Source organism: Fukomys damarensis, unplaced genomic scaffold (genome assembly GCF_012274545.1).
Source record: "Fukomys damarensis isolate Sample0158 unplaced genomic scaffold, DMR_v1.0_HiC HiC_scaffold_73, whole genome shotgun sequence".
Taxonomy (NCBI): domain Eukaryota; kingdom Metazoa; phylum Chordata; class Mammalia; order Rodentia; family Bathyergidae; genus Fukomys; species Fukomys damarensis.
The window spans coordinates 217,670-285,938 of NW_022900985.1; the positions used below are offsets into that span (position 1 = coordinate 217,670).

The 68,269-nt window shown below is 34.4% G+C and overlaps 1 protein-coding gene across 7 annotated transcripts; it reads right to left on the reverse strand.

The window, feature by feature from the left end:
• Positions 1-5,601: 5,601 nt before the first annotated feature.
• Positions 5,602-60,573, reverse strand: LOC104860457 (lysine-specific demethylase 5D). Of its 7 annotated transcripts, none has more exons than XM_010621630.2 (27): positions 60,306-60,573; positions 60,041-60,224; positions 58,897-58,974; positions 57,794-57,916; positions 57,368-57,538; positions 56,881-57,012; positions 46,330-46,453; positions 46,045-46,205; positions 38,639-38,797; positions 38,148-38,267; positions 37,887-38,045; positions 25,588-25,769; positions 25,313-25,475; positions 20,984-21,103; positions 20,664-20,858; positions 20,219-20,400; positions 20,018-20,142; positions 19,752-19,899; positions 11,886-11,982; positions 10,986-11,344; positions 9,066-9,204; positions 8,191-8,370; positions 7,945-8,082; positions 7,142-7,735; positions 6,819-6,888; positions 6,479-6,678; positions 5,602-6,366 (listed from the first exon to the last, which is right to left on the reverse strand). In XM_010621630.2, exons 1-27 carry the CDS (start codon positions 60,356-60,358, stop codon positions 6,010-6,012), a joined length of 4,713 nt encoding a protein of 1,570 aa, XP_010619932.1. In that variant the 5' UTR covers positions 60,359-60,573; the 3' UTR covers positions 5,602-6,009. The 7 variants fall into 7 exon arrangements, with proteins under 7 accessions (XP_010619932.1, XP_010619939.1, XP_010619938.1 ...); XM_010621632.2 differs by having other exon boundaries at positions 5,603-6,366; positions 60,041-60,219; positions 60,317-60,573; XM_010621634.2 differs by having other exon boundaries at positions 5,603-6,366; positions 60,317-60,573.
• Positions 60,574-68,269: the final 7,696 nt, after the last annotated feature.

Genomic DNA, 68,269 nt, shown 5'->3' on the forward strand with positions numbered 1-68,269 from the left:
CCTTAACCTGCACATCCTTAGCCAAAGACCACTGCTCTCTTCCCTCAGGTTTATTTGCTGAAATCCCTTCTGCCCTGGGAAAAATGTCTCCTTTCCCTCAAAAAACAAAACAAAACAAAAACAACAAAAACAAAAAAAACCGTCCCCAGAATCAGACTCAATTCACCAACTCTAAAATGCTCCACCCTCATGAGCAGTGCCCTCCTCCTCTACCTAAAATTCCCTAAATCATCCATAATATGCTATCTTCTTAGCACCAAGGGCTTTCTCACCCTTGGCCTATTTACACCCAGATGACAATAAACTCATTGCATGTTGCCTCAGTGGTCCCATTTGTGCCTTGGTCTGACCTTACACCTATAAAGGGAATTGCTGGTCAAATGGAACATTTAACTTTTTGAGGAACTTAATACAGCACTGATTTTCACAGTGAATATATTAGTTTACATTTGCACCAACAATAGAAAAGGATTCCTTTTTCTCTGCAGCCCTATAAGCAATTTGTTATTTGATTTCTTGATGGTATTTATTCTTTCTGGAGTAAGATGGAATATGAGTGATGACTTAATTTAATTCTTTACTGGCTAATTATAGAACATTTTTATGTGTTTGTTGGTCATCTGTATTTCTGAGAAGCGTATACTCATTTCAGTTGCCAAAGTATATTCTACATTTTAGTCATCTGTACACACACACACACACACACACACACACACACACACACAAATTTTCACATGTAGTAGGTCTTCAGTCCATTGGCATTTCTTTTGCTGTATATCTTTTGATTTTAATGACCTAATTTATCAATTCTTCATATTACTTCTTGTGCAATTTGAGTTCTCAGAAAGTCCTTGACAATGTCTATGAGATGAAATTGTACCTATTTTACTTCCCAGCAGGTTTAGTATTTAGATCTTTCATCCATTTTTACTTAAGCACACAGAGGGACATGTATAATTGTCCTAACATATGCTTAAGATGTCATCTTTCCTCTCGTGCACTTTGGCTCTTTTGTCAAAGGTCATGTGACTGAATGTCTGGGGTTATATCTGCACAGTCCATTCTGTTCCACTGATCTGTATGCTATTACTCTTCCATTATCATGCTGATTTTGTTTGTAGTGTAACTTGAAATCTGGCATTCTGATGGCTCCTGCTCTATTCTTGCTTCCCAGGTCTGCTTTTTCTATTCTGGGTCTCTTCTGGTTTCACATGAATTTTAGGACAGGTTTCTCTAATTCTGCTGTTTATATTTTGATAGAGATTGCATTAAATCTATTTATAGAATTGCTGAACAATATCAATCCATTTTGGCTGTTATAATATGCATAGGGATATTGTACATTCCAAAGCTAAGGTGACTGGTTTAGTGTTAGCTGATAGGCCAGCATCCTGGAACATAAAGTGTACCTTATTGTGTCCTATAGTAGAAGGAATAATGGGGCTTTTTTCCTTCCTTATGAGGACACATACTGCACTCACGCAAACTTAATCCTTGTGATATACATTCCCATATACTGTGAGTAGCCATTACGGTGGTGTCAACTTCATTAGCTTTGGATTTTGCCCAGAAGTTGGGTTCTTCTAGATGTACTCTTCCAGAAGATTCCTGATGTACTTTGGTTGGTCATTGAAGTTGACACTGGTGCCCATATCTGATACTTTGACCTTTCCTGTTTGGTGCTATGGACTGAATATGAATGTGAACCAAATTTGAGTCAAATTAAATTCTCTTAATTTTAGGGGCCAGGGATTTAGCTCACTGGTACTGAAACTGCCTTGCAAGTTCAAAGTCCCGAGTTCAATCCCTACTACAAAAAAAAAAAAAAAAAAAAAATTAAATTATGGGTCTTGAATATTGTAGCCAGCAATGTAATAGTTGACAGACATAAAACTAGGATTGAGAGACATAAATTCTAAAAATTAGGATTGATTATATAAAATTTAAAGAGATAATGGTCTAGATCAGATAAGAATGTATTTACACAGAGAAAAATTTTATTACAATATGAAATTAAATTTGGTAAAGATAAGAAATGAAATAAATGGAGAGCAATTTATAAAATAGGTGAAAATATGAGGTTTAAAGTGTTTTTTTACTTCATTACTTATCTGCAGACAGTGTACATGTACTTGAATATAGTATGCTGAATCGCTAATACTGGTCATGACTTTATTCAGTTAATTTCATAAATCTCCCTTTTTTTTTTTCCTTTTCAAAATTGCCTTACTACACAGTAGGGTTTTTTTTTCTTTTTTTCTACTGGGGATCAAATTCAGGACCTTGCAGTTGTGAGGTAGGCAGTGGCACCACTCACCTAGTTCAACAATAAATGTACAGCTTTCACAAGGTGATTAAAGTCACAAAGGAGAGAGCCTCATGAATGGTACTGCTGATCTTATGGAACTCTGGGGGAATTTTTTTGTTTTTGCACTTTGAATAATCTTAGCATAGTATTTAAGGTACCATCTTGGGTAGCAAAGTAGTCTCACACTGGAAAATATAATTGATAACTTGATCTTGGACCTTCCAGACTTTACAACTGTGAAAAATAATTTATGATTCATATTTTATTATTATCAAATAGAACAGAATAACAGTGAGAGCTTACTAAATTATCTAAACATGTGGAAATGACTTTTTAATATGGGTAATAGGGAGTGCAACAATTTAAAAAAGGATGGTATACAATAGCATATATTGCCATGAAGAAACTATAAAAAATGAAATGTACTGAGATCTCAGAAAAAGCATCTATTTTATTTGAGATCACAAGTGGACATGAGTAGAATGCTGGTTGAAAAAAGGATACGAAGAACATCCTGATAAAAATCTTATCAACTTATAACTCTTACTGGGAATGAGAAGGAAGGCCACCTTTGTAACAAAGTGGCAACAACTTTTCTTTAACTGTATCCTGTATCCACAGTCCATTTGCCCATCAGTTGGAAACTGGGTAAAGATGTGTTTTTTCTATAAAATGGAATAGGACTCAGCCATAAAGAATGACAAATTAGATTCATTCATAGGAAAATGGAAACATATTGATATACTCCTAAGTGAAATAAATAAGTCACACATGTGTAAATACCGAATAGTTTCTCTGGTGTGAAAAACTAAAACAGTACATAAGATCCTAATGATATAATTGACCATGTGAAATAGGAAGAAAAGTGCTAAAGGTGTAGGGAGAAAGTGCAAGGTTAGGGGAAAAGCAATAAGGGAAAAGAAAAATAATATGACAAAATGAAAAAATGGTAAAGTGTTTGTAAATGGGAAGGGGAGGAGGGGTGAAGCAAGGGCACAGACAAAGGGAAAAAATGAGAGCCAAGACCTGTTATGTAAAGGTACATGATCCCAATGATGAATGTAATTGTGCTATATACCTTAAATTAAATGTACCAATAAACTCAACAAAAGGAAAACAGAAAGAACCTTATTCTGGCTGTAGATTATCTGGCAGGACAAATATGTAAGTAAAGTATTAAAGATGTGACATGATGCTTCTTGATTACTATGAGAGAACATAAATTACTAAGATATTCCTAGCTTAGTTATGTCAGAAGTTAAATATTAAAAAAATATAAATGTGGCCAAGTTAGTGTTTGACAGATTAATATGGATAGAATGATATGCAGTGTTATGAATTAACACAATAGGATAATTTTTTAGAAATTATGTATTCACTAGGGTTGCTGTTCCCATAATAGTCCTACAGTGCCAAACTTTAAATACAGAAGACTGCAAAGATGAAGTTAAGGGCACCTGTTGTATGCTACCTCAACTGGACCAAGGTGTGGCTAATACTTTTCCTCTGAAAAGCACAGCTACAGATCTTGGTGATGTGAACTGTAAGCAATAAATTTACAAAATTTAAAGCTTAAGTGTACTTTTTCAACATCAGAAATATACTAAACAAATAGCTGAGAATAAATCTTCTTTGCAATTTTAATCCAAAATCAGATTAAATAATTTCTAAATAGTGTATTTGCAGAGCTATTTAACTCAAAGCCTTCACACTGAACTATTCTTCACACTTCTTCCCTTTGATACTTTTGAAATAAGATCTCACTAAACTTTTTTTCCCAGGCTGGATTCATGTGTGGTTTTCTTGCTTAGTCTTGGCAAGTGAAGGGATTATGTGTGTGCTTTGGCTCTTGGTCAGATAATGGGTTAAACATATAAACCATTATTTTATACATAAAATCAAATGCTGCATTTTTGTAAAATCTGAGACATACAGAGATTAGATCTTCTGCGAAGTTTAGATTTCAATGGGGAATCCACTTGTCTTCAATTTTCCTAGTAACTGCTTATTACTGAACAGTTCTGGATTTTTACATCTTCTTGGCTTAGTTTTTCAAAATTCACATTGTGTTGAACCTATCTATTTCTTTCAGATGCTCCAACTTATTGGAGTATGGGTTTAAATAGCTACTAAGAATCTGGATTTCAGCTGTGTCCACTATTTCATCTTTCACTTAAAAATGCACTGAAACAGATAGTTTTTTCCCTTCTTTTGTTGTCTATGGTTTTGTCTTTTTATTCTTTACAAAGATAGTTGTCATTTACAGTGGAATGAGTTACTATGTATTTCCAAGGTGCTTCTCAGTATTGTCTCATATATTACTTTTTGGCTTTCAGTTCTCTGAAGCCTTGTTTGTATGTAACACATTGTGATCCATTTACACTTTGGAAATTAGAATGGTTATGCAGACTGCCACCCTCATGTATCCAAATCCTCTCCCAAGATGGTTTGAGTTCCTAATCTGAAGTACAGAGTATTGTGATTCAAGAGCTGTCCAGCTTTTCTACCCTGAAGACATTACATTTTAGTGCAGTGAGTATCTCTTTTTAGTTTACCTTCCTGGACATAGCTTTCTGTAAAGCCTCTGCCTTGGAGTATTTGTTTTTCTTTAGTACATGCTTCAGAGCTCCTCTCCCTTGCTAATATCCTCTTTGGCCATGAGTGTCCAGAATTAATGATTAGATACACTTACTACTGTGAAGTACAGGAAAATCTGGGGCAAAATAACTTATTCAAATTTAATAGATTCAGGACTGAAAGCCAAATGAATACAGAAGAGGCTGGTACTAACTAGCCAAACAGTATGATAAAGAATAAAGTGAGAATTGCTGTATTCCATTTTAGGTTTACTGAATGTGTACAGTAATCAATACACTGTGATGTTGCCAAATGAACCCAAATACAAACATACAGAAACCCAGTTAACCAATTTTTGACAAAGAATCATAAAGCAATTCAAGAAAAGATAACTTTTCACTTAATGGTACTGAAGCAACTAGACAGTCATGAACTTAAAAAAAAAAAATCTTGGTATGAGGCCTTATACCATATATCACTCCCTATGTCCCACTCCCAGATGTCATAAAATGTATGGTGACCTGTAGTACTGCAATGTTTTCCTACTTCATTTCTTGATTTATGTGTTCCAAGAAGAAATTAGATTCACAGTTTCAAAACATATCTTGTTTTATTTCTAGTAAAAGGAAGCAAATGATAAAGACAAAAGCTAGAACCAAGACTGTTTTGTTTTTTGTTTTGGCTTTCACAATTACAACATACACTATTACAATATGAACCAAAGAGAGGAAAGGAAAGAGAAGGTAGGAAATTAGAGGCCCAAATTACTACAAAGGTACAAGGTAAAGAAGGAAAAGGATTAAGATAAAGGAGAAAAATAGAAAAGAAATAAAGAGGATACATATGATCTTTCTCAAATTTTATTTGCTCTTACCCAGACTAACATGAAACTGGCTTAGAAAATCTGTAAGCTAGTACCTCTAATGTTGGTCAGAGTATTTTGGAAAGAGGAATACAGGATACTGGCCTAGAAAGTAAGTTTGAATATAATACTACCAGGAGCAAGAATATAAAAAACTGGTGACAAATCCTGGGTAGATAACAAGCAAGCCCCTTATCAGGTACTGGTCAAGAAGCATTGAATTGAAAAAAAAGAAAAAAAAAATCAACCAATTCTGTCCCTGTCACAACACTTGCTGATGAGGGTAGGAGAGTTGTCGCAATGGTGTTGAAGAAGGATGAGATGCTGCTGGGCTTGAATTCTGTTTTAAACTATTTTGATTCCATGTCAAGGTAGGACTATGATCTGCGGAGGGAGCCAAAGCTGTATTTGTACAGTCTGTTTCCTTCTCAAATTGGGTTTTCTCATAGCTCTCCATAAGCTTAATCCCTGAACTCCGAGCTCTTTTTGACTTCTGGTCCTCCTGAATAAGGTTCTCACTCTTTCTACACTGATCCATTTTCGGCTTCCGCCGCTGTTCTTGTAGCTTCTCCACTGCTTGGCCCCTCATCCGATTGCACTGATGCTTAGGCTTCTCAAGCTACAATAATACACAAATGAGTAAACTGAAATGGACTGTAGGCAGGGGACAAGCTTCAGTGACTTGCATATTTGGCTTGACCTTATTCCCTGCTCATGACCTTTCTTCTCACCTCCAGAAGTGTGCGAATCCTTTCTATGTCTGGTGGTTGTCCAGCCTGCAGAAGCTGCCAAATGCGGTGGTTCTCATCCAGGGACACTTCAAGCAGGTCCCCCTCCATCATAAGCTCCTCTAGGGGTGCCCGGGTTGCCTCAGGCATTTGCAACACAGGGCCTGTCAACTCTGGCAACAATGAAGTCAGCAGATCCAAATCTAGGAAGTTGTAGGGATACGTGTCTTACAAATTGTCTTTAATTTTATCCCTACCATCATGATAGTGCTGAAAACCACGTAATATCACTGATGAGATGTCCAGTCTACAGCCTACCCACACCTAGACAAATGCCTCTTACCGGACACCTCCCCTGGAGCTATTTTCTCAGGAGCAGTCAGACAGTTTCCATCCTCCAGCAAACCCTGGACCTACCAAAGAGAGCAAGAATGAGTAACACTAACTGAACAGAAGGCCCCAAATTTCCTCCACCAGCTTAGCATCATCTTCCTTCTAAAGAAGCCAGACACAAATTTCTAGTAATGAACAGTAATGAATACTGTTCAAAGAAGTGGAATGCAGAATAGGTTAAGGGAGCTAGACAAAAGGAAAATAACAGATCTGAAGTCTAAACAGTGCAAGTTCAAAGAAATTTGAGGACAAGAGTAACTCTGGGTAGCTCACCTTAGGCACACTGTTGCCACTATTCTTTTTGTGAACATCAGAAGACGGAAGTGAAGAATAGATATTGTTTGGTCTGGGTTCAGCCTGCAGCTGTTGGCGGAGCTCAGCCAGTTGTCTTGACAGAGTGGTCACATTCTCAGAGGCCAGTGCCTGTCTGGCACGATCTTGCCAACCAATGGCTCTCTCTGTGAGACACTGTAGGGCCTCACCCTCAGGCAGCCGTACAGGCAGTCTCTGCAATGCCACCAGCAGTGCCAGGATGGTTTCCAGGCGTGGGCGCCGTGAGCGCATGCATAGTGGACATAAGAATTTAGTGTCCCATTCCCACCAGGCCAAAAGGGGGGATGATGGGGAACTAGGCTTTAGGGAGCTGAGGAGGCGGGGCACTGTTACACATTGCCCATGGAACCAGTCCTGACACAGATCACACTGCACAGCTCCCACTCTTGTTGGCACCTGCCCACACACACAGATGGAGGCTGAAGAGGAGACTGTGCTTGACGATGACAATGGATTGGACTTGGCTGAGTTGATGCGACGTAACTGCAAGATACCTTCCTTTTCCTTCTGTTCCCCTTCCTTAAATGCTATAATCTATTGTGCCCAGCAACAGAAGAAAGAAGGTTAAGAGTACATCCTTTCTCTGGTCTGACCCCCTCAATATCCCAATCCCAAACTAGAAAAAATGTTCACAGATCAAACAGTCTATCCATGTTCACTGAGCTTGGATGTTCTGTCATTGCTATTCTCTCTATTTTGGAAGATACCAAGACCTAATTTCTTATTTGTGTCAGTGTGCTTACCACAGATCCTGGGTCTCTGAGTTCCTGTGCTGACAGGCCCAGGAGCTCTGAATCAGATGTGTATAGTCCAAGCTGCTTTTCCATCCACCTACTGCGCTTGATGCTGTCTGAGCCAGCATCTGCACAAGGGCAGAGGACCTAAAGCGGAGATGGGGGGATGACAGATGTTTCCTTCTCTTGTTCCTCCAAAAGTTCATGTTCTCTTATGAACTATCTCACTGCAAAAATAAAGTGCAGGAATCTTACCTCTAGCAGTGTATAGCAAGAATTCTTTCTAAGGAAGGTCTTTGAAGCCTTCTCCTTCCAGGAATATGCTGTCAGTACCTGAAGTTCTAGGTGTCTTAGTTCCTCCAGTCTCACAGGTAGGTCCCGACCCACGGCTACCAAGCCCTCCAAATCATCTAAGCAGGGATAGTGGTCACTATTCTGAGATAGGGATATAAGAAAGCTCAGTTAAAGGTTATCAACAATCATTTGGTACAAATTTGTGCTTTGCAAGCCCGCGTATAATACTGCGTTATGATATGGCATAAAATATATGGATTATTCTGTAAAGAAAAAATGGGACAGAAACTATTTTTGTTCCAGAGGTTTTACAGTGGCACCTTAGTTCATGAATTTAATTCTTTCCATGACCCTGTTTGCGAACTCAATTAAAAAGGGACAGAATCAAATTCAGTGGTTAGTTATTGTTGACTTCATGGAGAAACTGGATTTGGTTCTAATCTTATAGATATTGAACTTGCAACCTTGTGTTTTGTGAGGCAGGCAACGGAACCCCAGAGCTAAATCCCCAACTCCAATTTGGTTCTAATCTAATTGTGGAAAAATTAACTTCATGAAATGCAGTACCACTATTCTTTCATTTTCTCAGAAGGAAAATTTTAATCTATGTCAATTACTCTCTTATAGTTTACTTCCTTTGACCTGTTCACTGGAAATCTCTGCTAAGCTCTGAACGCATCTGCTGCTTCCTTCATTTATACTCTGACATTCTCAGTTCCCTCATCAATCTCCCACCTTAATTTTTCTATAAAAGTCTAACTAAATAAAAATTCTGAAGTAGAATTGTCTCTTCTGTTTGCAGATCTGTGATAGGAAATAGGCAATATATTCCTCACCTGAATCTCATTCACATCAGCAATCCATGCGTATGCCTTTTTCAGAGCTTCTTTGAGTGTCTGGATATTAGGCAGGTGAACAGGTATGTTTTCTGCCTCATGGATTATAGTTTCCAAAGTGGCTGGTGGATGCTTCTGCCTAAAAATCAGGACAAAAGAAATCTGCTAACAAGTATTACAGGTAGATACACACCTTTTCTCATTCTTGGTTTCCTTACTAAAAGCATAAGCAGTGAAGTTTAAAACAGTAGGTAAATAACAATGCTGCAAGTCTAAATGTGACTCTTAATCTTGAAATATCAATTTTACTGGATAAAGAAATGCCCAGAAGATTAAAGCACACTTGTGAGTGTGTCTCAATTGGTTGTGGAGGCCAACCCTTGGGTACCACAGTTAAATCCTTGCCTGTTTCTCTCCGGAGCTGCTCCATGGTCTGCTCACCAGCTGCCGTAAACTAAGAATAATTGTTCTGCCCTGGCATTCCATCATGATGCTCCCTCCTGTCTTGAAGGCAGCTGATTTGCACTAAATTTCCCTAATGAACTCAATTAAACCTTTTCTCTTTTAAGTTGTGTCCATTATTATATCCAGTAATGAGACAAATGACTAATACACAAAGAAATGGCACTGTGCTAAGCCACAAGAAAACCTGGAATCCACTGTCCCATTACCAACTTCTTGGTTCCCTGTAGGACAGGCCAATCCAAGTGACAACCAACAGACTTATGAAGGAAACACCAAGGCCCAGAGGACAATCTTACTTTAAGACTTAAGGGATACCCTACACAGAGACTGGGTGAGAGACAGTCTTGGAAGTAAGGGCTGAAGAGGGTGACAGTTAAATGGGACCTTCTAGGATTGCCTGTGAGGCCTGGGCTCAGATGAGGAAGATCAAAGGGCCTGTTTTCTGTTTGTGGGAGGTTAGTTTCAGTGGGAGTAATTGTTAGAGGGTGTAGCTCTGAAGATGGCATTCGATATAGTTGTATATTTGCACCCTGGCACTGCTGCCTATATCCAGCAGAAATTAGTAGTTTGAGACTGTAGGACCATATAGGGGTGATCTAATTGTCTCCACTAAAGTCAATCAGTTTTGATTTTGCAAAGGAGTATTCATGAGTTTTCCTAGGATTTGTCAATATCCATTTCATGGCAATTTTGCCACTGCACTTACTACTATAGCCAAAGTAATAAAGCAATGGCTGGCAACTGTTTTTCTCTATATCAAAATATCTGGATTGCCTGGAGTTATAAACAATACTGTGGCTTACTCCTGAAGAATGGGGCATTGAACCAAAGAATTTGCATACTCTGGGACAGTAATCAAGCAAAAAACAAACAAACAAAAAAATAAAAACACAAACAGATGAGCCAATAAAATGCCTCCAGAAATTCTGAAATCCTCCAAATCTATTCAGGGAGCAAAAAGGAAAAGGAAATTATAAACTACACAGCATATATGTATGAATGGGTACCAATCAAGATGCAAGAGTTGATTAAAGTTACTAGCAAACTTAAAGAATATATAACTAATCAGATAATGACCTCAAAGAAACAAATGATCAGAGAGTCTATAGAAAAGATTAATAATGAGTGCAGCTAAAGAAAAATACATGGCATAACACACTAAGGAAGCCTGAAACACTGGTAGTGACCTACAAGCCAGTTTAAAGTTACATAAAATATCTAAGATCTGATAAATTCAGGCAAAGCTTACTTCCACAATTACTGCCTTTAAACAGTAAGAAACTGCCATAATCTATCATAGACTGGATTAGATGATATAACATAACCCTTTAAAGTCTAGGAGGAACCATATGTGAGACTCCAGTGTCCAAGTAGTAAACATACTCTGAAATCATACCCTGTAATACCTTTAATCTACTACAGAATAGATACAGACAGGACAAGGCTGGGGCCCACCTTGTCTCCAAGCAGAAATGGGCCTTTTCTTCCCAGCACTCTGCAATGGTTAGCAGTTCTTGCAGTTCAGCCCGGGCTTTGTCCACAGAAGGGCTAGAGGCTATCTTGGCACCCATAACCAAGAGCTTCTGCATGATGACCAGAGAGCCTTGTGGGACAGATGGGGCCAGTGCCTGCTTCACTTCATTTAACCATTGTGCTTGTTCCACTTGTTGCTGAAGTTGATGGGCTTCGGGCACCTCCACACCCAGCTGCTGCCCCTTCTCCAATAGGGACTTCAATAGCCCTAAATTAGAAGGCAGTGAAGTTAGAGCTTCACGGGCTTCAGCTTGGTAGGCCTCTACTTGTTCCAGGAAATCCTGCAAGAAATCACAGGAAAATACAGAATTTGAGGGTTTAAATTCTTTACTTGGCTTTGGAACATTTTGCATCTCTCAGCATTTTCTGTTACTTGCTATTTATTTTCAACCATGTCCTGAGAATTGACCTTTTGGTCAATTTTCTCTTTAATTACCTGATACTTCCCTAGACCCACTTTATTAAAATTATTGCCTGGAAACTTTCCTGGGACTCCAATTTCTGAAACAAAAACAAAAATAAAAACAAAAATACTCCCCACCCTCACATTGTCCCCCATTCCTGGATTCTACTCTGACTTTAATGTATTCATATATCTTTAATATTTAATATCTATTAATCTTTATTTGGAAAGATATTCATTTATAATATAGTCTTTAAGTCTAAGGGTAGTATAAGTCCATACTTATCATACCTTCTATGAAAAAATCTTGAATTATAAGGAGATGTTTAGAACAATGAAGTTCTTAAACTTCCCTACTCAGAATTCCCCTTATAGTTCTTTGGTGAAAAAAACTTTGATCTTGACAGGTCCCTCCTCACCTTAACATCCCCAATCTGATGCATGGCACAGGGTAGATTGGCCATCTGCTTAAAAAGGATCTGGAGCTGAGGCAGGGTAAGCTGAGGGGTTTCTGTTCTGTAAGAATTGGATAAGTACTTGTTTATTGATTCTCCTGAGGCCATACTTCAGCAGGCATTCTTAGAACTTGCACATCATTGTTTTTCTTTCATGTTATAGTTAAACCTGCAAATCTATCTCCACAGGCAGATACTAAGCCAGAAAAGAAAAAAAGACTTAAGGATATAACTAACAGAAATTGTAGACAAAGAGACTAAAATCATCAATGTGAAAGAATTTAAGTTTCTGAGGAAATAACAGTATGAAGGCTGATACCACCAAATGTATGGTGACTACTGTTGTTCATAAAGATAAAAATTAATAAAAATAGGTCTGATAAGACTAAAATGATAGCCCATAAATTACTTACAATTCAATTTTGTATAGTAATTCAGTTCAGAATAAAATAAAGAATGAGAAAACAACAAAAAAATCCCAATAAGTCCCAGAGTAGTTTGAGAATAAAGATGACAGAATAATTTTTAAATAAAATGCATGGAAAAATTAAGAACCAAGGAGTTTTGATATAGAGTACTCATTAGATATATATTTTAGAAAATATAAGATATCTATGATAGACATACTCTAGACAAGAAAGAAACACTTATTAGGTCAGAGGTGGGGTAGTTTCAAATGAGGATAAATTCTAAGATGTTATCTTTAAGTATAATTGACTATAAAAGAAACAAGAGAACAGGTTATAAAGTTAGATGAATAAGAACTTGAGGTAGATTAAAAATGTAAGCCTACAAAGAATGTACTGTTTACAGTATTTCAAACAGCCTGGAAGATAAGGTATAGTAGTGGTTCACGTTGAAGAAATTTAAGGAGATAGATATGCTAGCCAGACTTGATCATTATGGATGATAAACATGTATTAAAATAGCTCGATATCATTCTTATGTATAATTTTTGCCAATAAAAATATTCCTAAAAATTCGTATCTCAAAACTCATGGCTATATGACATGAATATCATGGCTGCTACAGTGTGAGAGCTGTACTCCTTTGTGAATGAGTTGTCTGTGAAAGGGGATAATTTATGTATTCTAAAGCTTTCTCAATAGTTAATAGTAAAGAGACCAGTGAGAAGTGGCCACCACCTAGCTGCCCAGGTGCCTCTGTAACATCTCACCACCTCGTCTCATTCCCCTCCTTGCTCTTGGGCTTCCTGGTTGTGTTGCTACCTGGATCCACAGTGCAGAGACACAGGTGGTCCTAAAGGCCATATTACTTAGCTCCAGAAGATATAATGGAAGTACATCAGACCTCTGTAGTTGAAAAATTGGGGGGATCACCATATTTCCATCAGAATTTGGGCTATCTTCAGGGGACGGGCAGCTGGAACCTGCAGTAAAACCCTGCAGAGCTCAGTGCAGGAGGTCAGGAAGTCCAACTTGGGCCTTGCAACCAGAATTCGCCTGAATCTCAGGGCTCTGCCATCATCTAGCTGAGACTAATTGATTTAGTTCTGCATATGGCCACCCATATTATCTATTGAGACAGCAGAAATATATCCTGTCTTATTTCTTTCCTATTTTTAATTTTAATTTAAAAAATTTTATCTTTTCCCATTCTCTAAATTCCTTTTTTCTTCTTTTTACCATTCTGTTGTTCCCACGTTATTCTTCATCTCCCTTTTTGTTCCTGTCCCAACTAGAATTTCTTTTCTTGTTTCTTTTCTGCTTCACTTGATGGTAATTTCAAAGATAAATGAGTACAATTTATAGTGTCCCTATTACTGTTAAGTTGTTCTATTCTCTTTGTTTTTAAAATCTGTCTGTCCTTGTTGTCTTCTACAGTTTCCTAGAGTTTTCATGGTCATCTTCTGTCCTCTGGCTTCACTTGAAACCTCCTCCTATTTTTTTTTGCTATGTATTCCTCTCCACCCAACTCGTTCTAAGTCCAAATCCTTATGGGTAAAGTTGTCATTTTGAAGAGTTTATTCACTATAAACATATTTTGAGCTGGTCCTCGATTTCAATTTAATTCACATGGTTAGAGGTGATAGATTAATAACTACCACAAATGGTCAATTTTTAAGCTGTGCTTGATGCTATTGTGTTGCTGATTTATCAACTGGGCTAAAGGGTTGTGACTGATATACAGGTTGTCCTTTCTGATATTATGAAAATGACAGTATCTATGAGTTATTAGAGATTCAAAATTTGAAGAGCAGCTATATCAGGAAGATCAAACTACTAACTCAGGTATTAAACCAAGGGCAACCCAGTTACAAAAATGAAAATGAGAAAACATTTAAGCAAGGAACAAATACAGACTTCGAGTTCCCCAAAAGCAAATTTTAGGAGAAACTAGGTGGAAAAGTCTGACAGTCAACCACCAGGACACCCTGAACTCATTGCACAGGAAGTAACAAAAACAGGTCAATTAGGCTCTAGAAAAATTCAAAACAGAAATAATTTCCCAGATAACTATAGTGATGGAGAGCACAATGAAAGACATGATGAGAGGCTCAAGAAAAGAAAGTGAAAAAAAAGTAGATGATCTTGGAACCATGATAGAAGCCATGAATGCCCAACAAAGGACAGAAATGGAATCCATGAAACAGATTCAAATAGATATCCAGGAGATTAAAAACTCTACTGAAAATTTTCACAGCAGGATAAATGAATGTGAACATAGAATTTCAGATACAGAAGATAGGACTGCAGTAGAAACGATGAAAACAGAGATCTTTTAAACACAGTAAGGGATTATGCAAAATCAATCCAAAAACTCCTAGATGATGCAAAGAACAATAACATAAGACTGATAGGAATCCATGAAAGAGCAGGAAAAAAAATACAAATTATTTAAAAAGGCCGTTTACAAACTTAATGACAGTAAATTTCCTAAACAGAGGGGAAGAATGTGACATACTGATAAGTGAGGCATATAGGACTCCAACTAGCCATGATCAAAAAGAATCTACATCTGGACATATAATAGGTATGATCCTGGAAACCCACAGAAGAACAAAATACTACAAATAGTTAAAAGAAAAGAAACAAATCACCTACAAAGGATGCGCATCACAGCAGACTTTCAATACAAACCCTCAAGTCAAGGCAATCCTGAAGTGAGGTTATTTCAAGCCCTATACAAAAAGAATCTCCAACCTAGACTGATGTATCCTGCAAAACTCTCTTTTAAAAGGGATGGGGAAATAAGATACTTCCAAGAGAAAGAACACCCAAGAAATGTGATGAACAACAAACTAGCACTCCAAACAATTCTAAACAATATCCTAAAAAAAGGCAATGAAGGCCACAACACCATGGGGCACCACAGAGCAAATCAATTGGGCCAGGCAAGAAACTAAAAGAAGAGGAAGAATTAAAAAGAGCCAACAACAGGGCAATAACATGAACAATAATAAGTTAGTACATATCAGTTACAACCATCAATGTCAATGGTCAAAATTCACCAAACAAAAGAAACAGACTGGCAGAATGGATTAAGAAACAAAATCCATCAATATGATGTATATCAGAAACACACTTGATTCAAAAAGAAACTCACAGACTAAAAATGTAAGGATAGAAAATAGTTCTCCATGCAAGAAGAGCCCAGAAAAAAATGGGGTAGGTATCTTCTTCTCAGACAAAGTAAATTTCAAACCAAACTGATTAAGAGAGACGAAGGCCACTACATCCTTGTAAAGGGAACAATTCAAGAGAAAGAGGTCACATGATAAATATGTATGCACCAAGTATTAATGCCTTTAAGTATATGAAACAAGTATTAAGGAACAGCAAAAATCACAGGGGGACCTAAATACCCCACTGTTTCAAATAGATCATTTAGACAAAAAAATCAACAACAAAATACTAGAACTGAACCACGCTTTTGAAAAAATGGACTTAATAGATGTCTAAAGAGTGTTTCACCCCACAAAATTAGAATATACATTCTTTTTGGCTGCACATGGGTCATTCTCCAAAATAGAGGACATACTAGCAATTAGAATACCTATGGGACAGAAAAAAAGTTTTACATGGAATATGCATAACATGAATGGCCACACTAGGAAAATAGAGTGAACTCAAATAAGCAAAATAATGATGAATCTTAGACTCCTACATTCAGAAGAGCAAGAAAAACCCAAAGCTCACAGAAGGGAGGAAATTATAAATATCAGAACAGAAATCAGTGCAATGTAAACCAAGAGAATGATACAAAAAAAAAATCAATGAATTAAAGAATTGATTTTTCTGAAAGAATAAATAAAACTGATAAACCCATAGCCAAACTTATCAAAAAAGGAAAGAAAAGGTTCAGATCCATGCAATTAGGAAGAAAAAGGTGAAGTCACAACAGATCCAGCAGAAATCCAGAGGATCATTAATACCTACTTCAAGAACCTGTATTCTAATAAAATAGAAAACACACAAGAAATAGTCAGAGCACATACTTATGAATTACCAAACTGAGCTAAGATTAAAAAAAAATTCTAAACACACCAATTACAATCAGTGAAATTGAAAATGGAATTAAAAATTTACCAATGAAGAGCCCAGGTCTTAGTGGATTCACTGCTGAGTTATACAAGACATTTAGAAGAGAAGAACTACTGCCACTACTCTTTAAACTTTTCAATGACATTGAAAGAGAAGCAATGCTTCCAAAGTCAAACATGGAAGCAAGTGTTACTTTGCTCCCAAAACCAGGGAAAGACCCAACTAAATAAGAGAACTACAGGCTGATCTCCTTAATGAACATAGATGCAAAAATCCTTAATAAGATACTGGTAAACAGAATCAGAGGGTCATGAAGAGGATCATATAGCCTGACCAAGTTGGATTTATTCCAGGAATGCAAGGATGGTTCAACATACATAAATCAATAAATGTAATACACTTTATTAACAGTGTCAAGGACAAAAATCATATGATCCTCTCAATAGGTGCAGAAAAAGCATTTAACAAAATTCAACACTGAGTCATGATAAAAATCCTGCAAAAAATTGGAATAGATGGTCTACATCTCAACTTAATAAAGGCCATCTAGGAAAAACCAACAGCTAACATCATATTAAATGGCCCAAAACTGAAAACCTTCACACTGAAATCAGGAACAAGACAAAGATGTCTACTATCACGACTCCTATATTTAATATGGTTCTGGAAACATTAGCCATAGCAATTAGACATGAGAAAGTAATTAAAGTAATAAAGGTAGGAAAGGAAGAAGTTAAACTGCCCTTATTTGCTGATGATATGATCCTCTACTTGGAAGACCCAAAAAACTCTAAAGAGATCAAAGAGGATATAAGAAAATGGAAAGATATCCCCTGCTCCTGGGTAGGAAGAATCAATATAGAGGGCCAGTAATTTAGCTCAGTGGTTTGGTGGCCTGCCTTGCAAGTGCAAGGACCCAAGTTCAATCCCCAGTACCAAAAAAAAAAAAAAAATCAACATATTGAAAATGGCCATACTTCAAAAATTGCTATTTAGATTCAGTATGATGCTGATTGAAATTCCAATAGTATATCTCACAGAACTAAAGAAAACAATCCAAAAATTCATTTGGAATCAAAAAAGATCTAGAATAGAAAAAGCAATTCTAAGCAACAGAGACATGGCAGTGGGCAATACATTCCCTAGCTTGAAACTGTACTACAAAGACACTGTGATTAAAACCAGCATGGTACTAGTAAACAAAAAGACCTGACTATCTGGGGAATAGATTGGAAGATACAGAAAAACTTCTAGATGTACTAGGCTACCTCATGTTTGACGAAGGAGCCAACCATCTTCAGTGGAGGAAAGATAGCCTCTTTAATAAATTGTACTGTAAAAACTAGATTTCATCTTGCCAAAGATTAAAACTAGACACTTATCTTTCACCATGCACTAAACTAAAATCCAAGTGGATTAAAGATCTCAATATTAAAATAAAAACACTAAACTTGCTGGAAGAAGTTAGGTAGAACTCTCGAAGAGTTTGGCATAGAAAAAGACTTTATGAAGAAATCTTCAGTAGCATGGAACTAGCACAAACAAACAAGTGGAATCTCATCTTATTGAAAAGCTTCTGAACTGCAAAAGAAGCTATGAACAGAGCTAAGAGAGAACCTACAATGTGGGAAAGAATTTTTACCAACTGCTCCTCAGACAAAGGACTCTTATCTAGAATATACAAAGAGCTTAAAAAAGTCAGGCCCCCAAATATAAAGACTCAATTCAAAAATGGGCATCTGAAATGAACAGCCATATCTCAGACAAAGAAGTAAAAGCTGCAAATAAATATATAAAAAAAGTTCCACAGCTCTGGTCATTTGAGAGATGCAGATGTTTTGAAAAACAACACTGAGATTCCACCTCACCCCACAAAGAATGGCTGCTATGAAGAAATCAACCAATAACAAATGTTGGCGGGGTTGTGGGGAGAAAAGATCCCTTCTCCATTGTTGGTGGAAGTGCAGACTGCTGCAACCACTATGGGAATCAATATGGGGATACCTCAGAGAACTAGAATTAGAGGTTCTATTTGACCCAGCTATCCCTCTGTTGAGTATCTTTCTGAAAGAGTTAAAAGAATCATACCACAGTAACACAGGCCTACCCATGTTTACAGCAGCATGGTTTGTCATAGCTAAAACTTGGAAACAGCCCAAGTGCCCATCATTTGGAGACTGGATAAAGAAGAGGTGTTTTTTCTATGAAATCAAGTACTACTCAGCCATAAAGAATGAGAAACTAGAGTTATTCATAAGAAAATAGATACCTATTGAGGTTATATTCTTAAGTGAAATAAATAAGTCACACATATGTAAATACTGAATAGTTTTTCTAGTGAAAAAGTAATAGTGTAAATAAGATCCAAATTGTATAACTGATAATGTGAAATAGCAAGAAAAGGGCTAAAGGTGTAGGGGAAGTGGGAAGGGAAGGGGAAAGGAAATAAGGGACAAGAAAAAATATGAAAAAAGGAAAAAATGGAAACAAAATCTTTGCAAATAGGGCAGGCTGGAGTGGGTTAAGGAACGGCAAGGGTATTAGGTAAAAAAATGAGAACCAAGATCTGTCATGTAAAGGTACAAGATTCCTATGATGAAAGTTACTGTACTATATACTTAAAAATACCAATAAACTCAGTAAGATTTAAAAAAAGTAAAGAAGCTCAATAATAAAAATGAAGTAAATAGAAAAGAGGAAAATTGGCTTGAAATGAAGATTACTGAAAAAGCAGGGAGCATATAATGGCAAAGAAAGCAATGTATTTTTTGTTTGTTTTCTGGTATTGGGGATTAACTCAGGACCTTGCCTTTGTGAGACAGGTGAGGTGTCACTGAGATAAATCTCTGGCTCCCAAAGCAATCTATTTTCATAATATATAAGCTCTGAATTATTCTCATTGCTTTTTTGAAATTGAAAAATAGATGGTTACATCTGTCAATCAAGTTAAAGTTTAGGTCTTTTATCTTCCAAAATTTTATCCTACAATAAATTCTATAGAAATTCTGATACCTCAATAATTTTAGGAGATTTGCTAAAAAATAAAAAGGTACAGAAATTTTGGTACTCTATTTTCATTTTCATTGCCAATTACATACACCATATGATGTTTGATCTTGTCAAGTTCAGTGATTTCTAATTTATACTGCAGCTTTCTGTTCATCATGTATTATATATTTATTCTTATTCTTAAACTAAATTATCTCTCAAGTTTGTTTAAAATGTGGCCAGGTAAAACCCCAAGTTTTTGACCACATCAACTCTTTTAGCTTACCCATTTTATTTTTGTTTTCACATAATGCCAAGCTTTTTCATTTTAACATACCTGACGTCTTGGCTACTAACAAGCTTCAGGACTTGGGAAACACAAGCCTCTGCCTCACTCAGGCAATTTTTTAATCGTTGAAACAGCTCACTATCAGGAAACCTCCTCTCACGGGCCTCAGATTCCAGGGCCCTCAGTTCTTCAAAACCTAGAAACAGAGTTCAGCTTGCAAGACAGAGGACATGTTGATGCAGAAAGGATGACCGAGAATAATATAGAAAACAAAACAGTTTGTTTAAGAAATCTTTCAATTTCCTTTTACTCACTGCGCTTCCGGCCATCCTCTATTTCCAGGGCTGCTCTCACTTTGTTGGCCCAGCTATCAAAAGACTCAGCCCAAATCTTCAGTTTATGCAGCATGGTGGGCAGCTCATCCAAGGTGTACCGATACCTGGGAAAAGACAGCAGAAAATACACATCTAGCTTATCTCTGCACCCTTCCCATCACTCTTAGGTACCATACTCACCGCAGGTACTGTCGGCTACTCGAGCACTTGCAGAGGTCATTGATGTGGGAAAGGCAGACAAGTCCATCTGGGCAGTCATAGCAGGCCAAGGCTGATAGGAAGCATGTGGTCTTGCACTTGACACACTGACGCTCATCATCAGGAAGTAGCTCAAAAGCCTCTCGCTCAGCCTCCGTGATGCCCTGGGGGGTGTTCAATCCATATATACTGTAAAGACTAGGAGCAGCGTTGTGGACACCCCACCTCAGCCAACACTTAGCCCTGCTGTGGCCTCAACCTTGTTAGGATAGCTGTAGAGAAATTGGAAGAAAAAAATATAAACATGTAGTCTATGCCTTTCCACTTCAAAATGCATGATTTAATGATATGGCATAGACCTACTTAATGTTGATCTCTGTCTCCAGACCATAGTATACTTGTAGAAGCCCTGAGCTCTATCACCCACCTTATCCAATAAGGCCTTTCGAAGACGTCGTTCCTCTTGCACCATGATGAACATTTCCTTGTGCACAGCTACTGCTAGATTCAGGTCCAACTTCTCTGGAAAGGCAGCCATCTTGCAGATGAGCTCCTCATGGGAGAAGACACAATAGCGCCGAAGCCGGCGGTAATGTTCAATACACTGGCGTCCAGCAGGTAGCTGCAAGTGCATTCAAGACTGTGCATAGCTAACTGGAAACCATGATGCTTAGTTTCTCCATTAAAGATCACTATCCAGATTCTCTATATATTTTCACCTACTAACCCAATGCATTCTAGACTCACCCAGTCAGCAGTGCAAAAGTTGACAGCTTCAGCAAAATTATAGCCTTGGTTAAAGCCACTGTGGTAAGCACGAGGAAACGTGATGACAAATTCTCCTGCACATTGGTTTGTACGCACAACCTGAATATAAAAAAATGAAAGGAGTATAAGAACTAATGACAGAATATAAACGTAAAAATGTTAACTGTTTTTGATAAAAAAAGAAAAAAAGATCTATCTTCAAGTTCATGCTTTAAAAAGAAAATGAGACTAAAGATTAAAAAGGACATTCAAATAAAAGTACAAAATATGTAGTTCAAGAAGAAATACATTGTTCACAACCAAGTTAAGATCTTAGCTAACTAACAAAATATAAATGTAATATCAAAAATGATGGATGTGGAAACTCTGAATTTCAACTAAAAAATGACTAAAAAGTGTTAAATTATCTTACTCTGTAGCAAAACTACAAATTTACAAATCTGGAACACTTACTAAAAGAAAAAAACCTGAATTGAGGTACTATAGTGCTGTTATGTCATAATTTACCTACACATACCCACATATCTATAACAGGATCTAACTTGTAAACAACAGCCTAATTCTGGAGGTTTACCTAGCTGGTGTCAGGGAGTATGTTTTGATCTGTTTAATTAGCTCAAGGGCTTGAATGCATTTTTCCTGTCTGAAGATTTTTTTAGAACACACGGGATTTCCCAAGTTGTGTGTAATGAAAGCATAGAAAGGAAAATGTATTAGCCATACTTGCCTATAGTAAGAAGAAAAAAAAAGTGAGTAAACAACCCACATTTTTTTGGAAGGAAAGCAGGAAATAGACTCTGAAAAGCTTATTTATATTCCTGTGAATAAAGATAGCCATATTCATGTCTAAGAGAAGACACATGCTCAGAAAAGATCTAAGATGCTAAACCACACACACACATACACACACACACACACACCCCACCACTAAGAACATTTGTTTTTCTCCCCAAGAGAGACATGAGAGAAGTATTTTTTTTTTCTTCAGAAAAAACTATTGGATTTCTGGAGGACTCTCATTTTCATAGAGCTCAGAAAATGAAACAAGACAGGTCAAGTGTAAAAATGATGCACAATGCCATTAGTTAATAAGAAATTCAAAATCAGAAGTACAGGATTTTAAAATCAAAATCATAGGTTATTACAGTGAAGACCAGTACGATTGTCATTTCTCACTACTAGGAAGGCTTTGGGGAAAAAGTAAGAAAACAATTGCTGATATGGATGTGAGAAATAGAAATGCTTCTGCATCACTGGTGAGAATGTGGAAAAGCCACAGAGATCTGAGGAAAACAGTATGGAAGTTGCTAAAAAATTAAACATAATTAACATATAACAGCACAATAACATTACTGGATATTTATTGAAAGAAATGAAGGTAAGAAGTTGAACAGGTATTTCTTTCAAAGAAATAATGCTCACCAAAGCATTACTTCAGCCAGCAGATGAAAACAACATAATTGTCCAGTAACTAAAGAACAAATAAATGAAGGTGGTCTGTCCTTACAAAAAAATATTATTCAACCATAAAAACAAAAGTACTGATGTGATAAAACATGAATGAGCCCTGGAGATAATGCACTTTCTGAAAGAAGCTAGATAGACCTATGAGATCACACTGTATGATTCCATTTCCAAGAAATATCCATAATATATAAGTTTGAGAAAGAGAGTAAACCTGTAGTTCTGGAAATAGAAGAGGCGAATGAAGAACAACTAAATGGGTGTGGGATTTCTTGGGTGATGAAAATTTTTTGATACCAGAGATGACTGATGTTCAATGCTGTGACTATAAAATGTTATAGAACTGTTCATTTTAAAATCATTAATTTTGCATTTTTAAAACAATAAATTTCACCTAATATCTCTTCCCCCACAAGAACATTATTCCAGAAATAGTACTGCCAAAGAGAAGCAGAGAGAATAATCTGACTTCTAGCATTGCCATAATATTAAATAGAACAAAATCAAAACCAAACTGGAGGCATAGAAATCAATACAAGATCCTTCATAGAAAAACTAAGATAATCCCTGAGACAAGAGAGACCAGGCTTTGAAATTAATGACGTGAAGAATAGATAACATACTCTTAAATAGGCTCAAATATAAAGAAACAGTACAGAGAGAACTAAGTAAAATGAGGATAATGCTGTCTACCTAAAGATTATAAATTAAAAATTTATTTTAAAAATTTAAAATAAATCATGATCCTGGAACTAAAAGTCCCACAATATAAGTAAAAAGTTCACTTACAGCAGATATAAGTAAAAAAAATTTAAGATAAGCTGACTGATTTAGATGCCCAAATCTGAGAAGAGGGGAAAAAATGAATACAGAGCCTAAGAAACCTAAGGGACACTGTCAAGTGCACCAACATACGTAACTCAAGAATCCCAGAAAATCATCGAACAATTTGAAAATGTGAAGGTATAAAGTGCATATCCAAGCTCAGTATGATCCTTACTAGATAAACTAACCATTAAACTAAAAGATAAAACAGTCTGTCAAAAATAAGACACAAAGATTCTTCAAAGCAGCAAAACAAGCTGTATCAGATTTTTCATTAGAAAGCAAAAAAGCTACAAAGTATTGAGTAAAGCATATATAAAGAAATGAAAAAAAAGTTGGATAAATAGGAAATAAAAAATTGAGGGAGTCTGTTCATATAGATTTAAATACTATAAATATAACAAATTATACTAGGCTGAAATTGTCATGAATAAAGGTAAGCCAGTTATATTCTGATAAGTATTCATATAGTGGCAAATATAAAAGTCAGCCCTACTGCACATGTTGTTTGTAAATCCTTAAAGTATTTATAGTTGAACAGGAATACGTATAAAATAGCAGGGGTAAATGTTTAACAAAATCTGTGTCTGTAATAAGATGAAAGATAAAGCCTCTTTAAAATTTACTACTGAATTTAAGCTGGAATTAATTCAACTAGATTTTTATTAATTCTATCAACTGCAATCACAAAGATTAATGCTAAAGAAATTGAGAATACAGGCTGGGGATTTAGCACAGTGTTTCCACCACCTGCCTCACAAGTGAAAGGACCTGAGTTTGATGCCCAGTACCAAAAAAAAGGAATAAAGAATACCTACCTCCCTGCAAAAAGGAGTATACTACAACAAGCCAACTACAAATATAAAAATAACAGAACTGAGAAACAAAAAGGATACATGTATAAAAAAACTAATAAGGGCCAGAGATTTAGCTCAGTGGGGCAACCACCTGCCTCTCAAGAACCCAAGTTTGAGCCTCAGTATAAAAAAAATAAATAAACAAAATAAAACAAACAAAAAGAAAACTAATAAAATGGCAGATGTCTTTGGTTGGCAACAATTACATTAAATTACACAATCAAAAGCAAATATTGGTGGAATGAATAAAAAACATGAAAAAAAGCCTGCTCTTTAAAATGGAGTACCTTTCTATATGCAAAATCACAAACAATTTGGAAATAAAAAATGGAAAAAGATAGCTCATGCATCTAGTGATCAAAAGAGAGCTAAAGTAATTTCAACATTACTAGATAAAATATAAAACTATGATAGAATCAATGAAGGTCATCATATATTGATAATGATTAATTCATCAAGGTAAATAAAATGAGAATAGAAAATCAATAAAAGCAAAATGCCACTCTAAATTATTAAAAATCATGAACAAAATTTTGCAAGAGTGACTCTTAACAGAGAACTCAAATAACCTATAAAAAATGAAAGTGAGATTATTATTATTATTTACAGAAACAGGCTGAGAATCCTATGAATACTGACACTAGCAAATATATTACTCAGGGGAAAGGAAAAATACCAACTAAAAATATGAATGGGAGCTAAGTTTATGTGAGGCAAACAATAACCAAAAACCCCAATAAAAAATGGAACTACTCATAAAATAAGACAAGTGGTAGAAGAGGATGGCTGCATCACTTGAAAAGCATCAATATTCAGGCAAGTATGTTATTCAGAGTAGTCTCACTAAATTGTACCAGTTTGAACTTTTGATCCGCCAAAACTTCTGAGTACTGTGATCACATGTATATGCCACCACACCTAGCTAACTCTTAAGTTAAATAATCATCTCTTCTTTCTCTTTAGATATTCCAGCACTCCAAATGGGAAATTTGCAAGAGGAAACATGGAAGAATGAAATGGGAAAGTGATGTGATGCTAAACCTCGTCTTTGTAACAAAATAATTCTCTCTTCTTCCGCCAAGGCTGAGGTCTTCATTCTCTCCTCTTCTAGGGTTAGCCTAATATCTTTTTTCCTCCTTACCCCTCAGTTTCAGGTACTCACTGGCACACCATGTGACATGAGGGTGTTTGGATTCATGAGGGTGACAAGTTGGTGCAGGAGGTCAGGCTGGCTATCAAACAACTCAGGGGTCAGCCTCTTCATCACCTCTTCCAAATGCTCAGCGGCAATTGATGGTACCCCATACCAGGTCTTCGGCTCACCCCTACTCAAGTAGAGAGGAGACACATAAAAATTCTGGAGATATCTGCATATGGACAGGGGGAGAGAGGAAGATGGGACTTGATATTTATCCCAGCCATTGATGTCCCACTCACCAGTGCAGGTAGTTAATGGAATAACTCCAGTGATCCTCAATATGCCAACAGAATGCTGAAAAAACCATTCCCACATAAAGCCAGGGCACTTTCATGCCTGAGATGTCTGCATTGATGTGGCAGAGAACAGACTGATCCAGCACTGGCATCACATTCAAGTTCCAACCACTAGCTGCATACTCCTGTTGGATCAGAGATTTGTCAGAGTAGGTAAGGAGCAGGACTGGATGAAAAAATGCAAATGGAGATAAACCTAGAGAAGATGATTAGGCTCTTTAGTTTATATTGTTTATTAGTTTTTGTGGTCTTCAGGAGCTTGTGTATGCTTTCTGATGCAAATTCCTTTTTTTCTGGAAAGAAAAGTGTTGGGGCACAAGAGGATGGAAGGCCGAAGCGCTGACCCCGAGTTCTGGAATGCTGGTTCTCACTGGGGCACAGGTGTCCCGAAGGCAACATGCTGGAGGCAAGTCCCTTGGCTTACAAACAGCTCCCTAATTCCTTCTTTATTCCTGTTCCAAGTTTATACTTCCTTCTAGTCATAAATAGATGTTGTTTTATCTAGATGTTATGTCCTTAGTTTGAACAGTGTGTATGTGCTTGTAGCTTCTTATGACTGCTGTTTATCTTACTCATGCCTCGTGACTGTTGTTAATCATCAAGCCACTGTGATCATGCTTTTGCATGTGGCCTTGCAACTACTATAAAAGACTGTGTAAAAAATAAACTTTGCCATTAGCTTTACATATTATAAGGCTCTTATATATTATAAGGTATCTAAAAGACTATATGTTCTTTGGATAGGGAACAAACTCAAAAAGGTCTTAGATGTCTTAAGATTATACCAGTGGTAGGCCTTCAAGTGCTTTGTAAGCAAGAAGTGAAAGCTAAAAAAACTTGCAAAAGGCCAATCTATCTAGAAATTGAAATATCAAATACAAAATAAAGCTGCAATGAAGCTTATTCAAAGTCAAAATGTGACAAGGATTATTTTAGGCAAAATATAGTTTAGAAAGACACCACAATCAAAAACAAGTCTTAAGAGGTAACATGTGAAACTCTCCAGAAGACAAAAATCTGTCTCCCATGATTGTATTAAAAGCCAGGAGTATGATCCACTGAGAAAAATTCCAACCAACCAACCAACCAGTCAGCATAAAATATCAAATTTCGCTGAAAAAGTAAATATAGTGCACTTTATAGAAAAAGACTAAATTATCTTAACATACTTAAAAGACTATTTAAAACTTATGGGTGGGGATGTAGCTCAATGGCACTACAGGGTTCTAAGTTAAGTCTCTGTTACTGGAAAAAAAAAAAAACAACTATATAAAACTATACAAAAGCAAGAAACTAGAAATATTTATAGATTAGTGGATGTTTAAGTGAAATTAATAGGACATGTGTAAATACGGAAGAGATTCACCGGTATGAAAAGTTAAAAGTGTAAATAAGAACCAAATGTATAATTTTGTAGTGTAATAATAAGAAAAGATCTAAAGGAATAGGAGAAGTTGGGAAATGTAAAGTGGGGAAAGAAAGAAGGGAAAATTAAAAAAATGGAAAAAGCAAAAAATAGAATCAAAGTCTTTGTAAATAGGGCAGAGTTGAGGGAGTTAAGGGAGGGCATGCGAATGGGGAAAAAATAAGAGCCAAGATGCATGATGTAAAAATACAAGAACCTAATGAATGTAACTGTAATGTATACCTAAAATGAACCAATAAACTTAATGGGGGAAAATAAAATAATTAAAACAGAAACAAAAGAAGCAATATCTCACCCGTGGTTTTTTTTATATAAAAAGTTACTATATAGAAATTCTAGAGCACAAATAGTACCACAACTAACATCAAAACTCATTGATGGTATTCAACAGTAGATTTGAACATACAAAAGAATCAGCTAACTCAATATACAGCTATAGTTGAGATTATCTACTCTAAGGAGTAAGCAAAAAAAAAAAAAGGAGAAAAGGATATCAAATAGTCTAGGATATCAAATCAATCCTCAAACAAGTACAGGAAACTAGCAAGAATACTAATATATCCAAAAGAAATACAAAAAAGAGAAAAGACTAAAAAAGCAATACTGGTGATAAAATTCCCAAATTAAGACAAGAACCTATTTGGTAAGCTTAATATACTTTAAGATGTATAAACTCAGAAAAGTTTTCCAGTGAGATAATAGCATAGTGAAATCTTTAAAAAACAAATGGAGAATCTTATAAACAATAAAAGTCAGTGAACTCTTTCCTACAGAATGGTCTCTTTAAAATTAACAGTTTTTTTTCTTTTATTGAGTTTATTGGTACATTTTAGGTATACAGTACAATTACATTCATTATTGGGATCTTGTACCTTTACGACAGGTCTTCCTTCTTAGTTTTTCCCCTTCACCCCCTCCTAACCTCCCCATTTACAAACACTTTGTTTCCATTTTTTTTTCACATTTTTTCTTTTCCCTAATTACCTTTCTCCTACCCTTCCCATTTTCCCTACACCTTTAGCCCTTTTCTTCCTATTTCACATGGTCAATTATCTCATTAGGATCTTATGTACTGTTATAGCTTTTCACACCAGAGAAACTCTTTGGTATTTACAAATAAATGAAAATGCCAATACAACATAAAGGAATCTATAGGACACAATGAAAGCAGTTCTACATGGAAAATTCATAGCACGAATTGCCCACACTAGGAAAACAGAGCAAGCTCAAATAAACAACCTAATGATGCATCTTAGACTCCTAGAAAAACAAGAGCAAGAAAAACCCAAAACTTGAATGAGAGGAAATTATAAAGATACGAGCAGAAATCAGTGCAGTGGAAACTAAGAAAACAATACAAAAAAAGAAGTAAAGATTTTTTAATCATCTAAACTAAGACCACACAAGTAGTAGGGTGGCATATATTAAAGTCCTATTATTGCTGAATAATCTGTTTTCCAAAAGTGATTATTCTCCAATATATTTTCTGTAATATATTTACAGAAAAATAGGAAATTAGTCACTAGTGTACCCAACTACAAGAAATGATTAGAGGGGTTATGAAGATAGAAATAAAAAAAATACAGAGGAGATAACTATGTAGGTAACTGCAACAGCCAATATTACTGCATTTTGGCTTATGATACATTTTTCCATCTCTGATATGAATAACAAATGTATAAAAACAATAACTAAGGGGTATACAACATAAAAAAATAAAATCTGTTACAGTAAGAACACAAAGAATAGGGAAGAACCTGTAAAGGAGCAACATTTCTGTATTCTACTAATTCAATCAGTTTCAATTTAGGCTGTTGCCATTTTTAATCACCAAGGGAACTAAAAAAATTTAAAATATAAGAGGAGAATCAAAATGACTCTCAGGAAAAAGTATCAAACACAAAACAATGAAAGGAAATGAGAAGAAAAATATAAAATGTAAAAACAGAATTGTTCTTAATTTTTAATAAATATATTCAGACTGCTTAGTATTTTCTAATTAAAAGTTTGATTAGCATAAGAGATGAAAAGGCAAAATCAATTCATAAAAAGAGTATTTGAGAGATAAACTAGTTAATATAAATAGGAGTGGAAGGTTGGCAGAGGCAATCATTAAGAGAAAACAGATTTTAATAAATTCAAAAGACAAAAGAATTATGTATGAATGTTTATAACCAATGTAGCTCCTTAAGTATTATTTATAATCATCATTTAGGAAGGGGATGTGAAAATTAGAAACCCAATAAAAGTTAATCCAAAAATAAACTAAGAAAAATTTGACATAATTGAAGGGAGAAAGATAGGTCTATAAGTATAGCTCAAGAATTCAATACTTTAGTTTCAACAAAAATAGAACCATCAGAGAAATAATAAAATAGAGAACTTGAACAGAAAAAATGAGCTAGTGTCAACAGGCATAGATCAATCCATTTGATAACAGTAGAATACAGAGTGTTCTCAAATGTATACTGGAACATGTTCCAGGATAGCAAATGTTAGACAAGTATTAATAAGTGTTAAAAAACCAATATCCTAAAATCTCTCCTGTCATGATGAAAATAAAATCAATGAAATGAAATAAAATCAGTACTGAAAGTAGAAAATGTATAAATGTGTAAAAAAATTATTTAAAAAATTACAAATAAAATACTTTCAAATGCTATTATAAACTTAACTAGGTTAGAAAATATTTCAATGAAATAAAAATAAAATGAGGACATTACTATCAAACTCACAAAAAATGTGTAAGAGAACATTCTGAACATTTGTTAGTACACAAAAAAAGTCACATAACTTAAATCAAATGTACAAATTACTACAAACACACAAACTTTCCAAACTGACTCAGGAAATAAAACAACAGAAGACTTATCAGTAACTTAACACCCATCTCTTACTCTCATTCCCAACAGCAATTTTTTTTTTGAGACAGTGTCTTACTATGTAGTCCAGACTGACATGGAACTCACTATGTAGCCCAGTCTGGTCTTGAACTCATGGCAATCCTCCTGCCTCAGTCTCCAGAGTGCTGGGATTACAGACGTGCACCACCATGCCTGGGCCCAATAGCATTTTTTTCTGTAAGAACTAACTCTGAAAATAAAAGATTGATTCTTCCTAATTTGCAAAATGCCAGTTTATTCTTTATTTCTTTACATTTATTCTTTATTCTGACAGAAAATACAAAGACAACTTAAGAACTACCAGCCATTACAATAATTCACACAAAATAAACTGAGGTGCAAAATAACAACAAATTATTAGCAGACTGAATTTAGTCACTTAGTGAGGTTCATCACAGGAATGTTCAACATTTGAAAATCAATGTAATAAATCACATTAATAAAAGGTAGTAGAGGGTAGAAACCTGGACCATCTTGACTGATTTTAAAAAGAAATGATACACAAAAAAGTATTAATAATCAACTATTTTTTCATAATAAACAGCCCTCCAAAAAGAATGAAAATATTACAGACCAAAAGTTTTGTGTGGAATTTTTAAGATTTATGATTCCATGAGAAAATATCTCAAAACTCTATAGTGTTTTATTTGTTCTCACCCATGAAAGAATACATGGAAATTTCTGACTATAAAATGGAAAATGTAAGACCTAAAGTCTCACTTCCACTCCATGGAGCGTGAACAGCCGAAAGGCCTCCACGATGCTGGGCCCTAACACCCAGCGAGGCTCCGGGAACACGACAGAGAACCGAGAAACCCAGGAAGGAACACACCAGCCTAGATGGTAAAGAGACCTTTATTAGTCTGGCCAGACAGCACTCCCAGAGCCAGGTGGCTCAGAGAGGCAACTGCTCAGGGGCTGAGGTACTTTTTATAAGGTTTTTCTAAACAAAGAGTCAGGGAATTCACAGAACAAGACTGCAAACACATTGCTTATCTTATGCAGGAAATGATCTAGGGTCACCTTTTGTCAAACCATTTGCCCCTGGGCGGGCTGTTAACCAAGGTAGCAATTAGCATATGAAGAAGCACAGTCTGGCCTATTAGCATGGAGTCACTTTAGCCTATTCAAGTCTTACAAAAAGGGTTTTCAACATTACTCTGATAATGCTAAGCACTTTGATCTTCCCTTTCATATGTCCAAAACTATGAGAAATAAACATCAGTTGTTTAAGCATCTGTCTATGGAATTCTGAACCAGCAGCTCAAACTAAGAAAGCAACTTGATCAGTTTTACAAAGGGTAATTATGAAAGAGCCTCAGCTAACACCATGGTCAACTGTGAAAGACTGAATGCTTTTTTCCTAAATATAGATACAATGTAAAGATGTCGACACTCACTACTTTTCAAACATATTCTGTCCATATTATTTAGTGTGATAATTCTATATATGCAAAAATCAGGCATTTCTCATATCCAATGACTCTTTCCTATCCTCACATTCATTAATTCTTTTCCTGTAATTTCTAGCCAGGATAATTAGAAACATTCTTTCTTTTTTCTAAGAGGGGAAAAAACAGAGCCAAAGGGTATGCCTCAGTGTCAGAGTGCAATATGTATATGGCCATGCATTATAAATCACTGATACCCGAAAAAGAAAAATTGAAAAGGTAGAAGTGTTACTTTCTGTATTTAAATTCCATTATGATTTAATATATGGAAAACTTAAAAACATATACTCACACACAAATTAAGACAATAAATTCAACAAAGTTATAAATTATACAACACACAAAATTCAGTGTTTCTCAATGCATGAACATCCTGAATTGTACTGTATATAGCCCATAAAAGTGTACAAGTAGTAGGTGCCAAGAAAAAAATTCTTAGAACTAAAAAAGTGTGTTTCTCCATACTAGAAACAATCTGAAAATAAAACCTAAAAGGGAAATTAGTTAATGTTATATGTAAAAAGCAAAATAATTATATATAAATACTATCAAACATATAAAAGCCGGGGAATAACAACAAGAATAACAAAATGACAAAACCCTGTTCACAAAAATCAAAGAGGGCAAAAAAAAAAAAAAAAAAAAAAAAAGACGACTGCTCATGGATTGAAATTACCATTAGGCAGCAGCATTACAAATAGTTTAATGCAATTCCTAAAAGAAATTTCAGTGACCATTTTAGCCATTTTAGACAAATCAATTCTAAAATTCACACAGAATGACACAGGAACATAAATATAAGCAGTGAAATTCTAGAGAAAAGAACAAAGTTGGAGAAATCACACTTCTGAATTTCAATATATTCAAATGTTGTAATAACTTAGGCCACTACAGACACAAAGAGAGACAGATCAATGGAAAAGAACTTAAGAGTCAACATTTCTACAGTTAATTGATTTGGTTAAGAATGGTAAGGTTTTCAATGGAGAAAGAATACTCATTTCAGTAAATAGTTTGAGAACTACTGGCTATTAACATGCAAATATGAATCTATTTCATGCTTTTTATAAAAAGCTAAAATGATACCATAATGTCCAGCCTAGGGATACCTTCGGATTTATTCCCCAGCATTGCAAGAAAAAAGAAAAAAGTAAACAGCAATAAAATTTTTAGAAAAGCCGGGGATTTAGCTCAGCGGTTCGGTGGCCTGCCTTGCAAGCATGAGTTCAATCCCCGGTATCAAAAAAAAAAAAAAAAAAACCTTTTACAAAAAACATGGATAAGTCTTCATTACTTTCAATTTACTATGAATTCTTATATATGGAAACAAATGTTTAATTTTTCCCACAGAACACTTTTGTGAAGCAAAGGATATTAAAAAGATTATAAACAGATTAAAAATGGTAAACTTTTTTGTAAATCATCAGAACTCTTTAAAAATCAACATCAATGCTAAATATAATATTTATAAATCTAATTCACTGTTGTATTAAAGAGATTATGTATTATGACTAAGAAGGAATGCAAGAATGCTTCAGTGTATGGAAATCAGTCATATAAATATCTCTAACAAAACAAAAGGGGAAACATTATTAATGGCCTTTCTTGATAGAAATGCTTAATACACTGGCAAAGAAACTTCTTCAGATAAATGAATCTACATATAAATATGCTAAAGCAGACATCACACTCAGTGTTTAAAACATTTACCTAAGTATCAAGATTAAGGCAAGAGTGCCCACTTTTCTCACTCTGTACAGCAATAATTCCAAGTATCTTCAGCAGACAGGAAAAAAAATAAATACATAGGAGAGGATAAGGTAAAATTGTGGCTTATGGGTGAATTACTCTGCATGCAGGAAAGTAACAAACAAAGAAACAAAACAAACAAGCAAGCAAACAAAAAAACCCACACAAAAACAGAAAAATCCTAAAACATGCATAAGCACACAAACACAAAACTCTTGGAGCTCCACACAAATTTAGCAATTAACATGCCAGAAAATAAGTACACAAAAGTTAAAGGTTAATGAAGAATAATAGGCCAGGATTTAGATCAGTGGTGCCTCCACCTGCCTCACAAGTGCAAAGTCCAGAGTTCGATTCCCAGTTAAAAAAAAAAAAGAAGAAGAAAAAAAAACTTGTGAAAACTATTCTACATAATATCAAAAAGGTTAAAAATTATGTAATAATTTTAAGGAGGTGAAAGACTTGTACAATGAAAACTACAAACTGTGGTTGACAGAAATTAAAATACAGTAACATTATGTTCATGGGGCTGGAAGACTTAATTATTGAGATGTCAATACTATATAGTACTCCATAGGTGCAAAACAACTGCTACCAAAATTCCAGCCAAGTTTCTTACAGAAATGAGAGCAATCTATCACCAAATTATATGGAATATCAAGAACTGTGAAAAACCAAAAAACAATCTGAAAATCATGAACAAAGTTATAGCTGTCACACTTCCTAATTTCAGGAAGCTATAGTAATCAAACAGGGTGGCAAGGGTATATTTCAGACCCTAGAGATAGAGCAAAGGGATAGAAAAAAATTCTTGCATATACAGAAATCCTCCAATTGTAATTCATTTTGAGGAAGGGGTCAAAAATGGGAGAAAGAAATATTAAAACTAGACTTCTACACACACACAAAAAAATTTGAGATCCTAATTGACATGAAAAAACTAACTACACTTAGACCAAAGACTTAAACATATGCATTAAAATTGTAATATTTTAAGAAAATATGGGAAAGTCTTTATAATTGGACTTAATGAAAATATTTTCAATACATTCATATAACAAGGAATTCACATTTGTTACATATCAAGAATGTCTACAACTCAGTAACAATAAAAGCAAATGACTTTAAAATGGGCAAAAGTTTGGAATACAAACTTTCCAGAGAAGGAATATTAAATTAAAACCACAGTGAGATATACCTTGTTACCTATCTGAATGAATATTGTCAAAACAACTAATAAATATTCTTGAGATTGTGGAAAAATTAGAAACCTTTTGGTTTTTGGTAGTAATGCAAATACAAGTGCTGCAAAAAAATTTAAATGTTTTTATAATTCAATATATTGTGACATACATCCATATTCATAAAACCATTATTTGTGAGTCAAAATTTAGAAGCAACCTAAGTGTGTAACAATAAATACATAATCCAAACCTTGGCATGTACATTTGTTAAAATATCATTCAGCCTTAAAAAGAAGAACGTTTTGATACAAACTGTAAACATGGAAAAACTTGAAAATACTGTTAAAGTGTTCACCAAAGCCCACAATGTATGATTTTATTTAGATAAGACATACCAAATAGTTACAAAGTCAGAAAATGAATGATTGACATAAAACAATAGAAGGGATAAAGGGGTATTTGTTATTTAATGGGTACAGAATTACAGTTTGGTTAGATAAATTATAGAGACAGATGACACTGACAAACATTTAGAAGCAATTTATTATAAGCACATGAATTTTTTGTACATTTTACTCCTATAAAAAAACCTTGCAGTATAGGGATTAATTTTTCCTAATATGCCTTCTTCTGCATCAAACATCTTTCACACTAGGGGCTACCAAGAATAATGCTGTTAATAGTAAAGAATATTCAAGTCACAGACCTCTGAGAAAACTGGTAACATTGAGGATCCATTTCACCAAAATAAAATAGTAAGGATTTTTAATAGTTTGAATGAAAGTAACTACAAAATCAGTTCTGTCTTTAGTGTATATAAATATTAACTCTTAGAAACCACAGATTTAGACATAAATATGAAGATTTTAGAAACAAAAAAAGAAAGAAAAGCTGCTCTCAATTAAGAAAAAAATATGACAAATTTATAAAAGGTAAAAAAACATAAATGAAGTTAGCATAAGATGATTAAATAGGATTTTTAAAAAACTATACAAAGTGTGAAGAAGTAAGTGGTTGATGGTTACGAATTTTCAAGAATTATGAAAGCTGGAATTCTTGGATTAAGAAATTCCATGAATCCTCAGGAGATTAAAGAAAAAGTGATATACACCAATTAAATCTGCAATACATAAATACAAACAGATCTTACAGCAGCCAAGGGGAACAGAGATTATTGTATTTCTACTGAAATGTAAGACTCAGAGTTGACTACTAAAATCTAGAAGCCCCCAAAATTTTTAATAATTTTAATTTTTGAAAGTTCCAACTTTTTAAGAATAAAGGTACAAATAAATACATCCTAGTAAAATAAAGTAATTACCAAATCTCTCTAAGAAATGTCTAAAGAATTTACTTTAGAAAAAAATAGCCAGTAGTAAAAGAGATATAATTTGAAAAAATGGTAAGTTGAACAACAGTAATGAAAAAGCAAAACAAAGGCAGGGGATTTAGCTCAGTGGTGCCAACACCTGCCTTGCAAGCTGAAGGTCCTGGAGCTTGAACCTTAATATCAGAAAAACAAAAACAAAAACAAAAAAAAGTAAACTTGGATACATCTATGTGAAACTTGCAAATATGTGTATGTGAAGTTATGAGCAACAACAAATGTGCTAATTTTCAAAGCACAAAACTGGTCAAAGAAGCCAAATAGAAAATGATTAAATATGTACCTTAGGAATATTTATGTATTAAATGGTACAAAAATTTTTCAGAATATTATAATTAATTCCAGACAGAAGGTCCTTTTGGGCTTAGTGGGCACCTATGAGTCCTGGAAAAGCATGTAGCTACTGGTAATCATGTTTGAACACATTAGTTCTGAGGTTCAATGAAGACTTAATAATCTATTTTGTAGTCAGAAATTTAGCTTAGTGGTTCTGCCACCTGCCTTGCAAGCACAAGGTTCCAAGTTCAATCCCCAGTATCCCTCCGAAAAAAAACAAAACAAAAAAATCTATTTCATATTAATTTTTATAACTGACACAGGAACTATGTGCATTCTCTGTGATTTCAAAATGTCATTAATTTTGTTCAATTTCAAAAAGTCAGAAGTATTACCAATGAAGAGTATAGGTAATTCCCTAAATCTGTATTAACAATTTTCCTTAGTACACTTAAAAAAAAAAAACCTAGGCAAAATGTTATCTGTATAACTGTTAGCACATGTATAGTAGCAAATATATATATGTATTTCCATAAACAGTTCAACAGTATAAGTAACATCAATCCAGGACGAACCCTTCTAAATATTTTACCCACATGTTAGCCAAACTATCTACTTTATCAAAACAGTACTTTTTCTATCTAGATCATCTCTCTCACAAAACAATCTAAACACAAAGCTAATTTTTTTTTTTTAACAAAATAGGAATCCTTCCTCATTTTCTAACAAAAATTATTTAAGGATAATTACCTTTTGGCTTCCTTTTTCCAAATACTCTGGTGTTTTTAGAATTATATACTTAGAAATTTCTAATGTACTGTAATATAGCCTCAATACAAGAAATTGTTTTGTGATAAAGGATGAAACTACTGGTTTCTGTATTATTTCTTGAGTTCTACACACACACACACACACACACACACACCTAAAACTTATCCTGATACTTATCACATTTTTTCAAATTATAAATATAAACAAAGTGGTCACAATGCAGCAAGGGTTAGGATAAGTGAAGTTGACAGAGCACAAGGCCTGAACAGTTAACCTAAAGTAAAATACAAGTAGAGGTTTGTGTGAGTTAACATACCAGAGAGGTGGGAGAACTAACTTAATTAAGCAAACTGTCAATACCTAATGGAATGCAAAGTACAAAATACAGGTCCCTAAAAAATAGGAGAAAGGTTAGAGGAATTAAAACAAAAGTGATGCATCTTGCCTTGAGGATGTGCAAAACCTATGTGCAACCAAGAGCATCCTTGCAATTGTTTCATTCACCCCTATCAAAAATTGTATAAAATGCCAATGGACTCAAACATCTCTGCTATACACCTAATGGAACACCATTCCCCAACTAGTGGGGAAGTTTTTTTTTTATTCTTTTTAATGAATGCATCTTGCCACTTCTACTGTTTGCTGTTTTTTCTGCTTTAGTCTTCACTGCCCCAAGAAAAGGAATTATCATGACAGCTGTCTAAATTCACCTGATCACCCAAAAGGTACTAAACATCACATCTTTTGTTTTGTTTTGTTTTGTTTTTTTAAGTCAGGGTCTCACTATGTAGTTGAGACTGACCTGGAACTCATTATGTAGCCCAGGTTGGTATCACAGCGATCCTACTGCCTCAGCTTCCCGAGTGCTAGGATTATAGGCATGTACCACAATGCCCGGCTTTAAACCTCATACTTTAAAAAAAAAAGTTTTCAATATATAATTACATTTATCTTAGGTAATATATATCATCTCAATTTTTCCCCACCCCCACCCCATATCCTTAACATGTGAAAACTGTATTATATGGGAGAACATGAAGAGGACTTTATGACCAAAATGATTTTCCTGTTTATATAAATTGCCAACCATATTACCTCTTCTTCAGGGGATAAGTTCTGCTTGCTACTGCGGACAGGAAAGCCACTGCCAAATTCTTTCGAATGAATGTCTGCTCCATACTCAACTGTCACATCCTCCTCAATACTGCTCACTAGCCTCCAGAATTCCTTCTCTACAACTTCAGTAGGCACCATCTATGAAAGCAAGTAAAAAGATAATCCTTACTCACTATTGTGTTCCTGAGAAAACCAAGACAATCAGACAATAGTCCCTATCACTTCAGCCCTATCACATACATGTACAGGCATGTTGAAGTAGTTAGCCTTGAAGGAATCAGCCATCTCACCAAAACTCTGCAAAGTGTACTCCTGGGTAGCCTGCTCAAAACCAAAAGTTTCAGGGGGTCGCTTACACTCCTAAAATAAAAGACAAATAAAAGTCAAAGACTACAAAAAGGAGTGCCAGGGATGAGAAAGAAGTTTCTTGACATTGCATTCAATACTTTATGCTGTAAGTCCATACTTTCTTTTTCCAGATAAGAAATTTTCTTAAATATCTACTGAACATTTTTCTGTATGTCCCTGTGGTTCACACCATCTGAATTATCTAACATCCTTTCTTTCTGCTTAAGTCTTGGTCATGTCTATCTAGTCTATTCTTGTTCACCCAAAATCAAAATCTATTCAGAAAACAGCAGAAACTACTTATTTTAATCTTCCTTAAATCAAGAAGGACAGAACATTTACTAAGAATTAAAATTAAAATATCTACGATGGAGAAACTTTACCGCCAAAATACACTTTGGGCATTTCCATATCCCTTTGGGGATTTCAGCAACGGGTGGCAATAGGCAGAAGATGTGGTAATTGTCATTACAGCCATCACAGAATAGAAGCTTATCATCTTCATCCCTTCGGGAACATATTCGACAAATGAATGAATCAATCTACCAGCAAAAAATAAAAATGTAAAATACAAGGTGCTTGCTCCATAAAATTTAGTCTTAGCATTCTAAATCACTCACTCTTAATGACTTACCACTATCAAATGTTTTACCTGTGAATTTGTTACTGTTGGAAAATAGAACAAAATATAAATAAGTATAAAGTAGTGTATGTTAATAAATCAACTACATGTAAACTCTTTGAAAGCAGCCACAAAAATATTGCATAGAATAAGTGGTACCTACCAAAAGCATAAAGATTTAAACCATCAGAGATCACTTACAGAATTTTGTAACATTTAAAATAACTGACACAAATGGAAAGATAAACTAAAAGGTTAAGTGACTCAATAACTAACCACTTATACCCATATTCCTTGAGTCCATTTTTATTCTAAACATGCCTAGCTTAGACAATGAATTACTGAAACAATCAGTTTTAAGAATAAACATTAAGGATATCTTAACTTGGATTCATAGACTTTACTGAAAAAAATGTAGTGCTGCTGGGGATTTAGCTCAGCGGTTCAGTGGCCTGCCTCACAAGCGCAAGGACCTGAATTCGATCCCTGGTACCAAAAACAAAACAAACAAAAATACAGTGCTAATTCTGAGATAAAAAAATAAAATAATAGGCCACTCAGGCAGAATGTTTGTGATCCATTGCCTTGGTGGAACTGGACTTGTGGGCTGGTCCCCAAGTGACTTTGAAACTGGATTCCACACCTTGGCTGAGCTACCAACAATTTGAAGCTGGCTTTATGATGTTTCTCCCCTTCTTAGACAGCAGAAATGCTAGCTAAACAACAGACTTGCTTTCTGTCAAGAGAAAAGTCTGGAATGGGGATTCAAGATGGCTGCCTAGAGAAGGAATCACATCACACAAGGTGAAGAAAGATCTATTGAGAAGGATGGATGTGGAAGAGTCAGGGTCAGTTGGAACCTGTAAGGAAAACATGGGATTACTGCTCCCAGAGTAACATTTCACAATCAACAGCTGGTAAGTGACCTTAGTCCACAGCCTCACAACACAAGAAACAAGAGTTGGTGGGAATGCAATTATGGTAAATGGTCATCATTGGAACCTGGGTCACCAAGCATCTCCTTGGCTCCAAGCCATGCTCCATCCAGAGTGGATGAAGGATAGCCAAAGGACGAAGCTAATCATTGGAGAACAGGCTGGAGGGATTGCAGCTGAGGGGTTGGAGCTAGTGAACATAAACCTGGCTTGTGCAAGTGGAGGCCAGGTTCATCCTGAGTTACACAGGATTGGAAAGTCACACTGGCACCTTGTTTCCACTGTGTGTGGATGTTTGCATCCAGCATCATTCTGGGGATGGACTGCCACCTTAGAATTCCAGTGTGAGCAGAATTATGCCTTCGTTTTGAGCTTTGGTCCTTATTTATTTATTTTTTCTATTTTCCTCTTTCTGTTCACCCTATCACCTCCACTTTTATTATATTATTTGTCCCTTTAAGACTGTGTGTGAGTATATGTGTTTCTATTCATCTTGTCCTTTTCTTACAATATAGTTTATAGAATTTTCCCATCCTTTTTTATTCCTCTACTTACTACTGGTTTCTACCCAGTTTTTTGTATTTTCCCATCCAAATACATAACATGTCTCTAATATCATGAGGCCCCTTTGCCCACCCTCCTATTTCCTTCTTTCCATACCACACAGCAGATCTTCTTAAAAAACTCTTCTTTTCTTTCCCCCAGTCTGGTATTACCTAGTCCCAAACTCTCCGAACTTTAAAAAACGGATTCTATAAAATTATTGCTACCACAGGGCATACTAGTTGTAGGCCAATAATTGGGCTATTATAATGGTTACAATATAACTAGATTTCTTCTCTAGGCAAAAAGGAGATACAAAGTTGGTTTCCTTGTATGCTGTCAACTTGCCCAAATACATACCACTGTAACTGATCAGCTTGTTACTACTCTAGCTGATTTGGCTGTACAATTTAACTGGTTCACTTGCAGTGACCTGGTCTGCTGATTCCACCATCACACCCAGGGAGAGGGACAGTAAGAGTTCCTAACTCAAGAACTAGGATTGGATCAGACTCTTTAGGGATGACTGCAACCTGGCAGAAAGAATCCCTGAGTGTGACTTATCTTCAATATATATCCGAAGAAGTACTGGAGTGTAAGCACCCAAACTCCCTGGCAAGAAGCTACATGTGAATCACATGCTCTGTCTCAATGGAACACATAATCTGTGTTCCCATTTGGATCTTAAGAGTTTTTGTTTTTCTTGATTTAATTATTAGTGTGAGGTTATGCTATGTTCCTTTATTAGCTTTTAACTTTTTTGTATTTTTTCCTCCATTGGCTCTGATTTAATAGGCATCTAGATTTTTTCCTTCCTCTCAGTTCCAATCTATGTTCACCTCCTCAAACCCCCAAACTAAATATACTAATATATTTCTTTATTCTTTTTCTAAATACATAAATTCCTCCTGCTAGGTTTTAATTTTCAACATTTAGTCATACTTAGTACTGACTCTGTCACTCCCTCTCTATTATTTTTCCTCCAACCTCACCATTCTAAGCTTTTGCACCTCTCATTGCTTTCCTGGCCAATCATCCTTTTTATCAGTCAACAGGTTCTGACACTAACATGGCTTCCTTCAATCACAAAGTAAACTTCCTTTCTCCCATATCTTACGCTTGCCCCCATACATATCCTAAGAAAACTTTCAATATTAATCCTTCAACTCAACTAAAGGGAAAGTACTAGAATCAGAACTTACATCAACCATTTCTTCTCATCTGTCACTATCCCATCTTACAAACCTGCTGCTTCATGTCTTTTACTCCTCACCAAACCATCTCCATTCTCCTCCCTTCATTTCACCTATCTCTTGCAGAGCAATCACAAATAATACACATTAGAGTGTGCAAAAAGGATAAACAAAGAGGAAAAGTAAGTCAAAAGACTATCATGCAGAAATGTTGTATGACTGAATCTGTTGTTGCCATATATGCTTTTTTGTATCTTTTGAGATGATATTTATATTCTAAGCTCTGTTGATATGGTATATTACATTTACTGACTTACATATGTTGAACCAAGCCTTCATTCCTCAGATGAATCCTACTTAGTCTGTGTCTAATATTCTTGATGATTTGCTGCATGTTTGCCAGAATCTTACTGAGGACTTTTGCATCTAAAACTAGATACTTGTCTCTTACCATGCACTAAACTAAAATCAAAGTGGATCAAAGATCTAAATATTAAAATAGAAAGGAAGAACAGAGAATAGGTAGAACACTTAAAACCAGAGAAGTATGGGCAAAAATTTATGAACAAAATCCTGATCTCATGGGAGATACTACAAAGAATCAACAACTGGGTCTCATCCTTTTAAAAAAGCTTTTCCACAGCACAACAAATCATCAGCAAAGTGAAAAGACAGGCCACAACAGTGGGAAAAAAATTTTCCAAGCTATTCCTCAGACAAAATATTAATATGTAAAATACATAAAGAACTCAAAAAAACACTTCTCATTTAACACCCAATTAAAAAGCTGGGTATATAAAATGAAGATATATTCTGAGATGAATAAAATCTTCAACATCACTGATATCCAAGAGATGCAAATTAAAACAATGCTAAGATTCATTCTCACTGTAGAAAGAATGGCCATTATCAAGAAATCAAATAATAACTAATACTAGAGAGGCTGTGGTGAAAAAATAACTGTTAGTGGGAGTGTGGACCAGTGCAACTACTGTAGAAATCAGCACAGAGATTCCTGAAAAACTAAAACTAGACATTCCATTTGGCCCAGCTCTTCCACTTTTTGGAGTCTTCCTCAAAGTACCTACTTGCCCCAGATATACAAAGATGAAAATTGCTCATGGGGAAGCATCATACTACTCAAAATCTCCCTACAAAGCAGTAGCTCTCCACAACAAGGAGTACTCACCTGACCCCCAAAAAAGGGGGAAAAAAGAGAGGACACGTATATAAAGGTTCACAGATGAAGAATGAAACAAACTCCACATAGCAGCAAAATTCCATGAAAAGTTCATAGAAGGGGTGAAAAAAAGAAATAAGTTCAAAGAAGAAATAAATCAAAACGTCACAGCAATTTCACTACATATACCCATAATGAAATTCAGAAAAACGGGTAAAAAACTAGATAATCTAACAAAAAAGATAGTTCAAAATTTGAAAAAAAGATTAAAAAAAGACACAGAATCCTTGAAAAAATGTCAGAAAGACCTATCATAATGATCTACATAAAATTCATAAACCGCAGAAACAGCCAATATAAAGATAGAACTCCAGGTAGCAGCAGAATTCCATGAACACAATGAATTATGATAAACAACTCAAAGAAGCCAAAAAGAAAATAAAAGAAAAGGAGAATTACCTAACAACTACTACACAACAATAGTAAGATTAATCTAAGGCTAATAGAAATTAAAAAAAAAATAAGAAGATAGCACAGGTGGATTAACTAGTAGGTTTAGAGAACTGACAGAATAAAATTTCTCAAATATAAGAAAAGAAGTTGAAAGAAAAGCAAGTGTTGCTTATAGAGCACCAATTGTCATCATGGTATATCCTTATTAAATTACCACATATCCACCCAAAATATAGAATTTTAAAAGTAGCCAAATACAAACAAAAAAAGTCACATATGAAGGTAAGCCAATTAGAATCACAGCAGTTGTATTAGCACAAACCCTGAAGAGCAGAAGAGTTCAAAGTGAAGTACTTCAAGCCCTAAGAACAGATAATTTCCAACCCAGATTAACATACTTATCTATCCTTCAAAATAGATGGAGAAGTAAGATATTTTCAAGAAAAAGACCAGCTCAAAAGATATATAAATGCTAAGCCAGCTCAATATAAAATACTTCAGAATATTCTCAACTGAAATCATGAAAAGGACAAAGCTAAAAACACAGAGAAAATTAAGTCAAATGAATAAACACCAACAAATACTGTCAGAAAAAAAAAGGATTCTCCAACAGATAAAGAAGATGATGATTACGAACACATCTTGGTAATATGTCTCAATGTTAATGGCCTCAACTCTTCAATTACAAGACCTATATCAACAGACAGGATTAAAAAACAGTATCCAACAACCTGTTGTATTGCAGAAACTCATCCAATCCAAGAAGATATTCACAAATTAAAAATTAAAGAATGGAAAACAACATTTCACACACCAGAACCTCAAAAACAGCAGGGGTAGCAAATCTAATATCAGGCATGGTAAATTTCAGGCTAAAATTGATTAGAAGAGATAGAGAAGGTCACTATCTAATAGTTAAGGAAACAATCCAGTAAGAGACAACACTGATAAATGTATATACGAAGAATACTGGATCACTTATCTTCATAAAACAACAGCTGCTATAATTAAAAGATCAAATAAACATTAACATATTCCTAAAAGGGAATTTTAACACCCTTCTTCTGCAATGAGATACAGTAACTAAGCAACCACAACAAAATGTATCAGAGCTGAACCACACTGCTGAACAGATTTAACAGATATAGAGAAAATATTATACACACACACACACACACACACACACACACACACACAAAGATATATAGAAAGTATCCACTTGTTGAGTACATTCTTTTCACCAGCACATGACACTGTCCAAAACAGATACATAATAGTTGCCCAAAACCAGCTTAAGTAATGACAAAAGAACTGAAATTACTCCATGTATACTACCAGACCACTACGCAATGCAAATAGAAATCAGACACAGAAGAAATGGAAAAAGCAAAAGCTCCTAGAAAATTAACAACATACTCCTAGTAAACAATGGGTCAGGGAAGAAACAGAAAATATTTAAACCATTTCTGGGAGTTAATGATAATGAATGTACAACTCAATGAAACCTATGGAACACTATGAAAGCTGTTTTAAGAAAAAAATTCAGTGTAGTCAATGCTCACATTAAAAAAAAAAAACAAACAAACAAGCCTAAATGAATAACCTTATGAAAAATCTGAAGTTACTTGAGAAAGAACAAACCAGCCCCAAACTGAAATTGAATAAAATTATAAAGAAAGGACTTTATGAACTGAGAAAAAAAAAAAACGATAAAAAAAAAAATCAACAAATAGAAGAGCTGGTTCTTTAAAGTAATGAATAAAATACATAAACCTTTTATAAAGATTCACTAAGGGTAAGAGAAAAGACTCACATCAATGCAATTAGAAATGACAAAATTGAAATCAAAAGAGACATTGTCGAAATCTAGAAGATAATTGAAAAACCGTATTTCAACAGATTAGCAAATTTTGAAAAAAATGACTTATTCCTAGACACACACAAACTCAAAATTATAACCCAAGACAAAATATACCTAAACCAATAGAAAGCAATGAAATTCAGTAATAAAGAATCAATCGACTATAAAAATCCAATACCTAATAGATTCACTGCTGAATTCTACAAAACATTTAAGAATATTATAGTACCAATACTCCATAAGCTCTTCAAAAAAAACTAAAAGCAATGGAATGTCCCCAATTCATTTATGGAAGCCAATATCGCCCTGATACCAAAAACAGATAAACAGATCCAGAAACCAGATAAAGAGAGAACTGCAGTACTCTGAAGCGGGAGACTACAGGGATACCAGAAAATGTAAAAGTATGATACGCTGATGGATAAGCAAAACTAACATTGTCAAAATGGCCTTATTTCCAAAAGTGTTATTTAGATTCCATGAAATCCTAATCCAAATAACAGCAGCATACTTTACAGATATAGAGAAAATAATTGCAAAGTTCATATGGAGCCAGAAGAGCATCAAAAGTTATTATGGGTAATAAGAGCAAAGAAGGAGGTACACCAATGTCTGGATTCAAGCTATACTGCAATGCAACAGTGATTAAAAACAAAAGTCATATTGGAAGAAAAAAGATACATGGAGCAACGGAACACAACTAAGGAAACAGAAACTTTTACAGTAATATTTAACTATTTGATTTTTGACAAAGGTAACAAAAGCATATGGTGGAAGAAAGATAGCCTATTCAACAAGGCGGTGTGGGGAAAACTAGTTATCTGTTTGCAGTAAAATGCTTTCTGCTGGAGTAGAAATCGGAGAATACATTTTGAGGGACAGTCTAGTCTAAATGTTAAGATAGGAATTTTGCTCTGACTCTAACACCTGAATAATTCCCCTTCCCTTCCTGAACATCTCAATAGGTCAAAGTAATGTTAAAGATCACAGGTGAGTACTTACCAACATGGTACTGCCATGATTCTTTCTCAGCCTCATAGTCATCTTGGGGCAGGGTTCTGGGCTGTGACTTAAGTCCTTGTTGGACAATGCTGGTGCCACTTTCCCACCCTCAGTGGGTTCTTTCTGGACCATAACAAGAGGAGGGCACGTGACTCCTTTATCTGTGGGCATCAGAACTAAGTCTGAATATAAACTACTTTTCCTGCCAGGAGAATCAGTGACCCATATTTCCCACGGTATTTCAGTATTTCAATACTCACAATATACCAGTCTATCAAAACTTACCTTTCTTCTGCAAAGTCTTATCCTTAGCCATGAGACCCAAACCCATCATCTTCGGACCTGCCCCATATATTTGTAGCTTCTTTAGCTCTGGATTTTTCTCAATGTCCTCTTCTGTGGGCTCTGGCTATTAAGAGAAGGTTCAAATGAGAATACAAGCTTTACACCATAGAGATGAAATTATTTTACAAGCAAAATCTAGACTTCACTGTTTACAAAATATCCCAGATCCCATAAAAAGCAGAAGATATTATATAGTTTTAAAGCAGAGCAGCTCTCTTCCCTTTTTTGAAATATGTACTAAACATGAATTTTTACCTGTGGGTAAGGTACAACCAGGCATGAATAAATGAAAAGAAAAATTTGGAAGGGGATTCCTTTCAGTTTTTGTTATGTTATAAAAGAGATGGTATAATTCACTTTGACCAGGCTAGCAATGATTAAGTATTTCAGTTCTATAAACTTACAGTAGAAAAGACAATAAATCTGAGTAAGTTCCTGCAATTACATAAAATAAATGGTGATATACGAGGATTCTTATTCTGTTGGAATCCACATCATTAGAAATACAACTTCCCGACAGTGAAATAAAAAGATGGAAAAATGAAGCCTATTATGCAAAAACATATCCTAAATTATATATATGTATGCTATATAATTTATCATATTCAGCACATATATTTTTTCCAATGGGTCTTATAAGATTTATTCTTGTGTATCAAAAAGTGTTCTATTATCAAATTAACCTGATTATATTTGTCTTCTATATTTAACATTGAAGTTTTATTCCTAAATTCCTTTACATGTACATTTTAAAAATGTCTACATAAACTTTCTTCTATAAATATATATGTATTGAAATACACATTGCAGTTTTTGTTTTATTCCATAGTAATTTATTCAACACTAAAAATATTTCAGTGGCACTAGATTCTTTATTTCATCACAGAGTTATTTCTGTGAGAACAGTTTTCTACTATTTCAAAGATTTGACAAGGGAAGAATACATTGAAACATCTTCCATAAGCCAGATAATACTGTGTTACCAAAACTAGATAAGCACATCACACAGACACATTTACACAGACCAAAACTCTGGAGAATACAGAATATAATAGTTATACAAGTAAAAATTATCAATAAAATGCTCGCAAGCAAGATAAAACAGTATATTAAAAAGATTCACAATGATGAGGCTGGTTTCATTTCAGTGATGGAAGGATGGTTCAATATATGAAAATCAATAAGTCTAATACATAACAGCAACAGAATAAAGAATATAAATTACATAAGCAGCAAATTACATGTGTGGATCCCAGGCCTTCCTCAACAGCCAGCATCTCCAAACTTTTCCACATTCCAATACAAATTATATAGGATATCTTTATAGGGGAAGAAAAAGTATTTGATTTAATTCAATATACCTTTATCATGAAAGTACTCAGTAAATTAGGTATAGAAACATCAAATACTTTAATAAGTAAAGGTTATATAATGACAAAATCCATTACCAACAATGAGATGACCAGGAAAAACTGAAGGAATTTCCTCCAAGACCAGAAAGTTTGCTCCAAGACCAGAAAGAAGATATGGGTACACACTTTCAGTGCTTATTCAATATTGTACTATAAGTTTTATTCAAGAAGGTGATATTTTACAAGGCGAAAAGAAAAAATATAAAGGAAACAAATGGGAAGGAAGTCAAATTATCTGTATGATATCCTATACTTAGAAAATGTAGGGGCCAGGGATTTAGCTCAAGGTACTGAGTTTGATCCCCAGTACCAGGGGGAAAAAATAAGAAGGAAAACCAGAAAACCTAGAATTCAGAAAGCTAAAAAAGCCAGGAAGGTAGATCATTTGAGGAAAGGCACAAGAGTGAAGAAGGCTGACTAGAGAAAGAGGCCACGAGAGCTATAACTACAGCCAGTGTCATAGGAGAAGGGCTACCCAAGGACTGTGGAGTTCACATCTGGCCAGATTTAATATTTGCACTGCTGGATTTTGCTTTTGCTTTGATGTCTTTCCTTTCTACCTTTTAAAATGGGCATAGTTTTACTGTGCCATTGTATATTGGAGGTATTTGGGTTTTTTTGTTTGTTTTTTTTCATTTGTATAGGAGCTTACAGCTAAGAGTTTGCCTTAGATATCAGCAAATTCAGGAGACTCTGGACTTGGGTTAGATGGATTAAATGTATTTTGCATAAGGGCACTGCATGGGTCTCTTGTGGGCAAGGGAAGGAATGTTATGTTTTATATCTGGATGTATTCCCAAAGTCTCAAACTCTTATAGGTGGGGCTTTGGGAGGAGACTGAACTTTGGTTGAGTGACACTAGATCATGGGTATGTACTGTTTTTTTTTTTTTTTTTTTAATTCCCTTTCTTTGGTACAAGGGATGGAACTTGGGACTTGTCCTTGCAAAGCAGGCAGTGGATCCACTGAGCTAAATCCCCAACCCAGTATACTGTTTTAGTTCACGGATGATAGCTAGGTGACACGCTGCGAGGTGAAGACTAGTGGGAAGAGTTGGGCCGTGGAGGACATGGTATGGGAGAGTGTTTATATACATCATTCCTTCTCCATGATGTTTTTCTGCTTCGTGCTTGCCACGTCATGAATCATTTCTCTTCCCCTATGCCTCCATGTCTTGCAGCAGGCCAACTATGGACTGAAATGTCTACAAACTGAGGTTAAAAAAAAAAAAAAACAAATGCTTTCCTTCTTAGTTTAAAGGTGTCAGGTATTTTGTCCAAGCAGTGAGAAGTAACTAAGAAAACTTCACACTTGTCCTAACTCCTTTCTCAGAGAGAAGCCCCTTGAGCAATACGTTTGCAAACCAGGGCACTAGAGAAAATTAAAGTCAGAGAATCATTAAGGTCTAAGACTGGTGGGCCCCTGAAAATCAAGAAACAATAGCAATGTTGCTAGTGGCCTGAAACTACACATTGAGATCTACAGGGCAAATGAGTCACAAGGGTATGCAACAGCTGAGACCAGTATGATCACTGGAGAACTAGAATACTGCCAAAACAGGTACTCAACCATCACTCAAACACAAGTGAGTGTTGTGCCAAGGGGATATGCTGCCTGTCACCTGAGAACTCAGTACCAATGAAAGAATTATCTCCAAGCCAGGCAAAGTTGAGCTCTAGCCACCACTGGGTTTGCAGCATATACAGTGACTTCTATAGGGTAAGGACAGGAAGTCTTGCACTGGCACAAAGCCAGAGAGGAGTGGTATAGCTTATACCTGTCAGCTCTCTTATTTAGAACAGCATCCTAAGTGCATACTCAGAAGCTGCAGCCATTATCAAAATAAGGGAAAGGGGTGGAGACTGAGAATGCCTCTTCAGAAATCAGTGCAAGTCTATGTGCTTACCAGTCACTGCGCTCTTCTTCTTTTGACAAACTCAAAAGTATCCAATCATAAGCTAGGAGCAAAAACTCCAGCTTGCCATAAGCACAGAAGCACAATTTAGATCAAACAAAAAACTACCTACAGAAGAAATGAGATGCAGACTCAGTCCTTCTAAAGCCACCACCTTACTACACACACATATATATTCGCAGGTAGGCAATTTCTAGGAGAGAAGAAAGCTCAATCACTGTCTTCTAGACTAAAATTCAATGGGCAGAAGTTGAGATTCCCATGACTGCTACAAGTCAACTTTCTCCATTTGAGAGTGTAAAGGGAGAAAGGAGTCAGCACACTGATATAATTACAACTGTTTCTTTCTCTTATTCCATTTTGCATATTTAAGTGATGCAAAATAGATATGTGGGAAAAGGTAAAATAACAATTATTGGCGCTTCAGGTAAAATACTATCTCTCCTAGGCATGTCAGGTTACTTTCACCAAGAATTATATAGAGAGGATAAAAAGAGAAACTATCAGTATATTAATTGGGCTCAACCTTCCCACAGCTTTCTGTAAATTTCCAATTATATTGGCTCTCTTTCTTTCTTTTTCCTACCCAGGCAAATAACCTCTCAAACATGCTCTCAGCTACTCCTCCAGTAAAGATACAAAAATATTATCTATGAAGCTCCATCTCTTTTCTTTCATATGCAGGTCTCATTTTTTTCTTCTTTCTAAACTTATTGTTTTCCTTTCTTCCTCCCTTTTTATTTATTTTATTTTATTTTATTTTTTGGAGGGTACTAGGAATTAAACTTGGGGCCCTGAACTTGTGAGGTAGGCAGTAGCACCACTGAGTAAATCCCCAGCCCTCTTCCTCCTTTTTTTATCCCTTATTCTCTTATGTCTCACCTTATTTGTTACAAGTACTGGATCAGTCTTTCCAGGTTATTAAAAATGTGTGACATGGTAATATCTTAAATTAGATGAGTTATATACAGTTGTATATATCTGCAGTATAACCAGTAGTTGTTCTCTCTTTACAATGTAATTGATACTATTATGTTGAGTAGTTTGAAAAGATGTATAAATATACATTTGATCCCCCAAACCCTTACAAAAACAAACAACAGCAACAAAAACCAAATGTAACCAAAGACAAGGTTACATTACAGGGAAACATACACTAAATAGATCTAAACTAAACCAACAAGATTTTTTTTTTTACTTATATGATTCACAACCCTCAGTACAAAAACAATAGAAATATGAGGAAAGGCAACAAAGTATTTACAAAAACTCTTTGCTTGCCAAAAGCAGATCCCATTGTTGGTACTGAAATAAAGAATGATACAGGCAAAGGTTCAAAAAACAAATAGTTAAAATGAGAGGATCGAGAAAGAAATACATTCACGGAGGTTCAGTGAGCTCAAACAGGATAAATAGATGAAGGATTCAATTAATAAAATGTTAAATGGGCTTAAAGACACAGAGCTGATTGAATTAAATAATAATAATGATAATAGTAATAATAATGATGATGATAAGAATAACAACCATTTAAGAAAAGAACTGGGATCATGAAAAGAAATCAAGTGGAAATCCAGGATAAAAAAAATTTCACTGAAAGCATGAGCAGCAGAAAAAAAACTCTGTTAATCATGTATCAGTGATACACTAAAATGTGAGACCCACAAAAGCTGGATCCATTATCTTCTACGTAACAAAAGCTAAACCATTAAAAAAAAAAAAACTCATAGGAAAATGGACACATACTGAGGATATACTCTTAAGTAAAATAAATAAGTCACTCATGTGTAAATACCGAATAGTTTCTCTGGTGTGAAAAGCTATAATAGTACACAAAATCTTAATGGGATAATTAAGACCGTGAAATAGGAAGAAAAGGGCTAAAGGTGTAGGGAAATGGGGAAGGGTAGGGACAAGGAAATAAGGGAAAAGAAAAAATATGAGAAAATGAAAAAATGGAAATAAAGAGTTTGTTAATGGTGAGGGCAGGAGGGGGTGAAGGGAGGACAGGGACAAGAGGAAAAAATGAGATCCAAGACCTGTCATGTGAAGGTACAGGATCCCAGTAATGAATGTAACAGTATTGTAGACCTAGACTGTACCAATAAACTCAATAAAAAGAAACACATACACACACACACACAACACACACACACAAACACACACACTCTAGCAATTACAGAAATTCAGAAAAAAGGTTTCACTGAAGTCATATCAAAAAGTTTTTCAAATCTATGAAATTCAAAGTCAAAGTAAACAAGCTGTATAGATCCCCAAAACAACCAGTAAAGAATTTTTCGACTGCACATTGAAGTAAAAAAAAAAAAAATCCAAGAAATTCTAACCAAACAGAAACACTAAAATATATTAGAGAAAAGTTAAACCTACAAAAGCAAGCCTATCAAAATAACAAGATATTTTCAAAACAAAAGATAAATGCCAGATCTTAGAGTTAGGTTTTTCATTTAACATATATTTCAACACAGATTAATATATCATGAAAAATCTTTTTTATACTTGACAGAGATAAAAAAATTCCATGACAAAAACTAAATAAATTCAGAAAACCAAATCAGCGTTGCATAAACTACTCCTGGGAGTATGAGATATACACAGAGGCACCAAAGTCACCAAAGAATCTGAAAGAACAACAAAAAGAATCTGAAACAAAGAATGCATCTAGCTGGGAAATTAGTTGGGAAAATCAGCAAAGGAAAAATAATGCAATAATAGAATTAAGCTAATTCCTTCAATAATAATTCTGACTTTAATTCATCTTAAAGTTTGATTGGGGAGCTAACCCAATCAAAACATAAAGATAAGAAGGTTGGACACAACCCAATTATTTACACTCTACAAAGACATATCACATCTATACGACAACACACAGACTGAGGTGAAAAAATGAAAAATGACACACCATTGAACAAGAACCCAAAAGCAAGCAGGAGTTTCTCTTCTGTATTCAGACAAAGAGGATTTCAAGCCAAAACAAAAAGTGACAGAGGATTATTTAATATGATAATGTAAATGGTATAATTTAACATCAAGAAATAATAATTGCAAATATATAAGCATCTTTTATTGGTGCACATGAAATTTCCTCAAGTTATTTTAGTAAAAAAAAGTTAGCTAAACATTGATGCTATCACAGCGAAGGGATTAATGACTCACTTTCACAAACAGACCCATCAACTAGACCAAAAAGCAGCAGTATGGAAATATCAGTTCAACAACTAATGAACAGACTTGAAACAACTTGCATACTATCTGAACATAAGGGGAAGAAACTAGAAAGCAACAGCAAAAAAACCCACAGAAACTACACAAACACACTTATACACGCAATTACACCCTGAAATGATCAATGGTCCAAAGAAAAACACAAAGGGAAACTTCAAAACTCCTCCACTCAAATGACAACAGCATCACAACACACAGAAACCTACAGTAAAAAGTAAAAGCAGTTGAAAGAGAGAAGTTTGTATCTGTGAATGCCCAAATTAGAAATAGAGTGATTCCTAAAAATTAATTTAATGTACATCTCAAAATCTGAGAAAATCAAGAACAACACATATGTAAAACTTGCAGACTGTTAGAAATTATAAAGATCAGAGCTCATTACTGATATTTAGATTAAACAAAAATACAAAGCATCAATGAATCAAAATGATTTTTTGAAAAAAATAAAAGACTGGTAACTCCTTAGCCAAATCTACTGAAAAGGGTAGGAGGAGTCTTTTCAGTGCAATTGGAAATGAAAAAATCAATATGGACAGCAGGAATTCCAGCTGATTATAATGAACTATTTTTGAAAATTTAATTTCAATAAATTGGAGAATCAACAAAAACAGAGATATTCCTAGACAAATATGAACTACCAACAATAAAAGACAAATGAAATGTAGGCAATAATAAGAACTGTACCAATCAGAAAATTCCTGGATCTGATTGTTTCACCACTGATTAAGAACTAAGGCCAATTCTCCTCAAATTCTTGCAAGAAACTGAAAAGAAAAGAATGCAGCAAAATTCAATTTTTCCCTGATGAAAATAGGTACAGAAGGACTTTACCTCAAATTGATAAAAACCACACCTACAACATACTAAGGAAAAGGAGAAAGCATTCCCTCTAAAATCAGAAATACAGACAAGAATATAAACTCTCATCACTCCTGTAATCATTACAAAATTCAAAACTTTAGTCAGAGCAATTAGGAAGAAAAAGTAATATAAATACTAAAGAAAGAAGTCAAACTATCCTTATTTAAAATGACTTCATCCTTTACACAAAAAATGCAAAGTATGTCACTAGAAAACTGTTATAACTCATAAACAAATTTCAGCAAAGGGACAGATAAAAAAATCAGTACATAACAATCAATAGCATTCCTAAATATCAATATGCATCTATGAAGAAAAATTAAATCAGGAAAACAGTATCATTCACAAGATGTTAAAAAGAATCCCTTAATGGCTAAAAATTAATCTAATTAAGAAAGAGAAAGATCTTTGTAGCAAAAGTATAATGTCTAAAAAAAAAAGACTGAGGGGACATTTGAAAATTGAAATACATCACTGTTTTTGATACAAAATTCCAATAAAAAAATACCAACAGCACTATTTACAGAACTAGAAAAATCAATCCTAAAATTTATATACAATCATAAGAGACTCAAAATAGCCAAGTAGAATACCAGACTTCAAATTATTTTGCAAAATTATAATATTAAAAACAGAATGGTACCAGCACAAAGCAGACCTTAACCCAAAGAACAGAACAAAACAGAACAGAACATGTAGAAATATCTGCAAGTACTTTCAGCCATTTGATTTTGGACAGTGGTGTCACTAATGAAGGCTGGAATAAAAAATTACCCCTTTTAAAAAATAGAGACAGAGAAACTGGTTGTTCACATGCAGAAAAAGAAGTGAGATCCAATCTCTCACTATGTACTAAAATCAAAATGAATAAAAAAACCTAAATATAAAAACAAATGCGGAATCTGCTGAAAGAAAAACAAATTGGCAAAACTATTGAGCACATAGGCAAAGATTTCCTGAAACTCAGTAACAAAAAATACCAGAGCAGGAATCAACAAATGCTATCATATCAAACTAAAAAGCTTCTTCACATCAAAACAAACAACCAAAAGAGTAGAGAGACAAATAGAAAGGGAAAAACACCATATCAACTACTTTTCAGGCAAAAAAACAAAACAAAACAAAACAAAACAAAACCTCACAAAACAAACAGAAAAAGAAGTACAAATAACCAATAAGTGCCTGAAAAGATGTTCAGCAATTTGGACCATTAGAGAAATGTAAAACAAAACACAGAAATTCCTGTTAAGAATGGTTACTGTCTTGGAATTAAAAAGCCTATGGTGGCAAGGGTATGGGGAAAAGAAATCCTTCACATATTTGATGGGAACATAAACTAGTACAATTACTTTAAATCAATACGGAGATTTCTGAAAAATAAAGACAGAAATTCCATTTGAACTAGCTATATGTCTTCCAGGAATCTTGCCAGAAGAGTTGAACTTGTCATATTAGAATGAATATGGATAATCATGCTTATAACACCACAACTCATAATATCTAACCTATGTAAGAAGTCTACATGATCACCAACAGGGGAATGCCAAAAGAAAATATGGTACAAAGATACAACAGATCACAACTTAGCCAAAAATAAAGATGGATTTGATTCATTTGTAGAAAAATGGGTAGATTTTTAAACTATAGCATTATGTGAAATCAGAGACAAAGTTAAGTATTACTTGGTCTATTCGAGATTTGAAATGTAAGCAATCTGAAAGTCAAAAAAGATAGTAAGGAACAGGTAGGTAGACCCTGTTAAGACACAAAAAAGATCTTAGCAAAGAAGAAAGGAAGGTGAGAGAAGAAAGGATATTAAAAATGATCAAGATGTGATATGTATATACCAATTCTGTAAGATGACTATAATTATCATCTATCCCACATATTCTAAAAATAATGAAACAAAAAACTTTGTTTCTTCTGAGGGAAAAAAATGACTGAAAGTATTTTTAAGTCCTCCATTTCTACAGCTATATTTGATCTTGAAAACTTTTATATTCTAGGCTGGTTTTTACAACATTTTTCTTTTTTTTTTTTTTCGGTACTTACAGCTTTCAAAAGAATTTTACTTGGTTCCCAATTACTGTGTGCTCATTTTCCTTTCCTGACCCCCTTTCCCTCTCCTCAGATTCAGTTTCTTCTATGCAGAAATGAACCATTAATGCAGAATCCAAATGAATTTTGATAATATCCAATTTAATTTTTCTAGCTTCTTTGGTCTACCCTCAATTAAAATATGGCAAAATGTAGTTTTACACTAGTCACAAAACACTCAACTTGAACCTAACATAAAAAGTTAAACAGTGTTATGAAAACTGTATTATGTGAACACTAAAAACTGGCTTAGAGGGGGCCTGGGATTTAGCTCAGTGGTGTTGCTCCTGCCTACCAAGTACAAGGTCTTGAACTGAGTCTGTGGAGGAGGGACATATAAACACAAAAGTAAGAAAACTGTATTGTATGTATTTTTAATATTTTACTAAATTATGACATGTTTAAAAAATTTTTCTAGCTGGAAGGATGGCCTTTTCTTAGTATACCTAAAAAAGAAAGAAGTGTCTTAATTTTTATGCTAAAAAACCCAAATCTAACTGTTGATGTTGTGTACAGTAGGCAATTTTTGTCTGTGATATCATCACATAGACAAGTCCTCTGCAATATAGGAACATCATGCTAAAATTGCTAACAAGTCAATACTAATATTTCCTAACCAGTAGTGGTGCTTCCTATGTATCCTTGTATAGTATGCGGGGACTTCCTTTCTAGGATTTGTATGTATGATGAATATATTTGTTCAGTTTATCAAAAACAGCTTAAGAGTTATAAAATACCTAATAACTATTTAAAAATAATTTTCATTTCCAAATATAAAAAAAATAGAACTGTAAGAAAAATATAATAAAACTATAACCATTACTGAATAACTTACGTTTTGTCTTAATTTCTTTTTGAACCAGTTGTATATACAAAAACAATCCTTTCAGAAATTTATTCCAACAAGCATAAGTTCCAAATATAATCTGGAAGCTTACAAAATGGAAAGACACAATCTCTCACCTCAAGCTGTAGTTTTTTTGCCCGTCGACTGTAGCTGCTGAACTTTGGCTGCACAGACTGCCTCAGAGTGATGCTATGAGGTTTGTACTCCTTATCTTTATCTTCACTGTCATATGGGTATGCATTACATTCCTGGATATAAAAAAAAGGAGTAGCAGAAATTGTCACCTTTCAATTAACAAATAAATGATTCCTTCAACTCTAACCTCTGGCAAACAAACTTGTGGCTCAAACAATTTAACTTTTTTTCGAATAACAGAATACACATCTTTAAAATTGCACTGTGCTTTTGCTTTAAAGAGAACTCTGCATATGAACCTGTTTTCTTGGGACCAAATCTAAGCACTGATTCATAAAATATATTAGTTTACATCAACCCCTTAGAAGAAAATAATTGTCCAGTACTCATCCAGTAAGCTCAACCAAGAAAAAAAAGTAAGAAACAAAAATAAATTACATCAGTTCCCAAACCACCTAAGGCCCTCACCACAAGACTGGCTCCAGACTGAAACATCTCATAAGGGTAAATGATGCGTTCATAGTGTGAGCGTAGAAGGGAGCCAATGTTTTTGCCTGGTGGGTAATTAAGGCGCTGAGCGACTCGGGCCCACCGTCTGTCCTTGCAGATGGCTTCATATCCACCTTCCTCCACTACTATCTGAAAATACAACCAAGGGTATAAATGAACTGTGTGTACAATGCAGAGACCTAAACAATAGCAATGAGGTTGAAAGTAGGGCATGCTCCTTTTCTACGACAATAATCACTGGACTACTAATGGAATCAAAGATTATATAAACAAATGCTGCCAGCCTGTGTTCTTTCCTTCCTGGCATAGAGATATAACTTCTATGCTATACAACAGCTTATGGCTAAGGCAACCTACGTGTCTAATTGTATGGACTGTTCTTACCTTACTAAGGCTGTACAGGTCCAACATCCTCCGTTCGACATTAGGAATCTTCAGTGAAGAGCCTTGGATTTCCCAGAATTTTGCAATCTGATCCAAATAATTCAGTTTCACTCTAGTCTGAGCCTGGGGAGAAGAACCCATGAGATAGTCTCATTCATTAGCCTGACTTTAGCCTACTCTGAAATGGAGGAATAACTATTGTTCTATAGAACTTTTAACTTTCCACTAATGTGCTAGGGCTCAGACTTCATGGCTTAACTCATTATAAATATCCATAAAAAGTTCAAAGAAGCTAAGGCTTTAATCAAACAGGAACTAAGAAGACAATGCTTTAAAGATCTATCATCTTTCAATTTAAAGAATCGTGCTTGGTCTTAGGGATATAAGACCAAGTCTACGAGGGTTCAATTTAATATTTTCTTAAGATATCTACCCATCTTGCCTGACTTGCAAGCACAAGGTCCCAAGATCAATCCCTAGTAAAAAAAAAAAGAAAAAAGATATCCACCCAAGATCTACAAATAAAACAAAAGAATTAAAATATTTTTCTTCCTTATGTCAAAATGTGGGCATAAAATTCACCTGTAAATTACTCCTTTCTTACCCACTCATATGAAACTTGCAATCAGTGGTGACAGTTAAAGCGCGAGTATCAAAAGGAAGTGTCAAACTATTCAACTGTTTTTCCATACTTAATACTAAACTCAATATGAGTTTATGCCTGACTGTTTTAAAAAACTACCTTTACTTCTAATAGTCTATTTTATTGAAGAGAAATGTGTTTCCCTATTTCAGTCATGACCTTTACATCTGTTGAAAATTCAAAATGATAAAATAGGTGAACATGGAAAAAAAAAAAGAGAAACGTATATTTCTCTAACCCCTGAATATTACACAGAAGAAAAACACAACAATTATTTTCAGAAATTTAGGATATTTTACAGAGAACTTTTCCACAGATCAATAATCTGATAAGTGGTAAGACTAGAGCTAAATATATTTTATTTTGAAGTAGGTTCTTAGCTACATCATTATAAAATTACATGGCAAGAGTAGAGTTCAAGTTTCTTTATAAAGTGTACATCCATTTAATAAAATATTACCTCTAGTTCATTTAGCCTTTGGATGCGTGGAGTAAATCTGAAGTTGTCAACTTCTACTGCAAAAGGAGGCTGCCAGTCCTAGAGGGAAAAACAGAAACTGGCAATTAAGGCATAACAGAGAACATGATAACTAAAATGTCTTTTTCCCACTGTGAGAGTCCTGCTTTTTAAGAATTTTGGTTGCTATTTTTGTTTCCAACAGTCTAGAAATCTGTCTCTTGAGAAAAGAAGGAATTGAAAGCAAAACAAAAATAAAACAAATCTCCTGATTCAGTACTTTTTGTTGTGTCCTAAATAAGACTTAAAAAAAGAGGAATCTCCACAAGCCTAGCCTGATAAGTTTAAAAAAAAAAAAAAGAGAGAGGCATATCTGTATAAAAATTAGTTCATTTGCCTTCTGAGGAATGTTCTTATGAAAATAAATATATCAAAAAGTAACTTTTTCTTGTTCAAACCTAACCTATTTTCTCCTGGAAATCTGGAAAAGTTGCACTGTGATAAAAGTATAATTAGCAATATCAAGAATAGCATGAAATCATACTGTAGACAGGATATTTAAGAAGAGAGCAATAGACTCAACAAAAAGGTTAACATCTACTCTAGATATTATGTGTTTTGTTTAACATGATGGGCCAAGCTCATATGAGTTTCCACTTTTATTAACTACATCAAACTTTTACCAGTTACAATCAGAAATTTCAAACTAAGAGGGCAGTCTACTCAAACGAATCATTAGCAAGAACTCCACATTTCCACCATTTTTATGTTTCTTATATACCTCCTTGCAATATGAGAGAACGAAAATATTCCAGATATTCAAATTCCTGTAATTTGTTCACTGCTTTCGTTATAAATTAAGTACTTCTGAGCATATTAAAGTTTTCTACAGGATGCACAGATATATGTTTAATATTCCGGGGTTAAAAACGGATGCAATAATGGCACAATGTAGAAACGTTTCGAATCTTCATAATCACATAGAATATATCATTGGGATAAGTTTTCCGTAATGTCTCCAAATTGTATTCAGTTAGTAAAAAGAGAATTACATGGTTTCAAACAGGTACAGGTTTGCATCCCTAAATCCAAGGCCTCTTCAAACAGTACATTAACCCCTTGGTCAATTACAATACAACCCATTTACCTTTAGGAAGCTTACCGCAGGTGGGCGGATCTTGCAAATGCCAGACTTCTCGGCAATGGGCCTGATTTTGGCTATATATCCGAGGGGGTCTCGGAATTCGGCCCAGCTGGGCTCAAACACTGGGCACTCCGGCGGCGGCAGGAAATCGTCAGAATCCCGATCCATTTCTGTCCTGAAAACTAAGCTGCACAATAAACTTCGGCGTTTTTTCAAGTAAAAACTGCACCTAGCAACTTTACTTTCTTCCAAATCCCGAGATTCCTACCATTCTGGTACCTGTTCACCAATGTTTCCAGATCTGAGTTGTACGACCACCATCTTGACCCTGAGCTTTAGCTTTTTTTACGAAAAGTGTCACTCCGCGGATGGATTTTTAAATGTTATCTTCAAATTCGAGGGTCGTCCCACATTTTAAGTAAAAGTTGAGGACACAGGAGCGAGTTTACCTAAGAAAAACAGACACAATTTGACTGTTTGGCTGAATAAATTAAATAGTTCTCAAAGGAAGTGAAGAGTAAGTTTATACGCAGTGTCGCCGGATCTTTTTTAAATGGAGCCACTGCGCATGGTACGCATGCGCAATTAAAGGGAAAGCGTACTAAAAAAGAGGCGAGGTAGAGAAATACTGTGTGATGAGCTGGAGCTTTTTCTACCAGAAAGTGGCAATACTTAGTTGCACAACAGCTGGTGTAAATATCCTTTTTACACCCTCCCCCACCCAGTAGAGGCCACTTGCTAAAACCCTTTCCCTGCCTCCACCTTTATCCTTAAGGGGAGATAATTTTTAAACAGTTTTAACATTTTTATTGAACATTATTTCACTTAGAGTGCACCACTATGCACATTATCATTGCATTTTTACACACTTGTTTTCATTTCGAGACAGGAAAAGGAAAATGATAAATATTTATAGAAATTTATCAAATACATAAAATTTACTAGAGAACGCACAGATACAATGCAGACGTGAGTACTGGTAATAATACTACATCTTCCATGCAACATTTTAAGTGCCACACTGAAACTAAAAGAACCACACTGCCAAAAATTTAGTACTGTTATGACGTGACAAAACGGCAAAACCTAGTTGTCTTTAAAATAGAATTGTTAATCAGAAAATAATCAGCTACCTAAAACAATATACCAATACCAAATGATCTGCTCCCATTACCTACAGGAATACCTTATTTTTAAGGAGAAAAAATCTCGATCAAGACACTACCATTTGTAAGTATTACTCAGACTGCACCTTGTCTTCTTTGTTCATCGGCTTTTTTAAATGGAAGATATGTAATGACAGATACATTTCCCGTTGTAGGTTTCTTGTTTTATATTTTAGATAAATTAAGAATCTTTCATGGGTTATTTTAAATGGTTACAGTGTTCCACCTGTTAGTTTATTGATAATATAAAATAACAATTTGCATCTATGTAAGTGAAAATTCAGAGGTTTTATTATCTTATTAAAATCTATTTTGCCCAGTTACTCTATCACTAAAATCATTCTGAGCCCCAAAGTTTATACTTTCTAGAATTTATGTTGCAGTGTTACGTATATTTTTGAGTCAATGTATAAAACTTATGAAGTATTTGTTTCTTTGAAATTAAGAATTAAAAAAAAAAGTTTTAGGCCCCCCTATAGAGAACTCTGGAAAATAAATTTTCTTTAGTTTAGTTAATTTGAATGTTGTTTCATTTTATACTATTATCATTTTGTTCTTTCATTTTATGCATTTTATCTAGGTTATCAAACTCATTGACTTATTATGCTAGTTTAAATATATCATTTCTGTTTAAATGTGTCTTTTTTCAATTCTCTGTTCCTATTTTACCAACTTTCTGTTTTCATCTATTTCATAAAATTAGGCTATTATTTAACATACACTCTCAAAATACTATAGTATTTTCATCTCCATTCTTCTATATTCTTGCAATCACTAAAGTGATTTCTATTACTATGGATTTTGCACATTTTGTTAAAATGAGATCATGTAATATGTGGCTTATAATTTCCTTATTTTCAGCTTTTATCCCTTCATCTAGGGTTTCATATTGCACCCATGTTGCATTCATAAGAGTATTTTTGTTTAGTCTCAAGGCCAGATGATACTTGAAATAAAATTTACCATTTTAACCAGTATTAGATATAAAATTTATTTATTTTTTTCTTTAATTGAGTTTATTGGTACATTTTAAGGATACAGTAAGTTACATTCATTGTTGGGATCTTGTACCTCTACATGACAGGTCTTGGTTCTCATTTTTCCCCCTTGTCCCCTCCCCTCCCCATCTGCAAACACTTTATTTCCATCTTTTCATTATCTCACATTATTTTCTTTTCCCTGATTACCCTTCCCCTACCCCTCCCACCTTCCTAACAGCTTTAGCCCCTTTCTTCCCATTTCACAAGTCAGTAATCTTATTAGGATCTTATGTATTATTACAGTTTATTCACACCAGAGAAACTATTCAGTATTTACACATGTGTGACTTTTTATTTCACTTAGGAGTATATCTTCAACATGTATCCATTTTCCTATGAATGAATCTATTTTCTCATTATATATGGCTGAATAATATTCCATTTTATAAAAAAAAAAACACATCTTCTTTATCCAGTTTCCAACTGATGGGCAAATGGACTGTTTCCAGGTTTTAGCTATTACAAACTGTACCACTATAAACATGGGTGCGCATACATTGGAACCCTTCTCCATTGTTTGTGGGAGTGCAGACTGCTACAACCACTGTGGAAATCAATATGGAGATACCTCAAAGAGCTTGGACTAGAGGTTCAATTTGACCCAGCCATCCCTCTGCTGGGTATCTTTCCAAAACAACTACAATTTATTTTAAGTATAGAGATTGGAATAATATTCTATTGTACAGATCTATCACATTTTGCTTAATTATACATGAATTGGTGTTTCCCCTTTTAGCTATGGAAAGTTATGTGCATGTAAGAATATTTGTATGTGTATTATAGGTAAATTCTTATTTGTAGACTTTCTGGGTTATAAAGCTACTCTAGGTTTAACACCAAAGTATTTTTATTACTTTAAATTGCAAGAATGGAAGCAGGTTTAAATTTCTTAATACCCTCATCAACACTTTTTCTGATTGACTTACTAATTAAAGAGTTAGAGTATAAATATAGTATCTCCTTGTAATTTACTATATATTTCCTGAATTACTAATGAAGTTGACTATCTTTTCATATCTTTTTTGGCCCTTTGTGCATTATCTTTCAAGAGATGTTTCATCATCTATTGAAGTTCTTTGCCCATTTTAAAATTTGATTGTCTTTCTGTTGTTTAATTGCAAATGACTTTTTTAATATTAAGAAAATAATTCTTCAATCAGATATATTATTTCAAATATTTTAGTCTCATTTTGGATGTTATCTTTTTATTTTTTATGATAAGCTTTGGACAAAAAATGTAATAATTATCTCTAAGTTCTTTCATCACTTGGGCTTTCAGCGCTGAAATAAAGAAGGCTTCATCTAACCTTACCACTTCTTGGCAAGGAATTACCACTTCTTGAATGGTGAAAATGAATTTCTAGTATTTATGTACCAGCCACTTTATCATATTTTGTTATAGCATCTGTGGTGAAATAACAAAATTTTCTTTGTTTTCCCATTTGGTATTATTTTAGTTGGTATTGTTGTAAACACCTGTTATTAGATGTTTTTAATCACTGTTGACTCCCATCAAAGTATTTTTTACATCTACTGAAATAATCTCTTAGGTTTTGAACTCTCTTCTTAGTTCCCATTTGGTAAAATAATATTGTTTATAATATATAGTGCACATGATCTATTATCAGCACTTGTGAATACAGTATTAGCTTTCTGCTAAATTTAAATTAAGAGATTGAGAGCAAGATGGCCCTTTAGTGAAACACACTTGCAATTTATAAAGATATAAATTTGAACAACTATTCATGCAACCCACATTTACAAGATGTAAAGAAGAAAACTTAGAAATCATAGTGCCTTATTTTGGAAAGCTGCCAAGAATTAATTCCTCCTGTAATTGCAAGTAGTGAAACATGAGGATGCTACCTGCTAGAGATACAAAGATTTGATCTTAGATCTTAGACCTGAAAATCAGTACCAGGCTAACAAGAATGAAACCCAATGCTATATAGAATTATATATCCTATATTGAATCCTATATCTAGATCTTCACATGCAGACAGAGCCCCTGAATCCTTATTAGCTAGGAAGCTGACTGCCACAACCAATTGCTCAGCCATATAGGGAAAAGGACCCCACTACTATAAAGTGAGGCAGGAAGTTGATAGAAGTCAGTACTGGTAGTATTGCAAAGAAAGCCAGCACCACTTAGAGTGTAGAAACAGCATAGCATAAAGAAAGAAATTGTCTACCTGGGGAAGAAAATCAGGTGAGCATCTAATTATTGATACAAGCCTTGGATTGCTTCCATCACGGTGAGAATGTAGTAATACAAAATATTGTGGAGCTTAATATGGGCTTGTGATAATGGACCTATTCTTGATCTATGTAGAAGCAGTTTATCTGGATAAACTACCATTTTAAATACTCTGTTCATTCTGAACAACATATTAATAACTGTAAATTTTGGGAAAGCCTACATTTATCTTGTCTTTGTTGAAATAGTTATAAAATGCAAACAGCAGTTTGTGGAACCTGAACATAGGGAGACATATGCTATTAAAAGAAGTGTTCATAGGCCTAAGGAAAATAAGTAGCCAGTCTGGAACTTATGGGAGAGAGGAAGCATAAAGATAAATTACAAAGACTAAAAATAGATACATAATTTAGTGTGCAGATAATATACACATATGTCAAGAACTTTCAAGGAAAAATGACTTCACCTAATTAACATAAAATGAGTATATATATATATATATATATATATATACAATTGATGTCTGAATACTCTTCAGTGGAATATTAATAATAGGCACTTTAAGGAAACGCAGGCTAAAGACAACACAGAGCAAAGAAACTTAGAGATTGAAGAAATTAATAAAACCAAACAGAAAGGCTAAAGCTGAAAATTACATTAAGTAAAATTTACATTGTAATAGAAAACAATGTTATAAAAATAGATCAATGAAGGAGGAATAAATAAAATTGAAGATAGGCTATTTGGAAATACACAGAAAAGAAAAAAATTTAAAGAATATTTTTTAGGAGTTTATAACTCTGAATACATACATTCTATAAATAAGGCACATCCGAATAAATAATGTAATGACCTGTCTCTAGGCCCTAGAGAAGCACAAAGTCCCAAACCAGTAGTGTATGAGAAGTAATAAATATCAGAATGAAAATTAATTGATTTAATGAAACTAAAAAGTCATCAGTTAATCAAAACTGGTCATTTTAAAAGATAAAGATAGACAAAACTTTGGTCAGTTTTATTTAAAGGAAGAAAAGGTTCAAATCAGTAAATACAGAAATATAAAAGCAAAATGATAAGCCATTACTTAAATCCAGAGAATTATCAGAAATAATTTCCAAAACTTATATTCCAACAAAGTGAAGAATCCAAAGTAAATGACAGTGTCCTAGACATATAGTTTAATATAAATTGGTATCTAAACCCATTGGTAACAATGAAATTAAAGCAAAAATTAAGATCATGTTAACTATAGAAAAAATATAGAGCCTCATGGCTTTGAAACTAAATTCTAAAGACCTTTGTTACTTTTAAATAATTTTAATTTTTGTAATTAGTAGATATTTGCAATATATAATGATTATGTTCCTTATGAAGAGTGGTATGTGTACATACAATGTCTTAGTTCTTTTAATCATCCCCTGCTCTTTTCTTCTTTTTGATTCCATCTCTTGGCTCCCTCTGCATTTGTAAAAGATCTATGTCACTATTACCTATTATGTATCTTTTATTTTATTCCTTATTTATAGCTTGAGCTACTCATATAAAAGAAACCATGTCATATTTAACGTTCTGTGTCTGGTTCATTTCACCTGATGTTGTGGTCCTGAGGAATACACATTTTCCTAAAAAGGATTGAGATTTATTTTTCTTTGTGCCAGAATAGTACTCCATTGTATATAAATACCATGTTTTCTTTATTGCTTCATCTATTGATATACTTTTAGACTGTTTTCAATAATTAGCTGTTATAAATTTTGCTAACATGTGCATGCATCATATATAATATCACATAAATATGTTTAAAAGTGAAATCCTTCCTCAGTTTTCCAAAATATAGAGTATGGATTTTAAGGCCTTCTAATTCTAAGAAACACTGGAAGAAATGTTCTGCTGCAAAAGAAAGGAAACACTGAAGATCCTCAAAATTTTCATATAATAGAAAGGGAAAATAGCCTCCCAAATTCAATGAATATAGAATACTTAGTAAGGAATCAGGTAAGAACCCAACAAAAGAAGAAAAATGGCAGTCTTATGTCCTTGAAAAGTATATAAAGAAAAATGTTGTTAGGTTCTCCCTAAAAGAACTCAGCACCAGTGTAAGAAGATCATACATTGTGACCATTGCATCTATCCCAGCAATAAAAGGATTGTTCAATATACATAAAATAATAACTCACTAGAATCAATAAGAATCAAGATAGATTATGTAAAGGTACAAATTTCCAATGATAAATGTCACTATATTGTATACCTAAAATGTACCAATAAAATTAATTAAAAATAAAATAAAAATGAACTAGAATCAAAGTTTTAAAAAATCACATGATTATGTCAGTAGGTTCATTAAAAGCCTATAGCAACATTAGTGAAATTTTAAGAGTTTCATGTGAAAACTCTACTGACAATAGATATAAAGGCTTTATCTTAAAATGATAAGAACCACAAATGAAAAACAACAGCCAGTAATATTGTAAATGGAAAAAATATAGTAAATGGGAAAAAAGTGAAAGAATTTCCTCAAATTTCTGAAACAAGAAAGGAATGTTTACTTTTATAATTCCTGTTTAATATAGTTCTCAAAATCACAGATCAACCAGAGAAAGAAATTCAAGGAATGCAAAGAAAAATGGAAGAAGTCCAATTATCTCTATTTGAAGATTATGTGTTTTGATATTTAAGATGTAAAAACGGTTGCACCAGGATTTATAAAAATCTGATAAATTCAACAAAGTGGCATAATGCAAAATCAGTTCCCAAAAATATAGTACTACCTCAGTTCACAAATTCATCTTTTTGCAAACAATTTGATTCAGAAACAAAAGCATTCAGAAAAAAATTGCTTCCACTCACAAACTGTATTGAGTGGAAAACAACCATAATTACCTTCCCAATTAAAACACAAATGCAACCATATTTCCCCAGATTATAAAACAAATGTTAAACTGAGGTACATGTGTAATTCACATATCTATACATCAAAAATGAGTGCACTGAGAAGGAAATAAAATAATGTTACAACTTCAAAAATAACTAAACACCTAAGAAACTAAGAAATTAAAGAAATTCAATATCTCTGTAATGGAAAATTGGATGACATTGAGAAGTATGAAAAAATGTTCAAATGAGCAGAATGAAGGGGGAAGGAAAAGAAAAAAGAGAATGAAAAAAATGGAAACAAAGCTTTGGTAAATGGGAATATGGGTGGGATATATATTACATATTATATATTATGTTCAGGTACTGATTCTCTATGGTGAATGTGATTAATATGTGACAATTATGTACAATAAAAGTAAAGTTAAAAAATACCAAACTCTTATTTAAAAAATTGAAAATGACTTTAGAATATATAAAGACATCCCTTGATATTTAGAATTAATATTATTAAAACACTCATTGAATTTATGGACTCAGTGAAATTTTTATTTAAAAAAACAGAACTATTCTTCACAGAAGCAGAAAAATCATGAATTTTGTTGAAATCTTCAAAGACTCTGAATAACCAAAGCAATTCTGATCAAGAACACTCATAGAGGTATAATTATACTGGACCTCAAGCTATACTACAAAGCCATAGCAAAAACAAACAAAATAAAACAAACAAACAAAAAAAACCCAAAACAACCTAGTGTTGAACCTAAACAGAAACGTAAACCACTGAAATACAGTAGAAGTTTTGTTGCAGAATAAATTAGCCAGAGAAAACAAATGGTAACTCATAGAAAGATGAAAGGGCAGGGGGCTCAGGATTTAGCTCAGTGATTCCGCACCTGCCTTCCAAGCCCAAGAACCTAACTTCGATCCCCAGTACCAAAAAAAAAAAAAAAAA

Bases quoted from the DNA above. Each gene is read 5' to 3' on its own strand.
- LOC104860457 (XM_010621630.2), bottom strand. From the start codon at position 60,358: ATGGTGGTCGTACAACTCAGATCTGGAAACATTGGTGAACAGGTACCA. The intron at 57,539-57,793 runs GTAAGAACAGTC...TTGTATTTTCAG, and splicing joins ACCTGTACAGCCTTAGTAAG to ATAGTAGTGGAGGAAGGTGG. The intron at 25,476-25,587 runs GTGAGTGGGACA...CTACTTGAGTAG, and splicing joins TCCATTAACTACCTGCACTG to GGGTGAGCCGAAGACCTGGT.